The sequence below is a fragment of the Oncorhynchus mykiss genome, chromosome 18, assembly GCF_057628025.1.
Source record: "Oncorhynchus mykiss isolate SJ-2025 chromosome 18, ASM5762802v1, whole genome shotgun sequence".
Classification (NCBI taxonomy): Eukaryota; Metazoa; Chordata; class Actinopteri; order Salmoniformes; family Salmonidae; genus Oncorhynchus; species Oncorhynchus mykiss.
In genome coordinates, this window is record NC_143039.1 from 51,492,734 (window position 1) to 51,564,822 (window position 72,089).

At 41.4% G+C, this 72,089-nt stretch overlaps 1 protein-coding gene across 1 annotated transcript; it reads right to left on the reverse strand.

Moving 5' to 3' along the window:
* Window positions 1-10,484: 10,484 nt before the first annotated feature.
* LOC118940993 (uncharacterized) lies at window positions 10,485-55,216 on the reverse strand. Its single transcript, XM_090206662.1, has 5 exons — window positions 55,192-55,216; window positions 54,895-55,021; window positions 43,018-43,292; window positions 11,294-13,452; window positions 10,485-11,176 (listed from the first exon to the last, which is right to left on the reverse strand). The coding sequence occupies exons 1-5, from the start codon at window positions 55,214-55,216 to the stop codon at window positions 11,081-11,083; spliced, it is 2,682 nt and encodes an 893-aa protein (XP_090062788.1). The 3' UTR covers window positions 10,485-11,080.
* Window positions 55,217-72,089: the final 16,873 nt, after the last annotated feature.

Below are 72,089 nucleotides of genomic sequence, written 5' to 3' on the forward strand. Positions count from 1 at the left end.
CATTTCCACTTATACCATAACCTTAACCAGACTGTTAACCTTAAGCCAAATAAAATAAAATTGTATTGGTCACATACACATGGTTAGCAGATGTTAATCCGAGTGTAGCGAAATGCTTGTGCTTCTAGTTCCGACAATAATATCTAACAAGTAATCTAACAACTACCTAATACACAAATCTAAACAGGGTGAATGAGAATATGTAGATATGGATGAGCGAATGCCGAGCGGCTTAGGCAAGGTGCAATAGATGGTATAGAATACAGTATACAGTATTTCTCACTGGTCATCCCCAAAGCCAACACCTCCTTTGGCCGCCTTTCCCTCCAGTTCTCTGCTGCCAGTGACTGGAACGAATTGCAAAAATCTCTGAAGCTGGAGACTTATTTTTCCCCCACAAACTTTAAACATCAGCTAACCGATCGCTGCAGCTGTACATAGTCCATCTGTAAATAGCCCACCTAATCTACCTACCTCATCCCCATATTGTTTTTATTTACTATTCTGCTCTTTTGCACACCAGTATCGCTACTTGCACATCATCATCTGCTCATTTATCACTCCAGTGTTAATCTGCTAAATTGTAATTACTTCGCTACTATGGTCTATTTATTTGCTTACCTCCTCACGCCATTTGCACACACTATATATAGACTTTTTCTTTTGTTCTATTGTTATTGAATGTACAGGACTGTTTTGCTAGCACAGACTGGAATATGTTCTGGGATTCCTCCGATGGCATTGAGGAGTACACCACATAAGTCATTGGCTTCATCAATAAGTGACGTCATCCGCAGTGACCGTACGTACATACCCCAACCAGAAGCCATGGATTACTGGCAGCATCCGCACTCAGCTAAAGGGTAGAACTGCCTCTTTCAAGGAGCGGGACTCTAACCCAGAAGCTTATAAGAAATCCCGCTATGCCCTCTGACGAACCATCAAACAGGCAAAGTGTCAATACAGGGCTAAGATCGAATCGTACTACACCGACTCTGACGCTCGTCGGAGGTGGCCGGGTTTGCAAACCATTATAGACTACAAAGGGAAGCACAGCCAAGAGCTGCCCAGTGACATGAGCCTACCAGACGAGCTAAACTACTTCTATGCTCGCTTCGAGGCAAATAACACTGAAACATGCATGCACGAAACTAGCTGTTCCGGAAGACTGATCTTCTTTACATATTTATTTTGAAACTGCATTGTTGGTTAGGGGCTTGTAAGTAAGCATTTCACTGTAAGGTCTACAACTGTCCTCTTCGGGCCATGTGACTAATAAAATTGTATTTAATCTTGATTTGATCTTGACTACTGCAATGCACTGCTGACCGGAATCTCAGTAAGGCTCCTGTCTCAACTCCGATGATCCAGAATGCAGCTGCCAGAATATTCTCACCCCCCCCCCCCCCCCCCCCCCCGCCCCCCCAAAAAAAACCACATCACCCCTGTTTTATTTAACCTCCCATGGCTGCCTGTTCAATATAGGATCAAATTCAGGATTATTCTGCTGACATTTCAGGCCCTCAAAGGTGATGCACCTAAATATATATGCCAACTTCTAGAGAACTATTCACCAGCACTCAACCTAAAATCATCAGGCTCAAACAGCCTGGTCATACCGGCCACAAACCTGCACAGCATAAGTGACAGGAACTCCTCACATCAGCTCTAGAACACTCTAGCTGTACATGTCAATGCGGCAGCTTACATTTCCTCATTTAAAAAACAACTAAAGTCCCACATATTCAGGCTAGCTTTTAATATTTGATTAAATTCTATGTTTTGCATTAGTAGGTCATGTTTTTATGTCTTGTGATAGTTGTTTCTACTTTCTGATGTACTGATGCTGTTTTTGTTTTATACCTTATGTTCATTGAGCTTGGGAAATATGCTCTACAAATGAAATGTTGTTATTATTATTATTATTATTATTATAACCCAGATGAAGTAATGGGTTGCAAAAATGGAGCTTGCTTTTGAAGACTGTGTCCTTTAGCTGGGCACTATGCCCAAAAGTGATCAATACAATAGTTGATCTAAAAACAAATGATTTTGTGCAACTTGTTTCTAACCAGCATCATGTATCGCTTCTGAACTTCTACATGCTCCCTGTGAGGGATGGCTGACTCAACCTGTCAAGTTGTTCAACTCAGAGCCTTCTTGGCTAATAAGGAACGTTGCCGTGGATGTAAAGTGTGTGCAATTCTGGTTATACTTGCTAGACGCAGAGAACGTGTTTTTTTTTTTAGGCTGTAGTTTTTTAGGGTGTGACAGCAATAGCGTGTAAGGCTCATATTGCGCAACCTATTCACAGAGACAGTGCAGGGAAAGAATATCATTGTGGTAATATGACATTTGTTGATGTTCAATTACTGGAGAGTCGAGACCAAATCACAGACGCTGGACAGAGTGGATTTCAGTTGTAACAAAAGGCAGTTTTAATGAGTCAAAAGATATCTTGTCCTGCCGTTTTACGTGCACGGACCTAGTTCATATAACTCATTAAGTGAGTCAGGTGAAAAAGGGACCTAGACATTGGTCACAGCAGATTTTATACATAGAATGATGTAGGTGGAGTCTTGTCGTGGTGGTCTTCTGACTGGTCCTGAAGAGTTGGAGGCGGGCCTGCTCCAGCCAGAGCAGGAGCCTCATTGGTGCACAGCAGAGTCTTGTTCTGAGCACCCGACCAGTAGAGGGGGGTGAGATGTGTGTTTATACAAGGAGATATTTGTGTATCTGGAAATCTGATACAGGAGAGCAGAGGGGGTCAGTTTTATGGCTGGGTGTATGTGTTCTTGCGATGGAATGTCTTTGTTTCCTGGGGTGGTAAGACAACAGAGCTGAGGGGGGGTAGTTTTATTGCTGGGTGAGTGAGCTGGTTCCTGTTTTAGCAGGGGTAAGTAAGATGACTTGAGTCAGGCGGTTTGGCTTGGAAATCGGACACCGTGGTGGGATTAACAACATGGGCTTGGCGCTGTATAATATATGAGCTATGTGTATGAATGTTTACATATATATGTATATGACACATTTCACATTCAACAAAATCTGAGATGACGGTCTCGGATATCCTAGACCTTCTAGCATCGTAAGCTATTGCCTGTTTACCCATCCACATCTTTCCGGCCAACTGACATTTCTTCTCTATGAGTCTGAAAGACCATCCAGTCGCTGATTAGTTTGTTTTGTACCATCCCACTGATTTTGACTTCTAGGATAGCAGGTTGAGACTGAATGTAGAATGTATGTAGCAATCGATAGAGCAGTAGAAATTAATTCAGCATTAGTCGTCAGGCAACGTAAGCTAGGTAACGGCAGAAGGTCTGGAGAGGATGTCGGCTGCTCTCTGACAATTCGAAATGGGGGAAAAAAATCTGTTAGGGGCGGATCCTCTTCAGACATAACTCTCAACAAATTAAGAGTTTGGGTAGGCAGGGTTCAAAATGCAGGCAGTAATTCTGCTCATGTTTAGCTAGGGCAAGAAGCGGATCCGGCAGCGAGGTTACCGGTGTCATGTTTCCCATTTCCGACTTGTCCTCTTTGTCTCAAATGATGCAGAAACATCTACACACATATTAAACTGGAGTATTTGCACATTGCCGGAGCAACCAGTCTGTATAGAGCGAGATGGCACAAGCCGAAGTCGTCCTGTATGTGACAATGGGTTTTGGTGTTGATCAATAAATCATACTGCATTTTCATTATAATTTGTATGCATAATTGTTGTTAATTTCTGAAAGTTGTAGTGGAATCATCGTAAAGACATGGAGCAACAGATTCTCATCAAATGCTCTCTACATTTTTTTTTTATCTTCAAGTAAAAAATGTTGTCATCAAATTTTATTGGTCACATGCGCCGAATACATGTAGACCTTACAGTGAAATGCTTACTTACGAGCCCCTAAACAACAATGCAGTTTCAAAAAAATATGAATAAGAAATAAAAGTAACAAGTAATGAAGGAGCAGCATTAAAATAACAATAGAGAGACTATATACAGGGGGGTACACCGGTTAGTTGAGGTAATATGTACAGTACCGTTCAAAGGTTTGGACATTTTTTGTCCATTAAAATAACATCAAATTGATCGTAAATAGAGTGTAGACATTGTTGATTTTGTAAATGACTATTGTAGAGGGAAATTGTAAATTTTTTAATGGAATAACTACATAGGCGTATGGAGGCCCATTATCAGCAACCATCACTCCTGTGTTCCAATGGCACATTGTGTTAGCTAAATCAAGTTTATAATTTTAGTAGGCTAACAGTTAAACTGTTGTGCTATTAAAAAGGCAATTTAACCGGCCTTCTTTAGACTAGTTGAGTATCTGGAGCGTCAGCATTTGTGGGTTCGATTACAGGTACAAAATGGCCAGAAACAAAGAACTATATTCTGAAACTCGTCAGTCTATCCTTGTCCTGAGAAATGAAAGCCATTCCATGTGAGAAACTGCCAAGAAACTGAAGATCTCGTACAACGCTGTGTACTACTCCCTTCACAGAACAGCGTAAACTAGCTCTAACCAGAATAGAAAGAGTGGAAGGCCCTGGTGCACAACTGAGCAAGAGGACAAGTACATTGGAGTGTCTAGTTTGAGAAACAGACGCCTCACAGGTCCTCAACTGGCAGTTTAAATAAATAGTACCCGCAAAACACCAGTCTCAACGTGAACAGTGAAGAGGCAACTCCGGGATGCTGGCCTTCTAGGCAGAGTTGCAAAGAAAAAGCCATATCTCAAACTGACCAATAAAAATAAATATTAAGATAGGCAAAAGTACACAGATACTGGATAGAAGAACTTTGCCTAGGTCAGCATCAAGGAGTTGTCTCTTCACTGTTGACGTTGAGACTATATATACACTGCTCAAAAAAATAAAGGGAACACTTAAACAACACAATGTAACTCCAAGTCAATCACACTTCTATGAAATCCAACTGTCCACTTAGGAAGCAACACTGATTGACAATAAATTTCACATGCTGTTGTGCAAATGGAATAGACAACAGGTGGACATTATAGGCAATTAGCAAGACACCCCTAATAAAGGAGTGGTTCTGCAGGTGGTGACCACAGACCACTTCTCAGTTCCTATGCTTCCTGGCTGATGTTTTGGTCACTTTTGAATGCTGGCGGTGCTTTCACTCTAGTGGTAGAATGAGACGGAGTCTACAATCCACACAAGTGGCTCAGGTAGTGCAGCTCATCCAGGATGGCACATCAATGCGAGCTGTGGCAAGAAGGTTTGCTGTGTCTGTCAGCGTAGTGTCCAGAGCATGGAGGTGCTACCAGGAGACAGGCCAGTACATAAGGAGACGTGGAGGAGGCCATAGGAGGGCAAAAACCCAGCAGCAGGACCGCTACCTCCGCCTTTGTGCAAGGAGGAGCACTGCCAGAGCCCTGCAAAATGACCTCCCAGCAGGCCACAAATGTGCATGTGTCTGCTCAAACAGTCAGAAACAGACTCCATGAGGGCCCGACGTCCACAGGTGGGGGTTGTGCTTACGGCACAACACTGTGCAGGACATTTGGCATTTGACAGAGAACACCAAGATTGGCAAATTCACCACTGGCGCCCTGTGCTCTTCACAGATGAAAGCAGGTTCACACTGAGCACACGTGACAGCCTGGAGACGCCGTGGAGAACGTTCTGTTGCCTGCAACATCCTCCAGCATGACCGGTTTGGCGGTGGGTCAGTCATGGTGTGGGGTGGCATTTCTTTGGGGGGCCGCACAGCCCCCCATGTGCTCGCTAGAGGTAACCTGACTGCCATTAGGTACCAAGATGAGATCCTCAGACCCCTTGTGAGATCATATGCTGGTGCGGTTGGCCCTGGATTCCTCCTAATGCAAGACAATGCTAGACCTCATGTGGCTGGAGTGTGTCAGCTGTTCCTGCAAGAGGAAGGCATTGATGCTATGGATTGGCCCTCCCGTTCCCCAGACCTGAGTCCCAGATGTGCTCAATTGGATATCATGTCTCGCTCCATCCACCAATGCCACGTTGCACCACAGACTGTCCAGGATTTGGCGGATGCTTTAGTCCAGGTCTGGGAGGAGATCCCTCAGGAGCATGCCCAGGCGTTGTAGGGAGGTCATACAGGCACGTGGATACCACACACACTACTGAGCCTCATTTTGATTTGTTTTAAGGACATTACATCAGTTGGATCAGCCTGTAGTGTGTTTTTCCATTTTTGTGTGATTTTGTTGTCAGCACATTCAACTATGTAAAGAAAAAAGTATTTAATAAGAATATTTCATTCATGCACATCTAGGATGTGTTATTTTAGTGTTCCCTTTATTTTTTTGAGCAGTGTATATATAAAAACGCAGCAAATAAAGACATGTCTTTTCACTGTCAACTGTGTTTATTTTCATGTGCAAATATTTGTATGAACATAAGATTCAACAACTGAGACATAAACTGAACAAGTTCCACGGACATGTGACTAACAGAAATTGAATAATATGTCCTTGAACAAAGGGGGGGATCAAAATTAACAGTCGTTATCTGGTGTGGCCACCAGCTGCATTAAGTACTGCAGTGCATCTCCTCCTCATGGACTGCACTATATTTGCCAGTTCTTGCTGTGAGATGTTACTCCAGTCTTCCACCAAGGCACCTGCAAGTTCATGGACATTTCTGGATGGAATGGTCCTAGCCCTCACCCTCAGATCCAACAGGTCCCAGGCGTGCTCAATGGGATTGAGATACAGGCTCTTCACCTGCCATGGCAGAACACTGACATTCCTGTCTTGCAGGAAATCACGCACAGAACGAGCTGTATGGCTGGTGGCATTGTCATGCTGGAGGGTCATGTCAGGATGAGCCTGCAGGAAGGGTACCACATGAGGGAGGAGGATGTATTCCCTGTAACTCACAGCATTGAGATTGCCTGCTGTGACAATAAGCTCAGTCCGATGATGCTGTGACACACCACTACAGACCATGACGGACCCAGCACTCCAGACCATGATGGACCCTCTACCTCCAAATCGATCCCTCTCTAGAGTACAGGCCTTTGTCACGCTCATTCCTTTGACGTTAAACACGAATACGACCATCACCATCGCAGTGAAGAACTTTTTGCCAGTCCGGTCTGGACCAGCAACGGTGGGTTTGTGCCCATAGGCAACGTTGTTGCCGGTGATGTCTGGTGAGGAACTGCCTTATAACAGGTCTACAAGACCCCAGTCCAGCCTCTCTCAGCTTATTGCGGACAGTCTGAGCACTGATGGAGCGTTCCTGGTGTAACTCGGGCAGTTGTTGCCATCCTGTACCTGTCCCGCAGGTGTGATGTTTGGATGTACCGATCCTGTGCAGGTGTTGTTACTGCGAGGACAATCAGCTGTCCGTCCTGTCTCCCTGTAACGCTGTGTCTTAGGCGTCTCAAATTACGGACATTGCTATTTATTTTCCTGGCCACATCTGCAGTCCTCATGCCTCCTTGCAGCTTGCCTAAGGCACATTCACACAGATGAGCAGGGACCCTGGGCATCTTTCTTTTGGTGTTTTTCAGAGTCAGTAGAAAGGCCTCTTTAGTGTCCTAAATTGTCATAACTGTGACCTTAATTGCCTACCGTCTGTAAGCTGTTAGTGTCTTAACGACTGTTCCACAGGTGCATGTTCATTAATTGTTTATGGTTCATTGAACAAGCATGGGAAACTGTGTTTAAACACTTTACAATGAAGATCTGTGAAGTTATTTGGATTTTTACAAATTACCTTTGAAAGACAGGGTCCTGAAAAAGGGACGTTTCTTTTTTTGCTGAGTTTATATGCAGCTGAAGTCGGACGTTTACACTTAGGTTGGAGTCATTAAAATTCGTTTTTCAACCACTCCACACATTTCTTGGTAACAAACTATAGGTTTTGCCAAGTCGGTTAGGACATCTACTTTGTGCATGAAACAAATCATTTTTTCAAAAACTGTTTACAGACAGATTATTTCACTTATTATTCACTGCATCACAATTCCAGTGGGTCAGAAGTTTACATACAACTAAGTTGACTGTGCCTTTAAACAGCTTGGAAAATTCCAGAAAATTATGTAATGGCTTTAGAAGCTTCTGATAGGCTAATTGACATTTTGTCAATTGGAGGTGGATGTATTTCAAGGCCTACCTTCAAACTCTTTGCTTGACATCTTGGGGAAATCAGCAAAGACCTATAAAGAAAATGTTTAGACCTCCAAGTCTGGTTCATCATTGGGAGCAATTTCGAAATGCCTGAAGTTACCACGTTCATCTTTACAAACAATAGTACGCAAGAATAAACACCATGGGACCACGCAGCCGTCACACCAGGGGGTGTTTTGTCTCCTAGAGATGAACGTACTTTGGTGCGAAAAGTGCAAATCAATCCCAGTTCAACAGCAAAGGACCCTGTGAAGATGCTGGAGGAAACAGGTCCAAAGTATCTATATCCACAGTAAAACGAGTCCTATATCGACATAACCTGAAAGGCCGCTCAGCAAGGAAGAAGCCACTGCTACAAAACCGGCATAAAAAAGCCAGACTACGGTTTGCAACTGCACGTGGTGACAAAGATCGTACTTTTGGGAGAAATGTCCTCTGGTCTGATGAAACAACAATAGAACTGTTTGGCCATAATGACCACCGTTATGTTTTGAGGAAAAAGGGGGAGGCTTGCAAGCCGACGAGCACCATCCCAAACCTGAAGAACGGGGGTTGCAGCATCATATTGTGGGGGGGCTTTGCTGCAGGAGGAACTGGTGCACTTCACAAAATAGATGGCATCATGAGGAAAGAAAATTATATGGTTGTATTGAAGCAACATTTCCAGACATCAGTCAGGAAGTAAAAGCTTGGTCCCAAATGGGTCTTCCAAATGGACAATGACCCCAAGCATACTTCCAAAGTTGTGTCAAAATGGCTTAAGTACAACAAAGTCAAGGTATTGGAGTGGCCTTCACAAAGCCCTATTCTCAATCTTATAGAACATTTGTGGGCAGAACTGAAAAAGGTTGTGCGAGCAAGGAGGCCTACACATCTGACTCAGTTACACCAGCTCTGTCAGGAGGAATGGGCCAAAATTCAACCAACTTTTTGTTGGAAGCTTGTGGAAGGCTTCCTGAAACTTTTGACCCAAATTAAACAATTTAAAGGCAATGCTACCAAATACTAATTGAGTGTGTGTAAACTTCTGACCCACTGGGAATGTGATGAAAGAAATAAAAGCTGAAATATATCATTCTCTCTACTGTTATTCTGACATTTCACATTCTAAAAAGTGGTGATCCTAACTGACCTAAGACAGGGAATTTTTACTAGGATTAAATGTCAGGAATTGTGAAAAACTGAGTTTAAATGTATTTGGATAAGGTGTATGTAATCCTCCGACTTCAACTGTATGTATATGTACAGTATATGTATGTGTGAAAGACACCAAGAGACAGTGTATATTTGGCATTGTGTTTTTGAATTATTGTTCTGTTGAAAGGTGAATTCATCTCCCAATGTCTGGTGGAAAGCAGACTGAACCAGGTTTTCCTCTTGGATGTTACCTGTGCTTAGCTACATTCAATTTATGTTATATTCCGAAAAACTTCCAAGTCCTTGACGTAATGTGTTGTATTGGATTTGTCACAAACATAACACCTTGTATTTAGGACAAAAAGTGAATTGCTTTGCTACATTTTATACGGGCATCCTTCGTTTCACTCTTGTCAGTTTAGTTAGTATTGTGGAATAACTGCAATGTTATTGGTCCACCCTAAGTTTTCTCCTATCACAGCCATTAAACTTTGTGACTGTTTTAGTGACGATTGGCCTCATAGTGAAATTCCTGAGCGGTTTCCTTTCACTTTAGCAACTGAGTTAGGAAGGACGGCAGTATCTTGGTAGTGACTGGGTGCATTGATACACCATATAAAGTGTAATTCATAACTTAACCATGCTCAAAGGGCTATTCAATGTCTGTCTTTTTTCTTTAACCCATCTACGAAAACGTGCCCTTCTCTGCGAGGCATTGGAAAACCTCCCCTGGTGTTTGTGGTTGTACAGAGATGAGGAAGTGTCAGATTCTCCCTCGGAGAGGTGGGTGTAGAGTCAGGCCCAGGAGAGCAAGAATATCCAAGACTGTCCACCAACACAACAGGCACATGACCACAAACGTAGCCACAAGAACACAGTAAACAAAACGGAGGCAACACTCCTCTGCTAAACTAACGTGTGGGCAAAACAGTCCCGTGAAAATACACCTGCTTAAAAGTTAAAAAAAAACACATTTCCCAAACTAACGACAGTAATGCAAACAATACTTATTTACTTTTTAAATTAATTTGTAAAAAAAAATCTAAAAACATAATACCACTTTGACAGTATGGAGTATTGTGTGTAGGCCATTTGTCACAAAATCTCAATTTAATCCATTTCAAATTCAGGCTGTAACACAATTTTTATGTCAAGGGGTGTGAATACATTCTGAGGGCACTGAATACAAAATATAAAAAAAGCATGTTTTTTGAATGAATTGTCTTTTAATGAGGTTTGCATATATTAAGGTGCCAGGTCGGACAATTTGGACTATATTTGATGTGTAGATGTGCTGTCTATAATCACCCGTTAGTCAAACCTTTTCATAAAATAATACTGGTTTGTATCTTCATTACATTTGTCAAACTGTAAGTTGAAGAGACAAGTACTGTATTGCAGTTCAAAATAAATGACTTCATAGTTAATCAAGAGAGGAAATAACAAACAAAAAATAATTATTGGAATGAAGCTTATTATAAATAAAATAAATAGATGATCAACCGTTTTAGTCAGTGGACAGCACAGCTTGAAACCACAAATGACATGACTAATAAATATATAAACATACTTTGTTCAGCTCAGCTGTAACTTTGATTAACAATCAGATGCATAATATAAAAAGTAGTACATTGCACAAAAAACATGTGGCCTTTTAAGCTTATTATCAATTTTCACTTGATCTTCTCAGATGCAGTCCTGTGTAGTCAAGTGATGTTCCATGCATTAAAGTCCCGTGATTAGCAGATATAGATTGGCTGTTCTTGTGATGACAATTGGCCACAGATGTTAGCATTGTCACCTCAGAAGAGACCGTTTCTTCTGGTGTACTGTACATTGTAATATCTGCGTCTGTGCCAGCGTCTCCTTATAGCTGCACATCCTCCACATAAAATGCACTGCAAAACAAGATGGAGAAGTATGATTCACATGTAAAATTAAATCATTGCAGAAATGTAGCATATTTTTTTAATAAATATGTAAACAGTATACACAGAACACAATACTATACGTACACATAGCAGGATCCACAGAGGTACCAAAATGATAGCGATGCCACAAGGGATTATAATGGCCAGAGCCCAGCCAGGAAATCCTCCACTTGTTGTATTGAAAGGAGTGGTCAGCAACAGAGTAGGAGGGGGTGTGGTTGCTTCTACAGTTGTCATTGTGGGTGCTGCTGTTGTGGTTTTTGTAGCAGCTTTTGTTGTGGTTGTCGAAGGAGCTGGAGTTGTGTTTGTTGAAGGAGCTGCCATTGTAGTGGTTGTAGGAGCTATAGCTGTTGTAATTAGAGTAGCATTATCAGCTGCAGTTGTAGGAGATGCAGCTGCAGTTGTAGGAGATGCAGCTGCAGTTGTAGGAGATGCAGTTGCAGTTGTAGGAGATGCAGTTGCAGTTGTAGGAGATGCAGTTGCAGTTGTAGGAGATGCAGTTGTAGGAGCTGCAGTTGTAGGAGATGCAGTTGTAGGAGATGCAGTTGTAGGAGCTGCAGTTGCAGTTGTAGGAGCTGCAGTTGTTTGAGCTGCATTTGCAGTTGTAGGAGCTGCATTTGCAGTTGTAGGAGCTGCAGTTGCAGTTGTAGGAGCTGCAGTTGCAGTTGTAGGAGCTGCAGTTGTAGGAGCTGCAGTTGCAGTTGTAGGAGCTGCAGTTGTAGGAGCTGCAGTTGTAGGAGCTGCAGCTGCAGTTGTAGGAGCTGCAGTTGTAGGAGCTGCAGCTGCAGTTGTAGGAGCTGCAGTTGCAGTTGTAGGAGCTGCAGTTGCAGTTGTAGGAGCTGCAGTTGCAGTTGTAGGAGCTGCAGTTGCAGTTGTAGGAGCTACAGCTGTAGGAGCTGCAGTGGCAGTTGTTGGAGCTGCAGTTGTAGGAGCTGCAATTAGGTTTTTCGTAAAAGCTGCAGTTGTTGTCGTAGTAGATGCTGCAGTTGTAGGGGTGGTAGGTCCAATGGTTGTTGTAGTAAAAGCTGAATTGATTGTCATAGCAGCTTTTGTGGTGCTGGTTGAAGGAGCTACAGTTATTGGAGAAAGAGCTTTAGTTGCTGTAGGTATGGTAGATGTAGTGGTCGTAGGCGCTATAGTTGCCGTCGGAGCAACAGTTGTCATTGTAGGTGCGGCTGTTGTAGTGGTCATAAGAGCTAAAAATGTTATGGTAGGAGGTGCAGTTATGGTTGTAGGTTTAGCTGCAGTTGTGGTTGTTGTAAGAGCTGCAGTTGTAGTTATTGTAGCAGGTGCTGTTGTGGTTGTCGTAGTAGGTGTTGTGGTTGTCGTGGTAGGTGTTGTGGTTGTCGTGGTAGGTGTTGTGGTTGTCGTGGTAGGTGTTGTGGTTGTCGTAGTAGGTGTTGTGGTTGTCGTAGTAGGTGTTGTGGTTGTCATAGTAGGTGTTGTGGTTGTGGTAGTAGGTGATGTAGTTGTGGTGGTCGTAGGAGCTACTGTTGTTGAAGTTGGAGCTGCAGTTGTGGTTGTCATAGGAGCTACAGTTATGGTTGTAGGTGTTGTTGTAGTGGTCGTAGTATCTAAAGTTGTAGTAGGAGTATCAGTTGTGGTTGTCATAGGAGCTGCATTGGTTGTTGTAGTAGGTGTTGTGGTTGTCGTAGTAGGAGTTGTAGTTGTCGTAAAAGGTGCTGCAATTGTGGTGATTGTAGGAGCTACAGTTGTTGTAGTTGGAGCTGCAGTTGTGATTGTCGTAGGAGCTACAGTTGTGGTTGTCGTAGTATGTGCTGTGGTTGTCGTGGTAGGTGTTGTCGTTGTCGTAGTAGGTGCTGCAGTTGTGGTGGTCGTAAGAGCTACAGTTGTTGTAGTTGAAGTAGGTGCTGCAGTTGTAGTGGTAATAGAAGCTACAGTTTTTGTAGTTGGAGCTGCAGTTGTGGTGGTCGTAGGAGCTACAGTTGTTGTAGTTGGAGCTGCAGTTGTGATTGTCGTAGGAGCTACAGTTGTGGTTGTCGTAGTATGTGCTGTGGTTGTCGTGGTAGGTGTTGTCGTTGTCGTAGTAGGTGCTGCAGTTGTGGTGGTCGTAAGAGCTACAGTTGTTGTAGTTGAAGTAGGTGCTGCAGTTGAAGTGGTAATAGAAGCTACAGTTTTTGTAGTTGGAGCTGCAGTTGTGGTGGTCGTAGGAGCTACAGTTGTAGTTGTCGTAGTAGGTGCTGTGGTTGTCGTAGTAGGTGTTGTGGTTGTCGTAGTAGGTGCTGCAGTTGTGGTGGTCGTAGGAGCTACAGTTGTTGTAGTTGGAGCTGCAGTTGTGGTTGTCGTAGGAGCTGCAGTTGTGGTGGTTGTAGGAGCTACAGTTGTAGTTGTCGTAGTAGGTGCTGTGGTTGTCGTAGTAGGTGTTGTGGTTGTCGTAGTAGGTGCTGCAGTTGTGGTGGTCGTAGGAGCTACAGTTGTTGTAGTTGGAGCTGCAGTTGTGGTTGTCGTAGGTGCTGCAGTTGTGGTGGTCGTAGGAGCTACAGTTGTCGTTGTAAGTGCTGCAGTTGTGGGGGTCGTAGGAGCTACAGTTGTTGTGGGGGTCGTAGGAGCTACAGTTGTGGTTGTCGTAGGAGGTACAGTTGTGGTTGTCGTAGGAGGTACAGTTGTGGTTGTCGTAGGAGGTACAGTTGTGGTTGTCTTAGGAGGTACAGTTGTGGTTGTCGTAGGAGGTACAGTTGTGGTTGTCGTAGGAGGTACAGTTGTGGTTGTCGTAGGAGGTACAGTTGTGGTTGTCGTAGGAGGTACAGTTGTGGTGGTCGTAGGAGGTACAGTTGTGGTGGTCGTAGGAGGTACAGTTGTGGTGGTCGTAGGAGGTACAGTTGTGGTGGTCGTAGGTGCTGCAGTTGTAGTGGTTGTCGTAGGTGTTGTAGTGGTTGTCGTAGGTGCTGCAGTTGTAGTGGTTGTCGTCGGTGCTGCAGTTGTGGTGGTTGTCGTCGGTGCTGCAGTTGTGGTGGTTGTCGTCGGTGCTGCAGTTGTAGTGGTTGTCGTAGGTGCTGCAGTTGTAGTGGTTGTCGTAGGTGCTGCAGTTGTAGTGGTTGTCGTAGGTGCTGCAGTTGTGGTGGTCGTTGGAGCTACAGTTGTTGTAGATGGAGCTGCAGTTGTGGTTGTCGTAGTAGGTGTTGTAGTTGTCGTAGTAGCCGCTGAAGTCGTGGTTGTCGTAGCAGTTTCGGTTGTAGTTGTCGTAGTAGGTGCTGCAGTTGTGGGGGTCGTAGGACCTACAGTTGTCGTAGTTGTAGCTGCAGTTGTGGTTGTCGTAGGAGGTACAGTTGTTGTAGTTGGAGCTGCAGTTGAGGTTGTCGTAGGAGGTGCAGTTGTGGTTGTCGTAGTAGGTGCTGCAGTTGTGGTCGTAGGAGCTACGGTTGTCGTTGTAAGTGCTGCAGTTGTGGGGGTCGTAGGAGCTACAGTTGTTGTGGGGGTCGTAGGAGCTACAGTTGTGGGGGTCATAGGAGCTACAGTTGTGGTTGTCGTAGGAGGTACAGTTGTGGTTGTCGTAGGAGGTACAGTTGTGGTTGTCGTAGGAGGTACAGTTGTGGTTGTCGTGGGAGGTACAGTTGTGGTTGTCGTGGGAGGTACAGTTGTGGTTGTCGTGGGAGGTACAGTTGTGGTTGTCGTGGGAGGTACAGTTGTGGTGGTCGTAGGAGGTACAGTTGTGGTGGTCGTAGGAGGTACAGTTGTGGTGGTCGTAGGTGCTGCAGTTGTAGTGGTTGTCGTAGGTGTTGTAGTGGTTGTCGTAGGTGCTGCAGTTGTAGTGGTTGTCGTAGGTGCTGCAGTTGTAGTGGTTGTCGTAGGTGCTGCAGTTGTAGTGGTTGTCGTCGGTGCTGCAGTTGTGGTGGTTGTCGTCGGTGCTGCAGTTGTAGTGGTTGTCGTAGGTGCTGCAGTTGTAGTGGTTGTCGTAGGTGCTGCAGTTGTAGTGGTTGTCGTAGGTGCTGCAGTTGTAGTGGTTGTCGTAGGTGCTGCAGTTGTAGTGGTTGTCGTAGGTGCTGCAGTTGTAGTGGTTGTCGTAGATGCTGCAGTTGTAGTGGTTGTCGTAGTAGGTGTTGTGGTTGTCGTAGTAGGTGTTGTAGTTGTCGTAGTAGGTGCTACAGTTGTTGTGGGGGTCGTAGGAGCTACAGTTGTGGGGGTCATAGGAGCTACAGTTGTGGTTGTCGTAGGAGGTACAGTTGTGGTTGTCGTAGGAGGTACAGTTGTGGTTGTCGTAGGAGGTACAGTTGTGGTTGTCGTGGGAGGTACAGTTGTGGTTGTCGTGGGAGGTACAGTTGTGGTTGTCGTGGGAGGTACAGTTGTGGTGGTCGTAGGAGCTACAGTTGTTGTAGTAGGAGCTACAGTTGTTGTGGGGGTCGTAGGAGCTACAGTTGTGGGGGTCATAGGAGCTACAGTTGTGGTTGTCGTAGGAGGTACAGTTGTGGTTGTCGTAGGAGGTACAGTTGTGGTTGTCGTAGGAGGTACAGTTGTGGTTGTCGTGGGAGGTACAGTTGTGGTTGTCGTGGGAGGTACAGTTGTGGTTGTCGTGGGAGGTACAGTTGTGGTTGTCGTGGGAGGTACAGTTGTGGTGGTCGTAGGAGGTACAGTTGTGGTGGTCGTAGAAGGTACAGTTGTGGTGGTCGTAGGTGCTGCAGTTGTAGTGGTTGTCGTAGGTGTTGTAGTGGTTGTCGTAGGTGCTGCAGTTGTAGTGGTTGTCGTAGGTGCTGCAGTTGTAGTGGTTGTCGTAGGTGCTGCAGTTGTAGTGGTTGTCGTAGGTGCTGCAGTTGTAGTGGTTGTCGTCGGTGCTGCAGTTGTGGTGGTTGTCGTCGGTGCTGCAGTTGTGGTGGTTGTCGTCGGTGCTGCAGTTGTAGTGGTTGTCGTAGGTGCTGCAGTTGTAGTGGTTGTCGTAGGTGCTGCAGTTGTAGTGGTTGTCGTAGGTGCTGCAGTTGTAGTGGTTGTCGTAGGTGCTGCAGTTGTAGTGGTTGTCGTAGGTGCTGCAGTTGTAGTGGTTGTCGTAGGTGCTGCAGTTGTAGTGGTTGTCGTCGGTGCTGCAGTTGTGGTGGTTGTCGTCGGTGCTGCAGTTGTAGTGGTTGTCGTAGGTGCTGCAGTTGTAGTGGTTGTCGTAGGTGCTGCAGTTGTAGTGGTTGTCGTAGGTGCTGCAGTTGTAGTGGTTGTCGTAGGTGCTGCAGTTGTAGTGGTTGTCGTAGGTGCTGCAGTTGTAGTGGTTGTCGTAGATGCTGCAGTTGTAGTGGTTGTCGTAGTAGGTGTTGTGGTTGTCGTAGTAGGTGTTGTAGTTGTCGTAGGTGCTGCAGTTGTGGTGGTCGTAGGAGCTACAGTTGTTGTAGTTGGAGCTGCAGTTGTAGTGGTTGTCGTAGGAGGTACAGTTGTGGTTGTCGTAGTAGGTGCTGTGGTTGTCGTAGTAGGTGCTGTAGTTGTCGTTGTAGGTGCTGCAGTTGTGGTGGTCGTAGGAGCTACAGTTGTTGTAGTTGGAGCTGCAGTTGTAGTGGTTGTCGTAGGAGGTACAGTTGTGGTTGTCGTAGTAGGTGCTGTGGTTGTCGAAGTAGGTGTTGTAGTTGTCGTAGTAGGTGCTGCAGTTGTCGTAGTAGGTGCTGCAGTTGTGGTGGTCGTAGGAGCTACAGTTGTTGTAGTTGGAGCTGCAGTTGTGGTTGTCGTAGGAGCTGCAGTTGTGGTTGTCGTAGGAGCTGCAGTTGTGGTTGTCGTAGGAGCTACAGTTGTTGTTGTCGTAGGAGCTACAGTTGTGGTTGTCGTAGGAGCTACAGTTGTGGTTATCGTAGTAGGTGTTGTGGTTGTCGTAGTAGGTGTTGTGGTTGTCGTAGTAGGTGTTGTGGTTGTCGTAGTAGGTGTTGTAGTTGTCGTAGTAGGTGCTGCAGTTGTGGTTATCGTAGGAGCTTCAGTTGTGGTTGTCGTAGTAGGTGCTGTGGTTGTCGTAGTAGGTGTTGTAGTTGTCGTAGTAGGTGCTGCAGTTGTGGTGGTCGTTGGAGCTACAGTTGTTGTAGATGGAGCTGCAGTTGTGGTTGTCGTAGGAGGTACAGTTGTTGTAGTTGGAGCTGCAGTTGTGGTTGTCGTAGTAGGTGTTGTAGTTGTCGTAGTAGGCGCTGAAGTCGTGGTTGTCGTAGCAGTTTCGGTTGTAGTTGTCGTAGTAGGTGCTGCAGTTGTGGGGGTCGTAGGAGCTACAGTTGTCGTAGTTGAAGCTGCAGTTGTGGTTGTCGTAGGAGGTACAGTTGTTGTAGTTGGAGCTGCAGTTGTGGTTGTCGTAGGAGGTGCAGTTGTGGTTGTCGTAGGAGGTGCAGTTGTGGTTGTCGTAGTAGGTGCTGCATTTGTGGTCGTAGGAGCTACAGTTGTCGTTGTAAGTGCTGCTGTTGTGGGGGTCGTAGGAGCTACAGTTGTTGTGCGGGTCGTAGGAGCTACAGTTGTGGGGGTCGTAGGAGCTACAGTTGTGGTTGTCGTAGGAGGAACAGTTGTGGTTGTCGTAGGAGGTAGACTTGTGGTTGTCGTAGGAGGTACAGTTGTGGTTGTCGTAGGAGGTACAGTTGTGGTTGTCGTAGGAGGTACAGTTGTGGTTGTCGTAGGAGGTACAGTTGTGGTTGTCGTAGGAGGTACAGTTGTGGTTGTCGTAGGAGGTACAGTTGTGGTGGTCGTAGGAGGTACAGTTGTGGTGGTCGTAGGAGGTACAGTTGTGGTGGTCGTAGGAGGTACAGTTGTGGTGGTCGTAGGAGGTACAGTTGTGGTGGTCGTAGGAGGTACAGTTGTGGTGGTCGTAGGAGGTACAGTTGTAGTGGTTGTCGTAGGTGCTGCAGTTGTAGTGGTTGTCGTAGGTGCTGCAGTTGTAGTGGTTGTCGTAGGTGTTGTAGTGGTTGTCATAGGTGCTGCAGTTGTAGTGGTTGTCGTAGGTGCTGCAGTTGTAGTGGTTGTCGTAGGTGCTGCAGTTGTAGTGGTTGTCGTAGGAGGTAGAGTTGTGGTTGTCGTAGGAGGTAGACTTGTGGTTGTCGTAGGAGGTACAGTTGTGGTTGTCGTAGGAGGTACAGTTGTGGTTGTCGTAGGAGGTACAGTTGTGGTTGTCGTAGGAGGTACAGTTGTGGTTGTCGTAGGAGGTACAGTTGTGGTTGTCGTAGGAGGTACAGTTGTGGTTGTCGTAGGAGGTACAGTTGTGGTGGTCGTAGGAGGTACAGTTGTGGTGGTCGTAGGAGGTACAGTTGTGGTGGTCGTAGGAGGTACAGTTGTGGTGGTCGTAGGTGCTGCAGTTGTAGTGGTTGTCGTAGGTGCTGCAGTTGTAGTGGTTGTCGTAGGTGCTGCAGTTGTAGTGGTTGTCGTAGGTGCTGCAGTTGTAGTGGTTGTCGTAGGTGCTGCAGTTGTAGTGGTTGTCGTAGGTGCTGCAGTTGTAGTGGTTGTCGTAGGTGCTGCAGTTGTAGTGGTTGTCGTAGGTGCTGCAGTTGTAGTGGTTGTCGTAGATGCTGCAGTTGTAGTGGTTGTCGTAGTAGGTGTTGTGGTTGTCGTAGTAGGTGTTGTAGTTGTCGTAGTAGGTGCTACAGTTGTTGTGGGGGTCGTAGGAGCTACAGTTGTGGGGGTCATAGGAGCTACAGTTGTGGTTGTCGTAGGAGGTACAGTTGTGGTTGTCGTAGGAGGTACAGTTGTGGTTGTCGTAGGAGGTACAGTTGTGGTTGTCGTGGGAGGTACAGTTGTGGTTGTCGTGGGAGGTACAGTTGTGGTTGTCGTGGGAGGTACAGTTGTGGTGGTCGTAGGAGCTACAGTTGTTGTAGTAGGAGCTACAGTTGTTGTGGGGGTCGTAGGAGCTACAGTTGTGGGGGTCATAGGAGCTACAGTTGTGGTTGTCGTAGGAGGTACAGTTGTGGTTGTCGTAGGAGGTACAGTTGTGGTTGTCGTAGGAGGTACAGTTGTGGTTGTCGTGGGAGGTACAGTTGTGGTTGTCGTGGGAGGTACAGTTGTGGTTGTCGTGGGAGGTACAGTTGTGGTTGTCGTGGGAGGTACAGTTGTGGTGGTCGTAGGAGGTACAGTTGTGGTGGTCGTAGGAGGTACAGTTGTGGTGGTCGTAGGTGCTGCAGTTGTAGTGGTTGTCGTAGGTGTTGTAGTGGTTGTCGTAGGTGCTGCAGTTGTAGTGGTTGTCGTAGGTGCTGCAGTTGTAGTGGTTGTCGTAGGTGCTGCAGTTGTAGTGGTTGTCGTAGGTGCTGCAGTTGTAGTGGTTGTCGTCGGTGCTGCAGTTGTGGTGGTTGTCGTCGGTGCTGCAGTTGTGGTGGTTGTCGTCGGTGCTGCAGTTGTAGTGGTTGTCGTAGGTGCTGCAGTTGTAGTGGTTGTCGTAGGTGCTGCAGTTGTAGTGGTTGTCGTAGGTGCTGCAGTTGTAGTGGTTGTCGTAGGTGCTGCAGTTGTAGTGGTTGTCGTAGGTGCTGCAGTTGTAGTGGTTGTCGTCGGTGCTGCAGTTGTGGTGGTTGTCGTCGGTGCTGCAGTTGTAGTGGTTGTCGTAGGTGCTGCAGTTGTAGTGGTTGTCGTAGGTGCTGCAGTTGTAGTGGTTGTCGTAGGTGCTGCAGTTGTAGTGGTTGTCGTAGGTGCTGCAGTTGTAGTGGTTGTCGTAGGTGCTGCAGTTGTAGTGGTTGTCGTAGATGCTGCAGTTGTAGTGGTTGTCGTAGTAGGTGTTGTGGTTGTCGTAGTAGGTGTTGTAGTTGTCGTAGGTGCTGCAGTTGTGGTGGTCGTAGGAGCTACAGTTGTTGTAGTTGGAGCTGCAGTTGTAGTGGTTGTCGTAGGAGGTACAGTTGTGGTTGTCGTAGTAGGTGCTGTGGTTGTCGTAGTAGGTGCTGTAGTTGTCGTTGTAGGTGCTGCAGTTGTGGTGGTCGTAGGAGCTACAGTTGTTGTAGTTGGAGCTGCAGTTGTAGTGGTTGTCGTAGGAGGTACAGTTGTGGTTGTCGTAGTAGGTGCTGTGGTTGTCGAAGTAGGTGTTGTTGTTGTCGTAGTAGGTGCTGCAGTTGTCGTAGTAGGTGCTGCAGTTGTGGTGGTCGTAGGAGCTACAGTTGTTGTAGTTGGAGCTGCAGTTGTGGTTGTCGTAGGAGCTGCAGTTGTGGTTGTCGTAGGAGCTGCAGTTGTGGTTGTCGTAGGAGCTACAGTTGTTGTTGTCGTAGGAGCTACAGTTGTGGTTGTCGTAGGAGCTACAGTTGTGGTTATCGTAGTAGGTGTTGTGGTTGTCGTAGTAGGTGTTGTGGTTGTCGTAGTAGGTGTTGTGGTTGTCGTAGTAGGTGTTGTAGTTGTCGTAGTAGGTGCTGCAGTTGTGGTTATCGTAGGAGCTTCAGTTGTGGTTGTCGTAGTAGGTGCTGTGGTTGTCGTAGTAGGTGTTGTAGTTGTCGTAGTAGGTGCTGCAGTTGTGGTGGTCGTTGGAGCTACAGTTGTTGTAGATGGAGCTGCAGTTGTGGTTGTCGTAGGAGGTACAGTTGTTGTAGTTGGAGCTGCAGTTGTGGTTGTCGTAGTAGGTGTTATAGTTGTCGTAGTAGGCGCTGAAGTCGTGGTTGTCGTAGCAGTTTCGGTTGTAGTTGTCGTAGTAGGTGCTGCAGTTGTGGGGGTCGTAGGAGCTACAGTTGTCGTAGTTGAAGCTGCAGTTGTGGTTGTCGTAGGAGGTACAGTTGTTGTAGTTGGAGCTGCAGTTGTGGTTGTCGTAGGAGGTGCAGTTGTGGTTGTCGTAGGAGGTGCAGTTGTGGTTGTCGTAGTAGGTGCTGCATTTGTGGTCGTAGGAGCTACAGTTGTCGTTGTAAGTGCTGCTGTTGTGGGGGTCGTAGGAGCTACAGTTGTTGTGCGGGTCGTAGGAGCTACAGTTGTGGGGGTCGTAGGAGCTACAGTTGTGGTTGTCGTAGGAGGAACAGTTGTGGTTGTCGTAGGAGGTAGACTTGTGGTTGTCGTAGGAGGTACAGTTGTGGTTGTCGTAGGAGGTACAGTTGTGGTTGTCGTAGGAGGTACAGTTGTGGTTGTCGTAGGAGGTACAGTTGTGGTTGTCGTAGGAGGTACAGTTGTGGTTGTCGTAGGAGGTACAGTTGTGGTGGTCGTAGGAGGTACAGTTGATGTGGTCGTAGGAGGTACAGTTGTGGTGGTCGTAGGAGGTACAGTTGTGGTGGTCGTAGGAGGTACAGTTGTGGTGGTCGTAGGAGGTACAGTTGTGGTGGTCGTAGGAGGTACAGTTGTAGTGGTTGTCGTAGGTGCTGCAGTTGTAGTGGTTGTCGTAGGTGCTGCAGTTGTAGTGGTTGTCGTAGGTGTTGTAGTGGTTGTCATAGGTGCTGCAGTTGTAGTGGTTGTCGTAGGTGCTGCAGTTGTAGTGGTTGTCGTAGGTGCTGCAGTTGTAGTGGTTGTCGTAGGAGGTAGAGTTGTGGTTGTCGTAGGAGGTAGACTTGTGGTTGTCGTAGGAGGTACAGTTGTGGTTGTCGTAGGAGGTACAGTTGTGGTTGTCGTAGGAGGTACAGTTGTGGTTGTCGTAGGAGGTACAGTTGTGGTTGTCGTAGGAGGTACAGTTGTGGTTGTCGTAGGAGGTACAGTTGTGGTTGTCGTAGGAGGTACAGTTGTGGTGGTCGTAGGAGGTACAGTTGTGGTGGTCGTAGGAGGTACAGTTGTGGTGGTCGTAGGAGGTACAGTTGTGGTGGTCGTAGGTGCTGCAGTTGTAGTGGTTGTCGTAGGTGCTGCAGTTGTAGTGGTTGTCGTAGGTGCTGCAGTTGTAGTGGTTGTCGTAGGTGCTGCAGTTGTAGTGGTTGTCGTAGGTGCTGCAGTTGTAGTGGTTGTCGTAGGTGCTGCAGTTGTAGTGGTTGTCGTAGGTGCTGCAGTTGTAGTGGTTGCCGTAGGTGCTGCAGTTGTAGTGGTTGTCGTCGGTGCTGCAGTTGTAGTGGTTGTCGTAGATGCTGCAGTTGTAGTGGTTGTCGTAGGTGCTGCAGTTGTAGTGGTTGTCGTAGGTGCTGCAGTTATTGTCGTAGGTGCTGAAGTTATTGTCGTAGGAGCTGCAGTTATTGTCGTAGGAGCTGCAGTTGTGGTCAGAACTCCATGGATATTCCAGCATAAAAACACTGGTTTATGAGATGAATGGTTAATATGTTTATTGCGCACAATATCAACATTTCCAAGATTTCCCTTCATCAGCATGGTGCAGTTTTTGACATCTTTATTATGTAATAGATACAATTATAATTTATAGCTACATTATTCCCTTGATTGTTAATAATATTACCTATAATACCTTATTGAGATTACCACACCTGAGTTCTATTTTTGTTGTTGTTGAAAAGAGGGTACATTTTTCATTACAGTAGTGTGGTAATATAATTCAAGTAATAGAGGTTACAGCAGTGTGATAATGTTTACCGCTTACAATTGAGTAATTTTCCTTTTTTATATTTTGGAAACCATATATCATCATTTTGATATCATGGATGGTCAGTCCTTGCATCCATAGCTACATCTATGAATTTGAGAGTGATTACGTTTACTAAAGTGGTGGGGTGTCCGCATTGTTGTTGTTTGAATCCCAGATTTCCCCATTAGGGACTCGGGGACTAAGGACTAAAATCTTTAGTAAAGCTATCAAATCGAGGGGAGACATTTGACAGTAAAGTAGCCTTGGCAAAATGTAAAATTGCCCCCATGAAATGTCAAAATAAACATATTTAGAAAAAAATCATAAGCATAGTAACATCATATGCATACAACATGTACATCATTGCTCATTATTCTAATTACATTATCCAAATGTATATGGTGTATTTTGTCACCATCTTGCCTTTTTGGTTGTTAATATTTTAATTCAGGATTAATACACGAGTTGGCATGAAGTTAGCAAATAGTAAAAAATGAGTTCGAAACATGAACACAGAATGAAATTCAGTGTACTACATACCCATGGTAAATAAAGTAGCTGTCAGTTTCTGTGTCTTCATTTTGGACTCAGTTGATGCAGTTGTTTTCTGAATAGAAAGAAAAATATACATTTTATTGACAGGTCATAAGCCACTATTAATGTTCAGCGGTGGACACTTTTCAACTTAATCTGTAACTTGTTAAGCAAATTTATGCAACTCATTTAGGTGTGCCAGATCAAGAGGTGTGAATAATTATTCATTCAAGACATCGCTGTGAACAAAAGTAGCTTGTGAAGAATAATGTAAAAAACAAGGAAACAAAATGTGAAAACTTTGCAAGGCTGTGAATAATTTCACAACAGTCACTATAACCACTATAACATGGATTTATACACTTTAGTGAAATTACACAGTAAAATCCAGATTAGCGTTGCATTTTTCCCCCATCAGAAATCAGCCTATTACCGCATCCCACCAATCATGTTACTTCATAAAAGAGGAAAGGGCATTTCAAATTTGCAAATGGTCTGCAAGCGACCAGGAATTCACACATTCTGTGAAAGTAATCGGTGCAGTTTTATATTTTGGAAACCATATATCATCATTTTGACATCAAAAGATGAATTTTTTTTCAAATATAAAACATAATACATGAAATAGTAAAATCCACATTAGCGTTACAATTTTTCAAGAGAAATACGCATTTTGCTGCTTAATAAACATAAGTATTTAAACTTGGCTTTCAAAAGTTGACCAATCCATTTTCTACATTCTTAAAAAGATGAGAAAAAATAAGAAACCTGCACACTGCTCTTGCTAATATCACTGCTCTATTAAGTTCATATTTAGGCCTCAAGCATGAAACGCATTGAACGGATGTGGCTGGAGCAATGTCAACATAAGGGTGCAAATTAAAAACACTCACAAAATCCTGGAGTATAAGGAAAACAAGCATATGTTACAAATATTTATATTTTTTATTTAACCTTCATTTAACTAGGCAAGTCCATTAAGAACAAATTCTGACTTACAATGACAGCTTAGGAACATTGGGTTAACTGCCTTGTTCAGGGGCGGAATAACAGATTTTTACCTTGTCAGCTCTGTGATTCGATCTAGCAACCTTTCGGTTACTGGCCCAATACTCTAACCAAAAGGCTACCTGCCACCCCTATAATATAACAATGTGCATTTCATAAGTATTCTAATAATTGTAATAAAGTGAGTACATAAGACGTATTAAATAAGACCGTAAAACAACAATGAGGACATCAATCTATCAAGAAAGTTTTCATAAATCATTGGGTACTGAACAATAAAAACCGTCAGAGTGATCTGAAGTGGCGGCATTAACTCATGTTCACATTTACATAACATGCATGGGCATTTCATCATTAAGACCAGGCTGAAACACAACAAAATGTGGAATAAGTCAAGAGGTATGAATACTTTCTGAAGGCACTGTAAAATCATATCAATTTATAGTTTTCAAATGGTCTGCCAGCAACTAACTACATATTCCTATACATATTCTGTGACAGTTGAGTAGTTAATAAAAAGTGTATGGATGTTTACATATAACGTGTACATAATAACCATAATCTTCATTGTTTCAATGTTGAAGCTTTTACATTATCAATTTTGCATTTTGATCTTTTCTTGTAAGACCATTTACCTTGTTATATTTGTATATGATATTTCAATTTTTTTGTGCTGTGTGCAATTTATTTAAAAAATATCTCAAGTATTCTCCATTAATATATTCTATTATAGAGTAAAGGTTATTACTTACCTACAGCAAACACTTCAATGCCAGCCACCTATTTCTGTAATTTCTCCAAATATCAATTGAGGAAGGTCTTGGTTAATGACAATTAACAATCACAATATCTAGATTATATCTACACTAAAATCTTATTATCTTTCTAGTTCTGCTAACCATTTCAAGCTTACAATTGAACTGTTCCCGTGTATACTGTCATGCCAATGTATTTCTAGTTTGTATTTATATTACTATAGGGCTGGTTTGATGCCACAAATTGTCTGTCTTTCAGGTGACGTAATATTTTGGGAGGCACCAAAGATAATAAGATAAAGGTGACGAAAAAGGGAGGGACAGAGGAATGCAAGTGGGAAGTACTTAGCTTCAAAATGTTTTTGTTTTTTCCCCAGGTACTGACGTGGTATGGAAAACTGGTTAGGTGTTCTGACAAATTTGGGATGGACTAAAAATAATTGAAAAAAGGGGAGGGGGAAAATAATCTGTTTGAGAGTATAATAACAGTTATGTACTGACCTTTTTTTTATTGTAAACTGTTTAGGTCACAAATACATTTTTTTTAAAGATTTTCTGTAGCCAGAATCTTGCTTAATTGTACTTAATTGACTTAACTTAACTTTGGAGCCATTCATTTAATTTAATCAGTGGCCTGAAGTAAGCAGTCTACACTCTCACATGTGCTACTTCCCATATCTTTTTAAAAACATAGTTGTTTCTTTTAACAGTAGATTCAGTTTATGAATCTCTAACAAAAGTGATGTCAAGATTTGTTTTAATCAGCTGGTAATTATGATTGAGGGTCACAATGACTCCACATGGTGAGCCCAACAATGGATGAAAATATCTTGGATTCCTGATGGAGCATTTTCCAGATGCTAAAATAATTTTTAAATGATTTTTTACAATGAAGAATGACACCTAAACATTTGTGTGTACCTGCTGAAAAGAAAGAAAGAAATGTATAATAATATAACAAATTAATCTCTGATAAAATATTGTGTGCGAAACACCTTACATTTGTTTAACTTTACAGTTGATATATTTGTAGAAATTAATACAAATCTGTATCTTGTGGCTCGATTAAAATAAATACATATTTAAAGACTTGTATCTCTCTATGATAATGAAATGTGTTCAGTTTAAAAATATATATTTTCTATTGAACATTAACACGACACTACAATAGTGTTTCACTATTTTGAAGAGTGCCTTGGTCCTCATCATTTTGATATCATGGATGGTCAGTCCTTGCATCCATAGCTACATCTATGAATTTGAGAGTGAGTACGTTTACTAAAGTGGTGGGGTGTCCGCATTGTTGTTGTTTGAATCCCAGATTTCCCCTCTAAGGACTCAGGGACTAAGGACTAAAATCTTTAGTAAAGCTATCAAAAAGTAAATGCATAATAGTATTGACCTATTTCTGGGTGCACATTTAACCTCTGCAAGGTTCCTGGCAACGCAAACGTGGATCTGAAGTATGCAGGTTTTCCCTCTCCAGCTGACTGTCAGTATCACTTTATTTAGGGTTAAACCTTGATGCACAGTTTTCCTGTCTTCCTCAGGGAGTTCCTCTCAACCAAGGGGAAAATTCTGCATGCCAATGTTGCATTAGTTGATCTGAAACAAAGGTGGGTAATACATAACACCTTGATCAGTGTCATTCATAACAACTATTAGAACACATTTATTCAACATCAGTCATGAGGAATTTGATAAATATTTGATTTATTCCGTCAAAGTACACATCCCTCTGACATACTAATCACACAACAATCTGGGAGCACCAGGGAAGCCTCAGAGCAGTACCCAGGTAGCAGATTAGGGGTTATGTGACTTGCTCAAGGCCACAAGAGCAGAAGGGTTGGATCCAGACCTGTCTGTAAATAATATATTTCAAATACTCTAACTGACTGTGGTCGGTGATTGAGCTTGCCTGGCACAATGGAACCATTGTAGTAGTCCCAAAAGAGAAAACCGCCATCTTTCTGGCACTCACTCCAGACAGGCTCAATACTATTTGAACCCAGGTCAGAGCAATTGATGGCATTTTAACATGTTGAGTAACTTTGCCTGATACCCGAAGACATGTATTAGATCAAATCAATCAATCACATTTGCTGTAAAAAAAAAGGGCTTTATGAATTAGTGTTGGTCAGGAATTGCTTTACTGAAACCGACCTAAACCCCATCGAGCCAGAAGATTATGCCTTGGCTTTAGCTCAGCAAAGACTAATACAGCCTTGTGGTGCACAGGACTAACCCAGTCAGTAACACCAGCAACAATACTTTTCACTCAGACCAGACAATTTCAACTAAAACAATTTAACTTCATAATACCTTAATAACTTTCTGTAATGACAAAATCACTTATTTTGAAGGTTCCTTATAAATGATGTTAAAATATGACGGTTGTTATGCATGATACTTTTAACATTCACAAAGTGTTACCCAAACGACTTATTTAGCATTTTGGGTGAGGAGCTTCATTCTAACCAGCAACATGTGGGTATCACTTGTGAACATGGAGATTTGGAGTGTGATGCCTGACTCAACATGCCCTAGGACGTCATCGAAATTAAGAATTTGTTCTTAACTGACTTGCCTAGTTAAATCATTTTAAAAAATGTCTAATTGTTACTATCTCATGCCGCGTTGACTAATAAGGACTGTTTTAATACAGGATATACTGTATTTTTCCAAAAACGTATTACCTTTATACTTTTGTACAATCAAAATTGGTCTGATGCATTCCTTTATACCTCTGTGAAGTGAATTATTTCCATAGAACTCCATCCTGCTTATATAACAGCTACTTGCCATATTAAACTAAACTAACTACTGGTAGAAATGTATTAATCCGAAAGAAAATGTACTGTCATCTTGCAAAGAGCACTATCCCCAGTCAAAAAGTGTTGGCAAGTTGCCTCAGTGTTTTGACCCGTGATTTGTTTTTGGCAAACATCCCAACTGTCACGTCTACACCCATTCCCCCTCTCCGGCGCTCGATGTCGCCAGTTGAATCATTATTATTATATTTATCAGATGTGAATTGTACAACTTACACTTAACACAATTTGGATATTCATTTACTGTGATTTAATGTTTTCTAATTATTTATTGTTGTTTTAGCTGTTGCCGTCCACCAATAACTACACCGTTCTGTGACTTGCCACACCCTAAACAATCATTGATGATTAAACACTGGTTTGGCTTGTCATTGGATTCCATATGATAAAAAGGAATGTTCTTTCATGAGTTGTATCACTCCCTGACGTCTTCCTGTCGTCTCCCGTGACGTTGAAAGGTGTTTGAGTTTCTTGTAGAATCTGTTCTATTGAACATACCTCTACATCCATAACAAGGAACATCCTCCTTGTTTTATGTTTGAATGCTATGACATGGAAGATGGTGTTAGTGCTTAGTTTATGAAAACAGATCTAATCCAACTTTGTTGCTATATTTAGTGAGTTTTCAGACCCCTCTAGCAACACATTTTCAAAAAAGCAACTTGCAAAAAATCGAGTGATTTACATTAACAAAACAATTTACCTGAATTAGGGCCAGACTAGTTACCATAATTTTCTCACATTGCCATTGACAGTTTTTTCTATTGTCTCTTTTTGGTCCATTTAGATTGTTAATGTAGATTGTATACAAAAAAAATTGTTTTTAAATGTTATGGTTAAAAATGTTCATGTTTTACTGTTTTACTGTGACTTGTTTTAGGCTCCTAAGTGGACGATAAGGTTAAAAAACAAAACAAACAAAAAAAAATCTAATAAATCAAATAAAAAACGAAGTAACTTCGCCAGAGGGTCACTTTTGCCAGTCCCAAGGCCGGATAAAGGAGGAGGGTTGGAAATAACAAGAATCGACAGAAGAAAGTTCATTTGGAGTTCTAAACATATTTCGGGTGTTTTTTGCTCACTTTTTGTCTCTCCCATGACGTTATTCCTCTCTCCTACAGCATCCATCACAATTACATGGCCAATTATGCAAATTAGGTGATGGCGTCATTTAGCGACTTTTAGGACAGCCAATAGCTACTTTCCTTACTGAGGAGTTGGCAACACTGGTATCATCCCAGATTAGGAACAATACACTATTTCAAAGCACAGGTCATGTTTGCCTAAATACAATGTAATTACTAGTTGTTACACAGGATTTAGCTGGTTAAAATTAAGTGTATCGTGAGGAGTACTTACTTGTAATGAATATGTACTTATACAATACATTACCCATCCTGAGAATCTGGCCCTCAAGCTTCTGGAAGTGCCATCCAAGTAGGAAAATAATCAAATCTAATTTTATTGGTCACATACACATGGTTAGCAGATGTTAATGTGAGTGTTCTAATTCCAACAGTGCAGTAATATCTAACAAATAATCTAACAATTCCCAACAACTACCTAATACACACAAATCTAAAGGAGTGAATGAGAATTTGTACATATAAATATATGGATAAGCGATGGCCGAGCGGCATAGGCAAGGTGCAGTAGATGGTATAAAATACAGTATATACATGCGATATGAGTAATGTAAAATATGTAAACATTATTAATGTGGCATTGTTTAAAGTGACTAGTGATCCATTTATTAAAGTGTCCAGTGATTGGGTCTCAATGTGGGCAGCAGCCTCTCTGAATTAGTGATTGCTGCTTAGCAGTCTGATGGGCTTGTGATAGTATTAATCTTTTACCATCTGCGAACAGCTCAAATGTCATCAACCAACTGGTCCAGCGTGGACCTATTGTAAGAAGGCTCACTGTAGCAGTCAAACTTTGGCACTGTGTTTTCGATCTTGACGACACTGACATTTTCAGATTTAACTATCGTTTTCAAACGTTATCCTCGTCGCCATTGTTCAATCTTATACTCGTATTAAATTAAGATATTATACTGAATTTAATCAACCAGACTCAGAGGTAAACTTCAACATGTCTTTACTCCAGCACTGTCTGTAATCCCCTCACATTCCTTTACTGACGTGGTGACGTCCTCTCTCAGTACGTCACATCAATACATGACAGCACTCCAGTCTCCTTTTCACCTCATTTAACACCTGATTTAAATAACAAAAGGCACATCTGAATTGAGTAACACAGTATGAGTCATAATGCCCATAAAACCTAGCGGTTAAGCCTTTAAATGGTTCCAATGTTTTTTTTTACATATGAGATTTTAAAACTACTTCATATACATTTAGTAGTTTTGGGAGTGACATGTTCCAAAGTAACTTAATGCTTTAGTTTTTCAATTTAAGTAATTAGTTACTTTTTTTAACAACTCGTTGCTTTTAAATACGATTTCCTTTTTATTTTTTTAAATGTTGCCTCCCCAAAAGTTCTAATCTCACCCCTAAACTCACGCTCTTCCTGTTTCTTCAAGAACGTTGTGGCGGGAATATAGCTAGCAATATGGCAGAGACAACAGCCTTTACACCGTGGAAGTATTCACAATAATTGGAACGCAAAAGGTGCCTCGGGGATAAGCGCCTGTCAGCTGCGAAGAACTCAACTTCAAATATCAAGAAGCACCTTCAGGCCAAGCACAGCTCCACAAGACTGGTGGAGAAAGACCCTAGCCAGCCGATTGACGTTGATGCTGAGTATGAAGGTTTTTCTGCTCCAAAACAGTAAAGGTTAGATTTCTGTTCGGTTAAACCTGTCACCCCGAGAACACAATGAAAATGTATGCGTCTTTGATGATTGTAAGTAATTCCTGTGATCGCATGCCATTTATTTCAATGCTATATGTTTTGGGATTTATTTGACAGTTTGCATTCGTGGTCAGCAGTTTAGTGCGCGGGTTATTTAAATGTTCATGTCGATACTTCAAGTCGGGTTTGTTGTGACTTAGTAGGCTGTATTTAGTGACTTTCATAAAGCTGCCTTAATGTTGTTTTTGATTCATGGACAATGCCCCTTTGACGCGTTGGATTTAGCTAGATTTATTTTGTTTTCTTTGCATTCATCAGACATTCGATAGTTTAATGTAGAATTTTGTCAGAACACAAAGGCTATTGTTCATACATCTTTATTATTGTCACGTTCACTGGAATAAATAACGGACCAAGCTGCAACGCAATATGGTTTCCACATTATTTATTTGAAATGCACAAAACAATAAAGCAAGACAACAACTAAAACCCCCCCCAAATATGCCCTGACCTACTATACCATAAAAAAACAAAGGCTCTCTATGGTCAGGGTGTGACAATTATCATAATCTGTATACATTTCTCCTCCATCACTCATTTTTTGTGGAACAGTTACATTTCAATAGGCTGCTGAACTACAAAGGCCAAATAATAATGAGATTTAAAAAAAATAAGACATAGTTTCTTGCAAAATACACAGTTCAATTTACTAAAAGAACTGAAAAAACTATTAGGGAATCTGACCAACCTCAGTCTTGAGCTCTCCCATGATGTGGCGCATTGACAATCCTTTAGGTGCTGAGCATAATACCCTGACTACACCGCTCGTATCGCGTGCGTGAGCATGGCAAAATACATTTTGAAATCTAGATTATTCAATTATTGCACCCACATTGCTCGGGTGCGCCAACGCGTCTGCGTTGCCGAGGGCTAAAATAGAAGTCAGTTCTATTTGTGACGCAGATCGCGCTGCAAGTCCTGCCTCTCCCATCTCCTCATTGGTTTATAGAAGCAGGTACCCACGTGCCACCTCCTCATTGGTTATACCCACGTGGGTGACTGAAAGACGAACAAGGTCGGTGGCGGTAATGCACCTAATTTATGAAAGTTGCTAATCGCAAAATATAAAGTCCAGAGAAGAAAAGGCCTGGAAGGAGGAGAGATGATTAGAAATGATTCGGGTTGACCGTTTTATGTGTGGATTAATTGTCAGAGTAGAGGACCTTGTGCATTTCAGGTAAAATAAAAACTGAATGTTTATATCCCAGGACAAATTAGCTAGCAAGTGCAAGCAAGCAAAATCTCCATAAATGTTTAATGCTTTTCAACATGTCCCCAAATTAATGTAATTGGTTCAGAGTTTGCTTGGATATTTTAACCTGCGTGTTGTGATTGCATTTAGTGTGGGGGGACAAAATACATTTCTGCACGATGGCCCACGCACGCAGCCGGTTTGGGTTCCATGTAACGTTCCACTTTGAATATCCCGTGAGTACTAATTTCATGTGTGAGTTCCAAATATCTCTAATGGTCGCCCTAGCGTGAGTTTTTATGCACGTGATGTTAGAACGTTCTCTCCATTCTAGAATGTGATTGTTGGTCGACAGTCCATTTAGTCCGCGCTGACCTCAAACCAACGCACACAGCCTGTTTTTATTTATAGGCTGTTTTCAATTTGTCAATTTCAAATTATTTTTGAACAAGTTTTTTATTTTCTAAGAACAGTTTGAAATGTGTGCTCCACCTCTTCATTCACATAAAAGTAGTAATTTTTACTGTTGCGGACCAATACATTGTTTTGACATTTCTGACCGGGACAAAAATTCCCAAACACTTCCCAATTGTTTGTGCAGTTCAAGTCTGCAGACACTTGCTCAACTCCGGTCCTGCACACACACACACACACACACACACACACACACACGTGTTCACATTTTCTGTCTGTTGCCTTCATCGCAGTCACAGTTGTTTTCGTTACCAATAATAACTTTGGAAATGCGTGTGTTTCTATCAAAGTAAGTGCCTTATTACGTTATAATAGTTTCTGCATGTCGTGTTGTCGTTTCTACTGTAGCATAATATTTTTGTGTATATTCCTTATAACAGTGGACATGCTAGATAACGTTACTCATTTCATAACCTTTATGGTGTTATATTCAATCGTGCTCATGTTGCTAGCTACATTCTTCTATTAGCTCTGTAAAACAATGTTAATTGCGTCAGAGAAGTGTTGTCTTGTTGTATTTTGAAGTTACCCTGGAAAACTTTAAAAATATCTTCTTATATCACTTGTCCGCCTTATCCACTGCCCCCATTTTGAGGTTATAGTCAAGCACGCATTCTGGTTTGATTTTTCTCTCTCCCGTCAGATGGTCCTCCTTCCTGTGGCCGACATGGTTACTGTACGGACAGTGGAGAGGACATGAATATCTCGTTTGTCATGACACTTTACTGCCAGCTGTTGACATTTCTTATTTTGTACAACGGGTCATTTAGGATGTTAGTAGCATTGTTGATGAAATGCAGTCATCGCAGCAGAACTAGGAAGCAGTCTCTGGAAAAGACGGTGGCAAAGAAGGGAGTTGCAAACATAGGATCTGTGCTCCAGTATTCTCATAGTGAATTCTTCTTTACTATGAGTTCTTCTTTACTATCCCCATGAGAAGGACTGTCACCGGGAAGGTACACATTTCACTAATTGTGGTTGTCCCCCCCCCCCCCCCAAACTCCTGGCTCTCTCTTCTCTTGTAGCTCCAAGGCATAGCGATTGGTCTCTGCTATGTCTCCCACCAGCTCCTCTGTCAGAACCAACTTGAAGCTCTCTGCCTCGGATGGAAATGGCAAGGGGCGTTGCACTCCAGACTGGGACTCATCAAAGCAAACAGCAGAGCCAGGAGGGGTGAAATGGCTGGCAGCCTTCCAGCTACCACAGAACTCCTGTACTTCATCCACTGTCGGTCTGCCTCCATCACCACCAGCATCTTCAAAGGGAACTTTGACTTTGTCAGTGGACAAGGGGTCCTCAGATTCAGGGTTCTCAATGGCTGGGAGGCAGCTCCTCACTGTCACTGTCAGAATCTGATTCCTGACTTTCAGACTCACTGTCAGAATTTTTTTTAAATCGCCAGAATTTCCACATTTGTGAGTTGTCACCTTTTGAAATACATTGCTAATGCTACAGCTTATCTAACTAGCTACATACATAAACAACAACACTGAATAGCTCAGAGTGGGAGTGAGAGGTTAAGTGATTGACTGCCTGCATGCACCATTTGTATAAAAAAAATCACTATCAGTAAATGTTTTGTGCGGTAATTATTGATATGTTTACTGTTTTATTCACATGTTTTTCAAGTACCGGTGATAAATCATGCATTCTGATTCTTGCCTAGTTTGTAATGGGCACATATGTGTGTAAAATACTTTTTTGAAGGTTTTACTGATTATGATGAGCTAAGCCAATTCCAGCTGTGTATGGAGCCATGTTTGTTGACATACAATGCATTCTGGGTTTCACGTAATCGTCTGTCGGACCAAAGTTGCTATAACAAAATGAGGTGTGTAAGGGTTCACTCGTTTTTTGAGAACTTCAGGAAGTGAATGGTGGGATGTGAACGATGGTAGACAACACACCCCTTCAACATGTTTACTATTAACAGACCAAACTCATCTTGTCTTCTCTTTTTATCTTTGGTTTCTGTGATGAAAAAAAGCATGGCGGCGCTGAAACTAATCGTCGGATTACTTTCGATTTCTAGACAGTGTTTTGCTCAAGTATTTCAATCAATGGTGAGTTCACCCTTGATGTCATTAATTATACATTGTAATTGCTATTAGCTAATTCATATTGTCGTTTTTGTCAGCCGAGAGTTATAAAATATGACCGCTTGTGTTGCGTCAATCTTTCCTCAGCATTATGACAAATGTAGCCTACATTTTTCCGGTTTGGATGATTTGTGTTATGCTATAGATACTTCTGTGAATATCTGAACATTGCATCCAAAAATAAACTGCTCACATTCTGGACATAACTTTTTAAGGACTGTGTTTGTGTAAATAGTTTCAAAAAAAAAGTGTGGCCAGCTCAAATGCTGATTGTTGCATCATTCACACACTAAGTTCTAATCACACGGGTGTGATCGTAGGCTTCAGGGACCAATGTAGAACGATCACACCCATGTGATGGTACTTGCTAAGTAGGCAACCATTCTACGGTAGTGTACACCCTCTACTGGGCATAGCAATAACTAAGGAATTTTAAGAGGGTTTTTGGTAACACAAAAATAAATTAACGAGTTACTTTCCATAGTAAGTAACGGTGTAATGTAACAAATTACTTTTATTGGCAGTAAACTGTTGGAAAAGCATTCCTCATGAAGCTGGTTGAGAGAATGCCAAATGTGTGCAAAGCTGTAATCAAGGCAAAGGCTGGCTACTTTGAAGAATCTAAAATCTAAAATATATTTTGATTTGTTTAACACTTTTTTGGTTTCTACATGGATTCCATGTGTGTTATTTCATAGTTTTCATGTCTTCACTATTATTCTACAATGTAGAAAAACCCAGGAATGAGTAGGTCTGTCTAAAATTGACTGGTACTATATATTCATTATTATAAAAAAACAAGTGCCAGTGAAGATTCATTTAATGAAACTATAATAGCAACTAGTTATATCCTGGAACAGAAAGGTAACCTCAGCAGTGTGGCGCCGGCTTGTAGAAGCCTACGGCTGTAAAATGTCAGCCTTGTTTTGTTAATTTAGCTCTTATTTACGGAGCCCTTATCACAGTCAAGATATCTATTTTATAGTAAAAACATGATGTAATATAAGGGAATAAAATAGAACAGAACAGTGTGAAGTGATTCACATCTCTCTTCTTGAACAGTTATTCTCAAAGAGTGATCATTTGAAACGGGGCTCAATTTGGAAACTTGAAAGACATTTTTCAGGGTTACAAACCAAAATGTGTCTTTTCGATATACAGATGTTCAATTTAGTTTGCAATTTAGTTTGGAATTTTGGAAATGTATTAAGCAAATCTATGGTGAACACTGCATGGGGATGAATTATGGCCAACACACACCAATTCATCCGGGTCACGGCACTAAATGTTAGCAGTTGATGTTATTCTTCAATTACACAAACCCCCAAACAAATCGGAGGGAGGAAAATAGGTTTATTCAAAGAGGAATAATCATAGATGTTATGCTTGGAGGTAGATGTTCAGTCTCCCCTGTCCTCAGCCTTTCTCCACTGAACAAAGGAACAGCATGTAGTTTTATAATCCAGCCCTAGCCTGACCAATTAGAATTCCTTGCAATAAAACTAGCCAATTGTACCGAGTGTGCCGAGTCAGGAAGCAAGTTCAGGGAGTGGGTGTTTTAATAAATAAACGTAACATAATCCAAGGGAGTGACATATATAGGGCAGGTAATCAAGGAGGTGATGGAGTCCAGGTGAGTCTGATGACACGCAGGTGCGTGTAACGATGGTGACAGGTGTGTGCCATAACGAGCAGCCTGGTGACCTAGAGACCATAGAGGGAGCACACGTGACACCAATGGCCAAATAGCAAGTATCCTATTTCAGAAGACATATTCCTCCTATGTTTCTGAACCATTGATCAATAATTCCCTATTACAGAAAAAACACTATTTCCCTCTATTGACCTCTCACCCTCTGTCTACGCGTTGTATTTATCTTCGACATATTCTTACATACTGTTACAACTAAACTGCCAGACTGTCTAGATGCAATCAAGAGATGGATGCAGTTGAACTTCCTGAAACGTAATTGCATCAAAACATGTCTTGGCATATTGGCTCTAAGAGTGCATAGAGCTGGCTGAGGACATTCTCCCTTTCTCTGGATGATGACACCATCGCAGCTTCCCCACCACCAGAAACTTTTTTTATTTTTACCTTCTCATTTGAGGCACACATCCGCATCACCAAGAAAGTATTGTTTATCTCTACAACTTTAGTTTGTAAGGCTCATATTGTCCAACCTATTCACATAGTGCAGTTAAGTTCTTATGGGCAGGTGGGATGGTATCGTCCCACCTGGTCAATATCCGGTGAAATTGCGGAGCGCGAAATTCAAACTACAGAATTATACATATTTAACATTCATAAAATCACAAGTGTAATACATCAACATAAAGCATAACTTCTTGTTAATCCAGCCGCTGTGTTAGATTTCAAAAGGCTTGATGGCAAAAACACACAATGCGATAATCTGAGGACAGCTCCCTGCATACAAAAGCATGAAAAACCTATTTTCACCAGGCAGGTGCGCCACGAAAGTCAGAAATAGAGATATAATAAATGCCTTACCTTTGATGATCTTCTTCTGTTGGCACTCCAAAAGGTCCCAGATGCATCACAAATGGTGTTAGATAATGTCCTTCTTTATATCCATAAAAACTCAGTTTAGCTGGCGCGCTTCAGTCAATAATCCACCCATTTAACCTCCATCAAAATGCATACAAAATGTATCCCAAACATTTCTAATAAAGTTTTCCAAACAAGTCAAAAAATGTTTATAATCAAACTTTAGGTACCCTAATAAATGATAACATTTAAGACGGAGAATCGTTATTGTCTTTACCGGAGAAAAGTACCAAATAACGCGCTCTCTTCCACGCGCTTGGAAACACTACAGCAAAAATGGGAGCCACCTAGATTTAATGAAAGTTTGATTTTTATAGTAATGTATTTGAATTTGGCGCTCTGCATTTTCCCTGGCTCGCGTCCCACATATCTCAGAGTGGTTAACCTCTCACAACCTATACTTCAAACATTGTTTGGCAATATGACAAAGGGAAAAGGCACATAAAAGGGGGTGCTAAACAAGATAATGTGAATGAGATAGACAACAAACCAATTTCAACATCACCGACCCACGAGGAGTTAGCTGAAGATGTTAGCTCCCAAGAGTTACATAACCTACTCAAAGTGACCTACTGGCTGCTATAAACTCACTAAGCAAGAAGGTGGACACAAGGTTGGCTGATATCTCAAAGAGTATTGGGATATTGACTGAAACTGTGAAGGCAACTAGGGGCAGGGTGCATGAGGTTGAGCAGACGACAGTCGATCACGAGGCCAGGCTACAGGACATAGAGAAACAGTGCACGTTCAAAAATGACAACAAAACCCCGAAAGCCCGATTTGGAAATGCTCGAGTCGCATTCAAGACGCCAGAACATCCAAATAATTGGGATCCAGGACACTGAGAAAGGGAAACCCACTGAATTTGTCTCAGAGCTGATACCGGCATTGCTGGGGAGTGAACACTTCAAAATGGCCATCCTGATCGACCGTGCACACAGATCACAGGCAACGAAGCTGGCCATGGGCGCCACAAAGGCCATTCATCGCACGGCTGCAATATACCCAGACCAGGGATCTCATCCTCAAGCTGACTAGTCAAAAGTTCCCCCTTAACTACAACGGAGCCAGGGTGTCTTTCTACCCAGATCTTACTTTGGAGGTGAGGAACCAGCGGAAAGAGTATGATGAGTTATGCAAGAAATGCAGGGCTGCCAACATCTGATATGGATTCCTCTTCCCAGCCCGGTTTAAGGTGACAGTCGAGGGATGAACACGTACGTTTGACAACCCAAAAGAGTCCGATCTGTTCTTGTCAAGCAAGCTCCCTGGCTGAGGATACAGAACGGCTGTGTCAACCGGCTAAATGTTTTTATTTTATTTTTATTTCACCTTTATTTAACCAGGTAGGCTAGTTGAGAACAAGTTCTCATTTGCAGCTGCGACCTGGCCAAGATAAAGCATAGCAGTGTGAACAGACAACACAGAGTTACACATAGAGTAAACAATTAACAAGTCAATAACACAGTAGAAAAAAAGGGGGAGTCTATATACAATGTGTGCAAAAGGCATGAGGAGGTAGGCGAATAATTACAATTTTGCAGATTAACACTGGAGTGATAAATGATCAGATGGTCATGTACAGGTAGAGATATTGGTGTGCAAAAGAGCAGATTTTTGCAGTTCGTTCCAGTCACAGGCAGCAGAGTACTGAAACGAAAGGCGGCCAAATTAGGTGTTGGCTTTAGGGATGAACAGTGAGATACACCTGCTGGAGCGAGTGCTACGGATGGGTGTTGCCATCGTGACCAGTGAACTGAGATAAGGCGGAGCTTTACCTAGCAAGGACTTGTAGATGACCTGGAGCCAGTGGGTCTGGCGACGAATATGTAGCGAGGGCCAGCCGACTAGAGCATACAAGTCGCAGTGGTGGGTGGTATAAGGTGCTTTAGTGACAAAACGGATGGCACTGTGATAGACTGCATCCAGTTTGCTGAGTAGAGTGTTGGAAGCCATTTTGTAGATGACATCGCCGAAGTCGAGGATCGGTAGGATAGTCAGTTTTACTAGGGTAAGCTTGGCGGCGTGAGTGAAGGAGGCTTTGTTGCGGAATAGAAAGCCGACTCTTGATTTGATTTTCGATTGGAGATGTTTGATATGAGTCTGGAAGGAGAGTTTGCAGTCTAGCCAGACACCTAGGTACTTATAGATGTCCACATATTCAAGGTCGGAACCATCCAGGGTGGTGATGCTAGTTGGGCATGCGGGTGCAGGCAGCGATCGGTTGAAAAGCATGCATTTGGTTTTACTAGCGTTTAAGAGCAGTTGGAGGCCGCGGAAGGAGTGTTGTATGGCATTGAAGCTCGTTTGGAGGTTAGATAGCACAGTGTCCAATGACGGGCCGAAGGTATATAGAATGGTGTCGTCTGCGTAGAGGTGGATCAGGGAATCGCCCGCAGCAAGAGCAACATCATTGATATATACAGAGAAAAGAGTCGGCCCGAGAATTGAACCCTGTGGCACCCCCATAGAGACGGCCAGAGGAACGGACAGCATGCCCTCCGATTTGACACACTGAACTCTGTCTGCAAAGTAATTGGTGAACCAGGCAAGGCAGTCATCCGAAAAACCGAGGCTATTGAGTCTGCCGATAAGAATATGGTGATTGACAGAGTCGAAAGCCTTGGCAAGGTCGATGAAGACGGCTGCACAGTACTGTCTTTTATCGATGGCGGTTATGATATCGTTTAGTACCTTGAGTGTGGCTGAGGTGCACCCGTGACCGGCTCGGAAACCAGATTGCACAGCGGAGAAGGTACGGTGGGATTCGAGATGGTCAGTGACCTGTTTGTTGACTTGGCTTTCGAAAAACCTTAGATAGGCAGGGCAGGATGGATATAGGTCTGTAACAGTTTGGGTCCAGGGTGTCTCCCCCTTTGAAGAGGGGGGATGACTGCGGCAGCTTTCCAATCCTTGGGGATCTCAGACGATATGAAAGAGAGGTTGAACAGGCTGGTAATAGGGTTTGCGACAATGGCGGCGGATAGTTTCAGAAATAGAGGGTCCAGATTGTCAAGCCCAGCTGATTTGTACGGGTCCAGGTTTTGCAGCTCTTTCAGAACATCTGCTATCTGGATTTGGGTAAAGGAGAACCTGGAGAGGCTAAATACAGGCCAGGAATGTGTTTGAATTTCCTGCCTATGTCTTTTCGATCAGAAGATCAGAATTTGGGACTTATATGATGGGTGAGATGTTAGGTTAAACAATGCTATATTAGCCATATCATGTTTTAGCGCCACTCACCCCCTAACTTGAGAGAAGGGTTATTTAATATTAGTTTATATGTGGAGCATATCTAGATGATGAGTTAGTTCAAGCTGTATGTCTAGACACACTAAGGTTTGTGTGGTAGTCAAGGAGTGCTTCGTTTGGGGAAGTCACTAAGTAATGGGATGGGAGGGGGGATGGGGTCTGTGTTTTATGTTCACATTTAATACAGGTGGCAGGACAAGCTCCCACACGGCGGGACATTTTTCTTTTGGGTTTTGTATGACAGCAACAATTTGCTCTAAAATAAGAAATGCCACACAGTGACCGAGCACAGAGAAGACCTGGTGGAATGAAGATAGTCAGCTGGAACTGTAATGGCTTAGGGCATCTCATGAAACAAGCTAATGTTTTTTCTCATCTTAAATCACTGGGCACTGACATAGTGCTTCTTCAAGAAACTCATATTAAACGCTAGGGTCAAACTGCAAGTAGGCTGGATCGGTCAGATATACCAGTCTAATTTTGATGCAAAGGCGAGAGGGTAGCAACATTTCTTTTGTTTACTCATACTCGATTTAAGATCCTAATGGTAGGTATATTATTGTGGCTGGTACACTGAATTCGAAACCAATAACCTTGGTCAATTTATATGGACCCAACTTCAATGATCTATTATTTTTTCAAAGGGTATTTAAGGCCATACAAGTGTTGTTGGAGGTGACTTTAACTGTACGTTAGATCCTCTTTTAGATAAATAGCTATCAAGGTCACTTCAACACTCAAATGCTAGTGTCTGTCTAAATACATTGATGACAAACCTTAACATTGTCGATATTTGGAGACTGACGCACCAAACAGATAGGGATTATTCTTTATTTTTGTCAGTTCATAAATCATATTCCAGAGTTAACATTTTTTTGTTGGACTCCAAACTAATTTCAGCAGCTGCGTCGGGTACCTATCACCCTACTCTAATTATGGACCACTCTCCTGTCCATGGTGCTGAAACTCGACAATATGCTAAAGGTCGGCGACCGTGGCCCTTAGACGCATACTTGTTGAAAGATGAGACTTTTTGTCAGTATTTGAAGGAGCAGATTGCCTTTTTCCTTTGAGCTAACGACACGGGGGATGTTGACGACTCCACCCTTTGGGAATCTCTAAAGGCTGTGATTAGAGGTTACATGATTTCTTATACATCAGAGAGGAAGAAACGTGCCAATACTAGGATGAGAGAAATAAAAAAGAGTTAGGGGATTATAAGAACGTTTTTCAGACGAATTCCTCGAATGCAGTCCTTGAGAAGATCAAAGTTGAAATATGAATGGGCTCTTTACTTGCTAGAACGCAACAAAGTTGTTTTGAACTGGGTGACAAACCACATAAATTATTAGCAAGACAGCTCAGTCATGTACAGGCATCTAGAGCTTTTCACAAAATAAAAGACACGAAGGGTAAAATAGTAACAGATCCGCAGAATATTAACCGCAGAATATTAATAAATGCTTTGCGCAGTTTTACTCAGAGCTATAACAATCAAAATGTGATGCTACTGATCCACAAACTATGGAACACTTTCTCACTGAATGTGAACTTCCTAAACTAGACAGGGGGGCAGCTGCTGCACTCGATGCTGGGATAACTTTAGAGGAAATTAACACAGCGATAACACAATTTCCAAACAGCAAGGCCCCTGGGCCCGATGGATATGTAATAGAATTCTATAAGAAGTACTGTGCCAGTCTAGCTCCACTTATGTTGCGAATGTTTAAACATTCCAAAGACAATGCCAAACTCCCACAAACTCTGTATGAGGCTACAATAGCACTGATTTTGAAAAAAAGATAGAGATTCCAGGGAGATGTCATCTTATCACCACACTCTTTTGGAGAGATTGGAAACCCAAATTGGTCTACACGGACAAATTCTGGCCCGGTTTAGATCTTATCTGTCAGAAAGATATCAGTTTGTCTCTAGGGATGGTTTGTCCTCAAATCAACTGTAAATTTCGGTGTTCCTCAAGGCTCTGTTTTAGGACCACTATTGTTTTCACTATATATTTTACGTCTTGGTGATGTCATTCGGAAACATAATGTTAACCTGGAAGCCTGTGTTTCAGACATAAGGAAGTGGATGGCGGCGAATGTTCTACTTTTAAACTCGGACAAAACAGAAATGAAATGAAATGCTTGTTCTAGGTCCCAAGAAACAAAGAGGGCCAAAAAAGCGAATTGATGCCGATATCACGGACTGTGGATATGCAATTTCTGCAATCTACCCCATTTAGAACAGTGATGGACAAGTTCACAAGCCTTGGCATTGTAATGACAAGAGAACTTGATCAGCTATTGAAAGCGAATTGGGACATGCAAATTTATCAGCTTAAATAAAATATAGATTTTTGGAAAACTCTGCCTATCTCCTTGGTTGGTCGTATAAACGTTATTAAAAGGGTTGTCCTACCCAGGTTTCTTTACCTCTTCCAATGTCTACCCAATTTCATACCACAAAGCTATTTTAAGAAACTGGATTCAATAGTAATTCCATTTTTATGGGATAACAAGGCAGCCAGAATTTCAAGGAAGCATTTATGCAAGTACAAGATAGAGGGGGGGCTATGGCCTTCCTCACTTTAAACTGTATTATTGGGCTGTTAATCTGAACATTGTGTCTTTCTGTTGCAAAGGTTTACCTGGGATGCGACACAATGATGGCTTTTGATTGAGCAGGCCTCCTGTCAACGTTCCTCACTCCCTGCACTTGTTAATAGTCCAGTATATGTGAAAAAAGCCACCTATGACTCTAAACCAGTCATTTGTCATACTCTTAGGATCTAGAAACATATCTAGAAGCAATTGTTGTTGTCGTAAGAGCTGTAGTTGTAGTTGCCATAGTAGATCCTGCATTTGTAGCAGTATTAGGACCTACAGTTGTTGTAGTAAGAGATTAATTGATTGTCGTAGCAGCTGTTGTTGTGCTGGTTGTAGGAGCTACAGTTATTGTAGTAAGAGCTGTAGTTGTTGTTGTAGGTACGGTAGATGTAGTGGTCGTAGGCACAACAGTTGACGTAGGAGCTACAGTTGTTATAGTAGGAGCTGCAGTTGCGGTTGTCGTAGTACCTACAGTTGTTGTAGTAAGAGCTGCAGTGGTTGATGTAGGTGCTGCTGTTGTGGTTGTAGTAGGAGCTATAGTTGTGGTTGTAGCTTTAGCCAAAATTGCGGTTGTCGTAGGAGCTACAGTCATGGTTGTTGTAGTAGTAGCTATATTTGATGTCGTATGAGCTACAGTTACAGGTTTAGGATCTAAAGTTGTTGTAGGAGGAGCTGCAGTTGGGATTGTCATAGAAGCTGAAATTGTTGTCAAGGGAGTTACAGTTGTAGGTGCTGCAGTTGTCATTGTAGTAGTAGGTGCTGCGGTGGTTGTTGAAGTAGGTGCTGCAGTTGTAGTTGTCGTAGTATCTACAGTTGTTGTCATAGGAGCTACAGTTGTTGTCGTAGGTGCTACAGTTGTAGTAGTTGTAGGATTTAAAGTTGTTGTAAAAGGAGCTGCAGTTGTGGTTGCCTTGGAAGCTGAAGATGCAGTTGTTGTAGCAGGTGATTCAGTTGAAGAAGTTGTAGGAGCTACAGTTGTCATTGTAGTAGTAAGAGCTACAGTTGTTGTTGTAGGTGCTACAGTTGTCATTGTAGTAGTAGATGTTGTGGTTGTCATAGGAGCTTCAATTGTAGTTGTCGTAGTAGCTGTTGTTGTAGTGGACTTTGGAGCTTCAGTTGTTATTGTAGTAGTAGGTGCTGCAGGTGTGGTTGGCGTTGGAGTTTCAATTGTAGTTTCGTGAGCAACAGTTTTTAAAAGAGCTGCAGTTGTCGTAGGACCTGTAGTTATCGTCCTGAAGATGTGCAGTTGTACTGGTCTTAGTTAGTGCTGCAGTTGACGTTGTTTTAGGAGCTACAGTTGTCATTGTACCCGTAGGTTATTCTGCTGTAGTGGTCTTAGAAGCTTCAGTTATAGTTGTCGTAGCAGATGCTGCAGTTGTGGTTGTCATAGGAGTTTCACTTGCAGTTTTGGTAGTAGGCGCTTCAGTCGTAGTGGTCGAAGGAGATACAGTTGTTGTAGGACCTGCAGTTGTCATTGTAGGATCTGCAGTTGTCATTGTAGGTCCTGCAGTTGTAGTTTTCGTAGTAGGTACTGCATTCATAGTGGTCATTGGAGCTACCGTTGTTGTAGTAGGATCTGCAGTAGAAGGTGCTGTTGTGGTTGTCATAAGACCTATAGTTGTTGTAGTTGTAGCTACAGTTGTCGTAGGAGCTTCAGTTGTGGTCGTTGTAGTAGGAGCTGCAGATGTGTCAACTGCAGTTGTGGTCAGAACTCCAAGGATAATCCGCCATAAAAACACTGGTTTATTAGATGAATGGTTAATTTGTTTATTGTGCAGAATTACATTATTTCCAAGATTACCCTTCATCAACATGGTGCAGTTTTTTTACATCTTGATTATATACAATAAACAATTATAATTTATAGCTACATAAATTAAATACTGAAATGATTCCCTTGATTGTTAATAATATTACCTATAATAACTTATTGAGATTACCACACCTGTGTTGCATTTTTTTTTTACAGTAGTGTGGTAATATAATTCAACTAATAAATGTTACAGCAGTGTGATAATGTCATTTTCTGTAGTCACTTTTCAATGGTTCATTAGAGATAGCGCATCATTGAAAGTGAAAAAAGGCTATTGCAAAGCTCTTATTATTATTAAATATGTAATTTAAGTATAACTCTGACTGGTGTGTAGTTTGTAACTCTCCTCATTTGGTAAAGTAGAAAATGCCACGACACTTGTTAAGCAAATGTATGCACTTGAACTCATTTTGTTGTGCCAGATCAAGAGGTGTGAATAACTATGCATGCAAGACATCTCATTGAATAAAGGTTTTCAAGGGTGTAAATAATTTCACAATAGCCACTATAACTGCTGTGAACATGGATTTATTCACCGTAGTGAAATTACAGAGTAAAGTCAGCCTATTACTGCATCATGTCAATCATGTTACTTCATAAAAGAGGAAAAGTAATTTCAAATGTTCAAATGGTCTACCAGCTCCCAGCAATTAATTCTGAATTCTATACATATTCTGTGAAAGTAATTGGTGTAGTTCATCAAAGTGGATGTTTCAAATATAATACATAAATACATCAAATAATATATTATATTCCACATTAGAGTTGCAATTTTTCAAGAGAAATCAGCATTTTACTGATTTCTCTTGAAAGTAATCTTGGCTATTTCTATATTCCTCAAAAGATATGAATAAATAAGAAACCCGCACAATGCTCTTGCTAATATCACTGCTCTGTATTAAGCTTTACATATCGGCCTCAAGGCCTTAATCAGAGCTTTTTAATTTACGCCCTTATGTAGACATTGCTCCACCCACATCCGTTCAATGCATTGAATGGGATTGGAGTTTAAGGAAAACAAGCATGTTAGCATAACAACAGGCATTTCATAAGTATTCTTATAATTCTAATAAAGTGTGTACATAAAATGTATTAAAGAAGACTGTGAAATCACAATGAGGACATCGACCTATCAAGGAAGTTTTCATAAATCATTGGGTACTGTATAAGAAAAACCGTCAGAGTGATCTGAAGTGGCAGAATTAACTCATGTTCACATTTACATAACATGCATGGGCTTTTCATATCTGGAGGGTGAAAATCCCAAAACATTCTCTTTTGCTCAGAGTATTATTTATGTCAACTCCCTGGTCTGATATCTTGACTTTCTCTATGCCTCAAAATTTCAAGGTAGACATGTCATGTTTTTGGTCATTAAAATGTACTGTGACTGGATAATCCCTGTTGTTTCTCCTGATTGAACTTTTACGTTCACTAATTCTCTGTTTGAAAATGTTGTAAAATATCTATTTAATCAATGTTGAATTCAGGCTGTAACACAACAAAATGTGAAATAAGTCAAGAGGTATGAATGAATACCTTCTGAAGGCACTGTAAATCATGTAACTGTTACTTAAAAAAAGAGGAAGTAATTTAAAGTTTTCAAATGGTCTGCCAGCATCTCACTCTGAATCCTATCCATATTCTGTGACAGAATAGTAGGTGTAGTTCATCTAAAGTGTAATGGTGTTCATATATAACACATACATAATAACCATAATCTTCAAAGTTTCAATGTTTTTGCTTTACATTATCAATTTGGGATTTTTATCCTTTCTTATAAGACCATTTTACCTTGATATATTTGTATGTATTTCTATGTTTTGTACTGTGTGCAATTAATTTTTTTAAATGTTATCAAACCTTTCCATTATTATATTCCATTATACAGTAAAGGTTATTACTTACGTACAGCAAACACTTCTATTTCTGTAATTTCTCCAAATATTAATTGAGGAAGGTCTTTTGTCTTTAACCAATCACAATATCTAGCTTATATCTCCTCTAAAATCTCATTATCTTTCTATTTCTGTTAACCATTTCAAGCTTTTTTTAAATGTATTTTTAATTTCACCTTTATTTAACCAAGTAGGCCGATTAAGAACAAGTTCTCATTTACAACTGCGACCTGGTCAAGATAAAGCAAAGCAGTGCGACAAAAACAACAGAGTTACACACGGGACAAACAAACTTACAATCAATAACACAACACAAACAACACAATCAATAACACAACACAAACTTACAATCAGTAATAGAAAAATCTATGTACAGTGTGCGCAAATGTAGTAAGATTAGGTAGGTAAGGCAATAAATAGGCCATAAAGGCGAAATAACTACAATGTAGCATTAACACTGGAGTGATAGAGGTGCAGATGATGATGTGCAAGTAGAGATAATGGGTGCAAAATAGCAACAAAAAAATCAACAAAATATATATATATATATATATATCTATATATATATATAAATAACAATATGGGGTTGAGGTAGCTTACAATTGTTGATACAGTAGGCATACTGTCATGAAAATGTATTTCTAGTTTCTATTACTATAGGGCTGGTTTGATGCCACAAATTGTCTGTCTTTCAGGTGACGTAATATTTTGGGAGGCACCAAAGATAATAAGATAAAGGTGACGACAGAGGAATGCATGTCAGAGTTACTTAGCTTAAAAATATATATATCCCCAGGTACTGACGTGGTATGGAAAACTGGTTAGGTGTTCTGACAAAAAATTTGGGATGGACAAAAAAAAATTGAAAGAAAGGGAGGGGCAAAGAATCTGTTTGAGAGTATAATAACAGTTATGTACTGACCTTGTTGTATTGTAAACTGTTTTAGTTGACAAATACAATTAGCCAGAAATGTGCTTCATTGTACTTAATTGACTTAACTTTGGAGCCATTCATTTATTTTAGTCAATGGCCTAATGTAAGCAGTCATCCTTTTTCTATTTAACAGTCCTACACACACACACATGTGCTACTTCCCATATCTTTTTACACAACATTTATTTCAGAGGTAGATTCAGTTTATAAATCTCTAACAAAAGTGATTGTTGTAATCAACTGGTAACTATGATTGAGGGTCACAATGACCCCACATGGTGAGCCCAACAATGGAGGAAATTATCTTGGATTTCTGATTTCTAGTTTTATGTGGAGTTGGACTTCATTAATTGTATTAATAAAAATAATATACTTGAATGGCACTTTTTCCAGATGTTCAAAGAGCGGCAAGGCAGTCTAAGGCACTAGGTCTCAGTGCTAGAGATGTCACTACAGACACCCTGGCTCGAATCCAGGCTGTATCACAACCGGACGTATTTGGGAGTTCCATGGGAAGGCGTACAATTGTCCCAGCGTCGTCCGGGTTTGGCCGGTGTAGGCCGACGTTGTAAAGAAGAATTTGTTCTTAACTGACATGCCTAGTTAAATAAAGGTACAAAAAAAATATATATATATACATTCATAACTATTATAACACATTTCGTCAATATCATTTATGAGTTATTGGTTAAACATAAGTCCCCTCGAAAAGCTCTTTATATATCAGTACAAATAACATTTGTATTTCTTCTGTCACAGTACCCAACCCTCTGACATACGATTCACACAACAGTCTGGGAGCACCAGCTAAGTCTCAGAGCAGTACCCAGGTAGCAGTTTAGGGGTTGTGTGACTTGCTTTCTGGCACTCACTCCAGACAGGCTCAATACTATTTGAACCCAGGTCAGAGCAATTGATGGCATTGTAACGTGTTGAGTACCTTTGCCTGATACCTGAAGACATGTATTAGATCAAATCAATCACATTTCATTTATAAAACCCTTTTCACATCAGTGATGGTCAGGAATAGCTTTACTAAACCCCATCGAGCCAGAAGATTATGCCTTGGCTTTAGCTCAGCAAAGACTAATACAGCCTTGTGGTGCACAGGACTAACCCAGTCAGTGACACCAGCAACAATACTGATTTAAAATAATTGAACTTAATAATTACTTAATGGAATTAAAAAATAACTAATGAAGGTTCCTTGTGAATGATGTTAAAATAATATGAAGGTTGTTATGCATGATAGTTTTAACATTCACAAAGTGTTACACAAACTATTTATTTACGCAATTTGGGAGAGGAGCTTCATTCTAACCAGCAGCATGTGGGTATCACTTGTGAACATGTACATTCCTGGGTGTGATGCCTGACTCAACATGTCTAATTGTTACTGTCTCAAGCCTTCTTGAATAATAAGGACTGACTGCCACGAATGTATGCATGTGTTTTTCAGTTATACCTGCTAGGTGTAAACACATCACAGGTTTTAGAGAGTATGTTTATCGTCAAAGGTGTGATTTTCTTTTTTAGGGTGTGACTAGCTTTAAGACTCATTTTCCACCAGCCTATTCACGGAGACAGTGCTGTGAGTGCAGCTCAGCAATGTGAAAAGCCCTTTATCGGTTTTACAACTTTTGCCCATCCAGATTTGGAGTCAGAATCATATACAAATATATGATATATACAAGATGTTTCCTTAAACTTAACCAGTCAGGTGCATATATAACCTTTATTTATACTATTCAACTAACAAAATTGGCCTGATGCATTCCTTTACACCTCTGTGAAGTGGATTATTTTCATATAACTCCAACCTGTTAATACAATGGCTACTTGCTATAGTAAACTAAAGTAACACATGAACTGGTATAAATGTATTCAGTTTAGAGAAAACGTATTGTCATCTTGCAGAGGGCAAAATCCCCAGTCAGAGCGTGTTGGCAAGTTGCTTCGTGGTTCAGTCATTAGATCAGTGATTTACATTGACCCAATCGTAACAACTTATATTTATCAGATGTGAATTGTACAACTTACTCTTACACTTAACCCTATTTGAATGTTTGAACTGTGATTCTGATGATTTATTGTTGTCTTAGGTGTTGCTGCCCACCAATAACTACACTGTTCTGTGACTAGCCACACAATAAGAAATCATGGTTGATTAAACACTGGTCTGATTTGTCATTAGATGACATATCATAAGATGGCATGTTTTTTATTAGTTGTATCACTCTCTGACGTCTCCCTGACGTCTCGTATGACGTTTAAGGTGTTTGAGTTTCTTAAATTCTCTAGCGGACATTCTAGGCAGTCAGCATGCCAATTGCAAGCTTCCTCAAAACTTGAGACATCTGTGTCATTGTGTTGTGTGACAGAACTGCACATTTTGGAGTGGCTTTTTACTGTCCACAGCACAAGGTGAAACTGTTTAATGATTATGCTGTTTAATCAGCTTCTTGATATGCCACACCTGTTAGGTGGATGGATTATTTTGGCAAAGGAGAAATGCTCAATAACAGGGATCAATAGCACAAATATGTGCACAAAATTTGAGAGAAATAAGCTTTTTGTGCTTGTGGAACATTTCTGGGATCTTTTATTTTAACTCATGAAACCTGGGACCAACACTTTACATGTTGTGTTTATATTTTTGTTCACTGTTAGGTCTATCAACTAGGCTAGATAACTAACAAAAACACCGGCTAACGTTTTCTACTTAGCTAGCTAACACTTGGATAGGTGGCTGGAAAATGCCAGCTAGATGGGTAACTTCCTATGCTAAATTGTCCAGCAGAATTAATGTATCGCCCAAAAAACTCAACAAAAAATTGCATGGAAAGGGTACTCATGGCTTGATGTTTTTGTCTCGTCTACAACACTTTTTTTTTCTTTTGCGGAAATCTGTCATGTCTAGATTTTTAAAATTGACCTTGTTGATCCTGTTATTTTACAAACATTCGAGGTCATTGTTATTTTAAAAGTGTGACACAGATTGGGAGACATTAAACGTTTATTACTTGACATGCCTGGAATAAATAAATAATTGCACCAATGCATCACATCCAAAAGTGAGAATGCTATTCAACATTGCAAGGTTACATGGACTAAGAGTTTGTCTTATGACCATTTTAAAGTGCATTTTTAAACCATTATTCAACCAAGCTTGTGTAACAACGTTCGTCTGTAGAAGGAGAAGCGGACCAAAAAGCAGCGTGGTGGTTACTCATGTTTCTTTAATGGAAAATGAACGATACATGAAATAACTTAACTCTACAAAACAACAAACGGAACGTGAAAAACCTATACAGCCTATCCCGTGACAACAAACACAGGGACAGGAACAATCACCCACAAACACACAGTGAAACCCAGGCTACCTAAGTATGATTCTCAATCAGAGACAACTAATGACACCTGCCTCTGATTGAGAACCATACTAGGCCGAAAACATAGAAATGCCCCAAAACATAGAAAAACAAACAGACTGCCCACCCAACTCACACCCTGACCATACTAAATAAATACAAAACAACGGAAATAGAGGTCAGAACGTGACAGCTTGCAATTTGGCAAGCACATGTGTCACTTTTTTATTGATGATTAAAGCAATTGACCCATTGTCAAATCCCCCATTAAATTATTTAACAATTGAAACTTTTTTGATATGAGCCGTTTGTGAACCCATTTTTTCCATTGAACTCATAACCTTCCCTTTATAGGCTCTTTGCAGAACATTACTTCCGTATTTAGTAAACAGTACCCACTATACCCGTCGTTCAGTGCGTGAAAATGGCTGAGATTTTCTCTCTTACATTTTGGATGCTTAGCAGGACAGGAAAATATTCAATTCAATATTCAATATCCAATTCACACACTTATCAAGAGAACATCCCTGGTCATCCCTACTGCCTTCGACCTGGCGGACTAACTAAACACAAATGTTTTGCTTGTAAATTATGTCTGAGTGTTGGAGTATACCATTGGCTATTCAAAATATTTTATATTTGTTATTTTACTGTCTGGTTTTCTTAATATAAGGAATTTGAAATTATTCATACGTTTACTTTTGATACTTAAGTATGTTTAAAACCAAATACTTTCAGACTTTTACTCAAGTATTTTACTGGGTGACTTGACCCTTTTACTTTACCCTTTTACAGTAATTTTCTATTAAGGTATCTTTACGTTTACTCAAGTATGACAATTGGCTACTTTTTCCACCAATGACTATTGGGACACTATAATTACAAGTAAGTACCCCTCAAGATAAACTTCATTATAACTAGCTACATCCTGTGTAACGACTAGTAATCACGTTATACTTATGCGAATGTGTTTATTCTCCCACCTGGATCACACTTCCAGAAGCTTCAAAATTAGGGACAGCTTGCCAGGATAGGTAATGTACTAGAATTCTTACTAGCTAAATCCTGTGTAGTACATTCTACTTAGGCAAACATTACATGTGCTTTAAAATAGTGTCTTATTCCTCATCTGGGATGACACTCATATACATTTTTTTCCCATAAACTCAACCAAGTTAACCCAGATGGTACGCTTTATTTTGGAGGAAAGTGCTAGCAACAACGTTGACTGGAGATAGATTTTGAACAGTTCACATTCATGGTTAAGTAATCAGAGCCTACTCTGCATAGGCTATAATCTCTCAGACAACCAAAGAATCCACAAGATATCCAAACCTTTGTCACAGTTGTTAATGAATCGAATGCAGCTGGGAAAACGCAAAACACTAAGTTGGTGAATTTAGTGGAACACTGCCCATTTGTAATAAGCATGGTAACAAGCATTCGTTGTTACACTTCTGTAATTACAGACCGCAATTACTACCAGGTACACGCTGTTATTACATTGTAACAATGAGTCGCTACAACGCTTGTTAGTGTAATTACACATGTAGATACACTGTAATAAGGACCCCTTAAAAGGAAGTGTTACTGTGAATTTGCCTCAATACTTTTGGTCCCTTAAAATGGGGGACTATGTACAAAAAGGTCTGTAATTTTGTAAAAGGTTCACCCGAAATGGATGAAAATACCCTCAAATTCTAGCTGACACTTTAACCTCAGTCATTGTATCATTTCAAATCCAAGGTGCTGGAGTAGAGAGATAAAACAACAAGACATTTGTCACTGTCCCAATACTTTTCAAACTCACCAGATCCTGATTAGTTGGCGCCCTCTTGCTGTAGAGACAAAATATGGCTACAATGATGAAATATTCTGTTTTGTCAGACTGATGGAGGCAGTCTTTGTACATTCACCATTTCTTCACATAAACCTTTCAGGAGACTGAGTTAAAGTGGCACTTGTTCAGTCTTAAATGTACAACTCGTGTTAAATTAAGATATTATACTGAATTAAATCAACCAGACTCAGAGGTAAACTTCAACATGTCTTTACTCCATCACTGTCTGTAATCCCTTCACATTCATTTACTGACGTGGTGATGTCCTATCTCAGTACGTCACATCAATACACGACATCCCCCCCTTTACTTGGATATGAACTTCAATGTCAACCTGACATACACAACAGCACTTATTCTTTATCTGTATAGCAATCTTTATGTTACCAATAAACAACTGAAATCTGTTCAATGTCTTATTATTCTGTTCTCATAATGGACTTTCCTTTTTTTTCCACAAAACATTCTGCACCTTTTTTCCACAACATAACTCACATTCAGTCTTCCCATTTGTCCTTTTCTATTTTTCAGTTTATACTGGTTTTCTTTACCCCTTTCCCTACAGGATAATGATTTAATGACAAAGTCTGTTAACTTCTGTGGCAGTTTAATTTGTGGTCTTTTTGGTGATCCCTCACAGATGGTCTCTTGTTTGGATTCTATGTACTGTCTCAGATTAGGACTCTGTTGCACAATCTCTTTCAGCCGTGTGTTGTCCTTTCATTGTGGATCCGGCTCCTCAATTATATACCGCTTCACAATTGTCGTATTCCTTGAATACCTGGCTCCAGTTGGTGATTAAACAACCACATTGTTTCCCTCTTTATTGATCACAGTGTGTGGTATCTTGTTGAAAATCTTTGTGAACATGATCTCCGATCATTCATTCCTCTACTGTGGGGATTGGTTACCTGCCAAGTATGACTGCTGTGTTCGCTTGTCTCATGTCTCGACGGCTTTGGAACTACCACTACTAGATTCACCCATGGTGTAGCGCCCATCACTCTCTCTATTAAGTCCATGTTTTGTAGTTCCTCTATCTATTTCTCCACAGCTTCTCTCAGGTGGAATGGTACACGCCTAAGGGCCTGTGCAACTGGTGTCACGTTTTTATCAACATGTAGGTTGATCTGTTTTGTGTTTAGCTTACCCACCCCTTAAAATAGAAATACCTCAGGTTGTTTGATCTGAGTTTTTACATCTGTCACTGCTGTCATGTCAACACCAACTTTTAGCACACCCAATTTAATGGCATTCTCTTTACCTAGGTACGGTACTCTGCGTCCACATTTCACAGTGAACTCAGCCTGTGTGCTGCACTTGCCTATCTTTTTTTGGCATGTGAAAACCCCTTTTACTGGTAATGGCTTGCTTGATGAGTATGCATATAGCTTTTTATAAGTCAGTGGTGAACGGAACCTTATTTTCTTGGCTTTCAGCATTTCCCATGTGATCTCATCTACCATATTACTCATCACCCCAGAGTCAATTAACATGAATAAACTGACCCCTCCCACTGAGAACGTGGTCCTGTCTGAGTTCCAGTTTTTATTTACCACAAATGCATAGTCTCTGTTTTGTTCCTCTGAATTAACATAAATTATCCTTCCCATTACACTTCTTGCAGGTCTGCCAATGTGCTGGACAAGCAGGATCCTTTGCAAGATGATCTACATGTCCACAACGATATCACACCTTCTGTCACGCCCTGACCTTAGTTCCTTTTTTATGTCTCTATTTTGGTTTGGTAGGGGCGTGAGTTGGGGTGGGCATTCTGTTGATTTTCTATCTTTTCTGTTCTATGTGTTTGGTTTGGTATGGTTCCCAATCAGAGGCAGCTGTCTATCGTTGTCTCTGATTGAGAACCTTACTTAGGTAGCCTTTTCCCACCTGGTGTTTGTGGGTAGTTGTTTCCTGTTTTCACCTTTCAGGACTTTTTCGATTTTCATTTCTTACATTCACTTTGTTATTTTCGTGTTCTGTTATAATAAATAATCATGGACACTTACCATGCTGCGTTTTGGTCCAATCCTTCCTCATCCGATGAAGACTGAGATCGTTACACCTTCTCTGATAAGTATTTTCCTTCTGCATTCTGTCTCAGCCCGTTTTTGTGATATTTCCTATCCTTTTTGAAAACATGATGCATGGTCTTGTTGTCTTTAGCATCTGTACTCACATTCATGGTGTCCATTTGCACTTCAATTCTATCACATTGTGAGGCTAGCTCGAGTGACCACGCTAATGTTAGCCTTGGGACCTCTTCCAATAGTTTTTGGCGCACATATTCAGTAGTACACTAAGGCATCTCTAATCTGATTGTGTTTATCTCCAGCAAAGTCAGTCTTTAGCTGCTTGTCTAAGACGAGAAACAAATTGCTGAACTGTGTCAGTTGATAAACTGTCTCGCGAACGCTGTGTTCACCTGTGGCACGAAGCACGAGTTTAACGCAGCCACAGTCTTGAAGTAGTCCGTTGGTCTCCGGCGTCTGCGAGTGTGGAGAAAATGTCCTGTCCCAGCATGATGTAGAAGTAAAGCTCTCCTCCGTTGTTTTTTGATCGCATCAACTTCATCGGACAGTATTAATTCTTTACCATCCGCGAACAGCTCAAACGCCATTAAACACCTGGTTCAGCGTGGACCCAGTATAGAAGGCTCACTGTAGCAGTCAAACTTTGGCACAGTGTTTTCCATCTCGATGACACTAACTGAATTTTCAGATTTAACTATCGTTTTCAAACATTATCCTGGTCGCTATTGTTCAATCTTATACTTAGCACGAGTTGTAAGTTAAGATATTATACTGAATTAAATCAACCAGACTCGGAGGTAAACTTCAGCATGTCTTTACTCCATCAATGTTTGTGTAATCCACTCACGTTCCTTTACTGATGTGTTGGCATCCTCTCTCAGTACGTCAAATCAATACATGACAGCACTCCAGTCTCCTTTTCACTTCATTTAACACCTGATTTACTTAACAAAAGGCACATCTGAATTGAGTACCCCAGTATGCATAATAATGCTTATTCAACCTGGCGGGAAAGCCTGAAAATGATTCCAATCGTTTTTCCATAAGGGATTTTTAGAACTACTTCATATAAGTTTCTTAGTGTTGGGAGTGACATGTTCCAAAGTAACTTAACACTTTAGTTTTCAATTTAACTTCATATGGCTGGTGGCAGTATTGAGTAGCTTGGATGAATAAGGTGCCCAGAGTAAACTGCCTGCTACTCATGCCCAGTTGCTAATATATGCATATTATTAGTATATTTGGATAGAAAACACTGAAGTTTCTAAAACTGTTTGAATGATGTCTGTGAGTATAACAGAACTCATATGGCAGACAAAACCTGAGAAAAAAATCCAACCAGGAAGTGGGAAATCTGAGGTTTGTAGTTTTTCAACTCATTGCCTATCAAATAGTGTCTATGGGGTCATATTGTACTTCCTAAGGCTTCCACTAGATGTCAACAGTCTTTTGAACCTTGTTTGATGCTTCTACTGTGAAGTGGGGGCGAATGAGAGGGGATTGAGTCAGAGGTCTGCCAGAGAGGCATGAGCTGACCACTCGCGTTGACGTGAGAGGTAGCTTGCTTTCCATTGCAATTCTACAGACAAAGGAATTCTCCGGTTGGAACATTATTGAAGATTTATGTTATAAATATTGATTCTATACATCGTTTGACATGTTTCTACGGACTCTAACGGAACGTTTTTACTTTCCGTCAGGCCTGCGGCCTTATTTCTGCAAAATCACCAGATGTTTTGGAATCAAACATTACTACATGTAACGCGCCAAAGTAAACTGAGATTTTTGGATATAAATATGCACATTATCGAATAAAACATACATGTATTGTGTAACGTGATGTCCTATGAGTGTCATCTGATGAAGATCATCAAAGGTTAGTGATTAATTTTATCTATATATATATATTTTTAACTAGGCTATGACCTAACATAATCATGTTGTGCTTTCACTGTAAAGCATTTTTAAAATCAGACACGATGGGTAGATTAACCTCTCACAGCTACCCCCCTACTTTTTTCCCGCCTGAAGACATACCCAAATCTAACTGCCTGTAGCTCAGGTTCAGAACCAAGGATATGCATATTCTTGATTTCATTTGAAAGAAAACACTCTGAAGTTTGTGTAAATGTGAATTGAATGTAGGAGAATGTAACACAATAGATCTGGTTTAGATAATATAATTTAAAAAAACATGTTTATTCATTTCTATTGTTGAATAATCTTTAAAATGAACAAGACAAAACAAACATTCAGATAGGATGATGAGGACAATTTCAGTGAAAAACATAACAGGGCCACAGTGCTTATGCAAAGTTTCAGAATGATAACTTCCAAAACGAGTGTGCTACATGACATTTATCATGAAGTCACCCAGGTGTCCCACACAAGTAGCCCAAATGTACCCAAGTGGCCAAATTGGTGAAGTTATACATTTTGAATGGAATAACTATATACAAAATACCAAAATGGTATTCTAACACACCCCCCCCCCCCCCCCAAAACATTTTTTTTAGAATAAACATGAGAATATATACATTTACAAAATAACACTTTCAATATTTGGAAGACCCTCAGTCCTCTACACAATATTGTGCTGCGGATGCCAGGTGTCATAGCAGTCTCTTTCTGCTGTAAAGCAGAGGGTCACCAACCATGTGGTGCAGGTGATGGGGGACTTCATTTAGCAAAGAACACAGCGACGCTGTGCCATTTTGGCCCTGAGGCACATCCATGCCTGCAGAAATACATTTGGGCAGATGAACACCACTTGTGGCACTGGGGGCTCCCATTTGGAGTCGGTGTCACTGTGAAAAATGTTCAGTTAGAATAGTTTCACATGAGCCCTGTATAAACAGGTATAATAAACAAATATATTTATATAGAGTACAGGGATCATAAGGTTGAATATATTACAACAGACCAGCTGTATCTACTGTCTCCATTTCACTTTGGCCATTGTTGTGGGCCTGCCCTCCCCTCAACAGCCTCATAGGCTATTTCATTTCACAAATAATATTTTATATTCATTTCAAACAACGGCATTAGCATGAGAAGAACTTACCAGTCCAGAACGATGTCCTCTCCGTTCAAAAAATATTCCTCCATTTGGGAATCGCTAAACTAATCGTCCTCCAACAATCTGTCTCACTTTACCGATCAATTTCTTCTAAAATGGTGTGTACATCTGTATATCTAGACTTAGATTTAACTTTCCCTGACTTAGTCGCCATACTGATTGATACAGTGGGGCAAAAGTATTTATTTTCCACCATAATTTGCAAAAAGATTCATTAAAAATCCTACAATGTGATTTTCTGGATTTTTTTCTTATTTTGTCTGTCATAGTTGAAGTGTACCTATGATGAAAATTACAGGCCTCATCTTTTTAAGTGGGAGAACTTGCACAATTGGTGGCTGACTAAATACTTTTTTGCCCCACTGTATATAAACAGCTGAAGATGCGCTTTACCAAAACAACGCTGTGCGTAACATGCGTGCCTCCTTCCGGTATGAATCTTCAATGGCGAATTAACCTCTTTATGCCGGAGTTTACTACATAGGTTGGTCTTCCAACACATAAACATTACATATTGCCGTTTACCTCAGCTCATTGGCTATCTACCCAGCTAGATTTCAAGACAATCAGTGGTTATTGGGTTAAAATACAGTCAATCAACGAAAACAGCGGTCATATCATTGGTGCACAATGATGTCATTACTTGTTGTCTTCCAATCGGTTTCTTTTAGTCAATACGTCCCGCGAAATGACCCATCAGGTTTGGTTGTGTTTCAAAAAAGGATTTACTGCCAAAGAGTACGATGCGACTATCTGAGAACAAAGCCCCATGTTACAAACAAACCAGTTGATTGCAATGAAACCAAACATGACTGGAAAAATCACGTTTAGTGTGTGTATTTACATCGAATATGTCGTCAAATGAAATGAGACGGAATTCACGGCACAAGCGGTTCACAAAATGTTTCGTGTTAGGATATAAAAATGGATTTTATCAAACAAAAGACCATTCATTGTGTAACAATGAGCATTGGGATTGCAAACAGAGGAAGGTCGTCAAAGGTAAACAATTTATTTTATTGCAATTTGTGATGTTACGCCTGTGCTGGTTAAAATAGTTATTTTTTTGAGGCTTTGTTCTCAGATAATCACATCGTATTCTATCGCAGTAAATCCTTTTTTAAAATCTGACAACGCAGTTGGGTTGGCAAGATTCTAGGCTTTCGACCCATGTGAGACACTTGTTTTTTCATGAATGTTTAATGACTATTTATGTAGCGATCACCATATGTTGTCAAATTGAATCCCGCTAACGGGTTTGGTGCACAGAGAGGTTAACAAAAAGTGTATCTTTAAAATGGTGTACAATACTTCAATGTTTGAGGAATTTTAATTATGAGATGTCTTTTGTTTTGATTTTGGCGCCCTGCACTGTCACTGGCTGTTGTCATATCAATCCCGTTAGCGGGATTCAAGCCATAATTAAGTAATTAGTTATCATTTAAAATAACTAGTTACTTTTAAATCTGATTTCCATTTTTATTATTTTGGCCCCCCCAAAAATGTAAATCCTTTCCCTGAAATTCACGCTCTTCCTGTTTCTTCAAGAACGCTGTGTCGGGAAGGCAGCTAGCAAGATGGCAGAGACAACAGCCTTAACACCGTGGAAGTATTCACATTATTTTTAATTGGTATTAGAAAATGAGAAAAACAATAATAAAATCAACTTCAAATATCAAGAAGCACCTTCAGGACAAGCACAGCTCAAGACTGGTGGAGAAAGACCCACGCCAGCCGTTTGCGCTGAGTATGACGGGTTTTCTGCTCCAAAACAGCAAAAGTTAGATTTTTGTTCGTCTAAACCTGTCACCCCCAGAACTAAATAAAAATGTATGCGTCTTTGATGATTGTAAGTTATTCCTGATGGCATGCCATTTATTTCAATGCATTATGTTCTGGAGTTATTTGACAGTTTGCATTCATAGTCAGCAGTTTAGTGGGCAGATTCTTTAAATGTTCATGTCATTGCTTCAGGTCGGGTTTGTTGTAACTTAGTAGGCTGTATTTAGTGACTTTCATAAAGCTGCCTAAATGTTCTTCTTGATTCATGGACAATGTTCCTTTGATCCGTTGGATTTAGATATATTTATTTCGTTGTGATGCAACACTTTTCTTTGCATTCATCACAGTCGATGGTTTAATGTAGAATTTTGTTAGAACACTTGGACAAAGGCTATTATTCATACATCTTTCTTTATTATCATAATCTGTATACATTTCTCCTCCATTACACATTTTTTTGTGGAACAGTTACATTTCAATAGGCTGCTGAACTACAAAGGCCAAATAATAATGAGATTTAAAAAAATAAGACATTGTTTCTTGCAAAATACACGTTTCAATTTACTAATAGAACTGAAACTATTGAGAAATCTGACAGATCTCGGTCTTGAGCTCTCCCGTGATATCCGATGACATCAGTGCTGCCTACAGTGTGGCGCATTGACAACCCTTTAGGTGCTGAGCGTAAAGTTCCACTTTGAATATCCCGCGAGTACGAAGTAGGCAAGCCATTCTAAGGTAGGGTGGTCTACTGGGCATAACAATGACTAACACCCCCAAGGCATTTTAAGAGGTTTTTCTGTTTTTGGCATTGGTGGAAAAAGTACCCAATTGTTATACTTAAAAGTAAAGATACATTAATAGAAAATAACTCAAGTAAAAGTGAGTCACACAGAAATCCTACTTGTATTTTGTTTTAAATATACTTAAGTATCAAAAGAGAAATTAAATCCTAAAATATAGTTAAGTATCTAAAGTAAAAGTATAAATCATTTAAAGTCCTTACATTAAGCAAACCAGACAGCACAATGATTATTCTTTATTTTATTTTACGGATGACCAGGTGCACACTCCAACAGACATAATTTACAAACAAAGCATTTTGTTTCTAGTGAGTCCACCAGGTCAGATACAGGAGGGATCACCAGGGATTTTCTCTAAGTGCGTGAATTAGACCATTTTCCTGTCCTGCTAAGCATTCAAAATGTAACGAGTACTTTTGGTGTCAGGGGGGAGTAGGAAGTACATTGTTTTCTTTAGGAATGTCGTGGAGTAAAAGTTGTCAAAAATATAAATAGTAAAGTACAGCTACCCCTAAAAATGACTTAAGTAGTACTTTCAAGTATATTTACTGAAATACTTTACACCGCTGGTTTTTAGTAACGCAAAAGTAATGTAACAACTAGCGAGTTACCTTCCACAGTAAGTAACCGTGTAATGTAACAAGTTACTTTTGATGGCAGTAGACTGTTGGAAAAGCATTCCTCCTTAGAGAATGCCAAGAGTGTGAAAGCTGTCAAGGCAAAGGGTGGCTACTTTGAAGAATCTAAAATATATTTTAATTACTACATGATTCCATATGTGTTATTTCATAGTTAGGATGTCTTCACTATTATTATACAATGTAGAAAATAGTTTAAAAAATGAAGAAAACCCCTTGAATGAGTAGGTGTGTCCAAACCTTTGACTGGTACTATATATTAATTTAATGAAAAAACAAGTACCATTGAAGATTAATTTAACGAAACTGTAATGTCAACTGGTTATATCCTGGAACAAAAAGGTATTAACCTCAGCAGTGTGGACCTTGCTTGTAGAAGCCTATGGCTGTACAATGTCATAACCTTGTTTTGTTAACAGACAAGATATTGATTTTATAGTAAAAATATAATGTAATATAAGGGAATAGAACAGTGTGAAGTGATTTGCATCTCGCTTCTTGAACAGTTATTCTCAGAGTGATCATATGAAACGGGGCTCAATTTGGCAAGTTGAAAGACACATTTTTCAGGGTTACAAACCAAAATGTGTCGTCTTTTCGATATACAGACGTTCAATTTAGCTTGCCTGTTCCTTGGAATTTTGCAAATGGATTAACAATTCTACAGTGAACACGGCATGGGGATGAATTATGGCCACAACATCTGTTTGATTAGTTGGCCTAGGATGAATGATTCTGATAAAAATATGCTCTTTGTCTTTATCAAACTAATGTTTTAGCATATTTTCAGTGTGGATCCTGTCTATGTTCAGGGGGTAATAGCCTAGGCTAACTTTAAACTTCGGCTCCCAAGTGGCGCAGCAGTCTAAGGCACTGCATCTCAGTGCTTGAGGGGTCACTACAGACACCCTGGTTTGAATCCAGGCTGTATGACAACCAGCTGTGATTTGGAGTCCCAAAGGGTGGCGCACAATTGGCCCAGCGTCGTCCGGGTTTGGCCTGTGTAGGCCGTCATTGTAAATAAGTGTTCTCTCATTTGTGTCATGAAGTAGCAAGTTAGCCAACTTTAGCCAGTTGAAGGATGAGTAGGCTGCAATACCCATTTGTTTATTAGGGCAATTTTAACAGCCAACTTGCTGAAAAAGTTTAAGAAGGTTTATCTAATGTTCCTGAGTTAGATTTGAGGTAATCTTGCTCTGGCTAGCATTAGTTGTTGATCTTGTTATTGATGTGCATAACTCAGGGAGAGAGAGCCTAGCTTTTCATGTTTGTTTGATCAATAGGATTGTAAAGTTCAAATGTAAGAGGACTCCCGTGGTATTGACGTATTTGCAGAAATCCATTCAGGTTTGTTTTATGGCTTTTGGCTTTTGATCTAAAGTCACGCTGTTGCAACTGCCTGTAAACACACAGTCCATTTCAAAGTGAATGATGGCAGGCCTTTGTGGCAAATGGCTTGTTTGCATAAAGGCTTAGTAGCTCTGATTGGCTATGGCGCACCGATCTGCATAAATTCTGGTCCTAGAAAATACATATGTTTTTATTAGGTGTTATTTACCGCAGGGTCTATTCATTTTTCCAAACGCACGGCCGCTTTCCCACACTATATTGCTATAGAATTTTCACAAATGGGAATGAAGTATACTAAGAATTTATGAAAATGTGAAAATGACCATATCTAAGTGCTTGCTTGTCAACAAGCACTTAGATTTCCTAAAATGCTGTCATTTCCGCTTATACCATAACCTTAACCAGACTGTTAACCTTAAGCCAAATCAAATAAAATTGTATTGGTCACATACACATGGTTAGCAGATGTTAATCCGAGTGTAGCGAAATGCTTGTGCTTCTAGTTCCGACAGTGCAATAATATCTAACAAGTAATCTAACAACTACCTAATACACAAATCTAAACAGGGTGAATGCGAATATATATATACATAGAAATATATGGATGAGCGAATGCCGAGCGGCTTAGGCAAGGTGCAATAGATGGTATAGTATACAGCATTTCTCACTGGTCATCCCCAAAGCCAACACCTCCTTTGGCCGCCTTTCCCTCCAGTTCTCTGCTGCCAGTGACTGGAACGAATTGCAAAAATCTCTGAAGCTGGAGACTTATTTTTCCCCCACAAACTTTAAACATCAGCTAACCGATCGCTGCAGCTGTACATAGTCCATCTGTAAATAGCCCACCTAATCTACCTACCTCATCCCCATATTGTTTTTATTTACTATTCTGCTCTTTTGCACACCAGTATCGCTACTTGCACATCATCATCTGCTCATTTATCACTCCAGTGTTAATCTGCTAAATTGTAATTACTTCGCTACTATGGCCTATTTATTTGCTTACCTCCTCACGCCATTTGCACACACTATATATAGACTTCCTTTTGTTCTATTGTTATTGAATGTACAGGACTGTTTTGCTAGCACAGAATGGAATATGTTCTGGGATTCCTCCGATGGCATTGAGGAGTACACCACATCAGTCATTGGCTTCATCAATAAGTGACGTCATCCGCAGTGACCGTACGTACATACCCCAACCAGAAGCCATGGATTACTGGCAGCATCCGCACTCAGCTAAAGGGTAGAACTGCCTCTTTCAAGGAGCGGACTCTAACCCAGAAGCTTATAAGAAATCCCGCTATGCCCTCTGACGAACCATCAAACAGGCAAAGTATCAATATAAGATCGAATCGTACTACACCGACTCTGACGCTCGTCGGAGGTGGCAGGGTTTGCAAACCATTATAGACTACAAAGGGAAGCACAGCCAAGAGCTGCCCAGTGACATGAGCCTACCAGACGAGCTAAACTACTTCTATGCTCGCTTCGAGGCAAATAACACTGAAACATGCATGAGAGCACTAGCTGTTCCGGAAGACTGATCTAATTTACATATTTATTTTGAAACTGCATTGTTGGTTAGGGGCTTGTAAGTAAGCATTTCACTGTAAGGTCTACAACTGTCCTCTTCGGGCCATGTGACTAATAAAATTTGATTTAATCTTGATTTGATATTGACTACTGCAATGCACTGCAATCACCCCTGTTTTATTTAACCTCCCATGGCTGCCTGTTGAATATAGGATCAAATTCAGGATTATTCTGCTCACATTTCAGGCCCTCAAGGGTGATGCACCTAAATATATATGCCAACTTCTAGAGAACTATTCACCAGCACTCAACCTAAGATCATCAGGCTCAAACAGCCTGGTCATACCGGCCACAAACCTGCACAGCATAAGTGACAGGAACTCCTCACATCAGCTCTAGAACACTCTAGCTGTACATGTCAATGAGGCAGCTTACATTTCCTCATTTAAAAAACAACGACAGTCCCACCTATTCAGGCTAGCTTTTAATATTTGATTAATTTCTATGTTTTGCATTAGTAGGTCATGTTTTAATGTCTTGTGATAGTTGTTTCTACTTTCTGATGTACTGATGCTGTTTTTGTTTTATACCTTATGTTCATTGAGCTTGGGAAATATGCTCTACAGATTAAATGTTGTTATTATTATTATTATTATTATAACCCAGATGAAGTAATGGGTTGCAAAAATGGAGCTTGCTTTTGAAGATTGTGCCCTTTAGCTGGGCACTATGCCCAAAAGTGATCAATACAATAGGTGATCTAAAAGCAAATGATTTTGTGCAACTTGTTTCTAACCAGCATCATGTATCGCTTCTGAACTTCTACATGCTCCCTGTGAGGGATGGCTGACTCAACCTGTCAAGTTGTTCAACTCAGAGCCTTCTTGGCTAATAAGGAACGTTGCCGTGGATGTAAAGTGTGTGCAATTCTGGTTATACTTGCTAGACGCAGAGAACGTGTTTTTTTTTTTTTTTTTTAGGCTGTAGTTTTTTAGGGTGTGACAGCAATAGCGTGTAAGGCTCATATTGCGCAACCTATTCACAGAGACAGTGCAGGGAAATAATATCATTGTGGTAATATGACATTTCACTTTCAACAAAACCTGAGATGACAGTCTCTGATATCCTAGACCTTGTAGCATCGTAAGCTATTGCCTGGTTACCCATCCACATCTTTCCGGCCAACTGACATTTCTTCTCTATGAGTCTGAAAGACCATCCAATCGCTGAGTTTGTTTTGTACCATGCCACTGATTTTGACTTCTAGGATAGCAGGTTGAGACTGAATGTAGAATGTATGTAGCAATCGATAGAGCAGTAGAAATTAATTCAGCGTGAGTCGTCAGACAACGTAAGCTAGGTAACGGCAGAAGGTCTGGAGAGGATGTCGGCTGCACTCTGACACTTCGAAATGGGGGAAAAAAATCTGTTACGGGAGGATAATCTTCAGACATAACTCTCAACAAATTAAGAGTTTGGGTAGGCAGGGTTCAAAATGCAGGCAGTAATTCTGCTCATGTTTAGCTAGGGCAAGAAGCGGATCCGGCAGCGAGGTTACCGGTGTCATGTTTCCCATTTCCGACTTGTCCTCTTTGTCTCAAATGATGCAGAAACATCTACACACATGTTAAACTGGAGTATTGGTACATTGCCGGAGCAACCAGTCTGTATAGAGCGAGATGGCACAAGCCGAAGTCGTCCTGTATGTGACAATGGGTTTTGGTGTTGATCAATAAATCATACTGCATTTTCATTATAATTTGTATGCATAATTGTTGTTAATTTCTGAAAGTTGTAGTGGAACCATCGTAAAGACATGGAGCAACAGATTCTCATCAAATGCTGTCTACATTTTTTTTTATCTTCAAGTAAAAAATGTCATCAAATTTTATTGGTCACATGCGCCGAATACATGTAGACCTTACAGTGAAATGCTTACTTACGAGCCCCTAAACAACAATGCAGTTTCAAAAAAATATGAATAAGAAATAAAAGTAACAAGTAATGAAGGAGCAGCATTAAATAACAGAGAGACTATATACAGGGGGGTACACCGCTTAGTTGAGGTAATATGTACAGTACCGTTCAAAGGTTTGGACATTTTTTGTCCATTAAAATAACATCAAATTGATCGTAAATAGTGTAGACATTGTTGATTTTGTAAATGACTATTGTAGATGGAAATGGTACATTTTTTAATGGAATAACTACATAGGCGTATGGAGGCCCATTATCAGCAACCATCACTCCTGTGTTCCAATGGCACATTGTGTTAGCTAAATCAAGTTTATAATTTTAAAAGGCTAACAGTTAAACTGTTGTGCTATTAAAAAGGCAATTTAACTGGCCTTCTTTAGACTAGTTGAGTATCTGGAGCGTCAGCATTTGTGGGTTCGATTACAGGTACAATATGGCCAGAAACAAAGAACTATATTCTGAAACTCGTCAGTCTATTCTTGTTCTGAGAAATGAAGGCCATTCCATGTGAGAAACTGCCAAGAAACTGAAGATCTCGTACAACGCTGTGTACTACTCCCTTCACAGAACAGCGTAAACTAGCTCTAACCAGAATAGAAAGAGTGGAAGGCCCTGGTGCACAACAGAGCAAGAGGACAAGTACATTGGAGTGTCTAGTTTGAGAAAAAGATGCCTCACAGGTCCTCAACTGGCAGCTTCAATAAATAGTACCCGCAAAACACCAGTCTCAACGTGAACAGTGAAGAGGCAACTCCGGGATGCTGGCCTTCTAGGCAGAGTTGCAAAGAAAAACCCATATCTCAAACTGGCCAATAAAAATAAATATTAAGATAGGCAAAAGTACACAGATACTGGATAGAAGAACTCTGCCTAGGTCAGCATCAAGGAGTTGTCTCTTCACTGTTGACGTTGAGACTATATATACACTGCTCAAAAAAATAAAGGGAACACTTAAACAACACAATGTAACTCCAAGTCAATCACACTTCTATGAAATCCAACTGTCCACTTAGGAAGCAACACTGATTGACAATAAATTTCACATGCTGTTGTGCAAATGGAATAGACAACAGGTGGACATTATAGGCAATTAGCAAGACACCCCTAATAAAGGAGTGGTTCTGCAGGTGGTGACCACAGACCACTTCTCAGTTCCTATGCTTCCTGGCTGATGTTTTGGTCACTTGAATGCTGACGGTGCTTTCACTCTAGTGGTAGCATGAGACGGAGTCTACAACCCACACAAGTGGCTCAGGTAGTGTAGCTTATCCAGGATGGCACATCAATGCGAGCTGTGGCAAGAAGGTTTGCTGTGTCTGTCAGCGTAGTGTCCAGAGCATGGAGGCGCTACCAGTAAATCAGGAGACGTGGAGGAGGCCGTAGGAGGGCAACAACCCAGCAGCAGGACCACTACCTCCGCCTTTGTGCAAGGAAGAGCACTGCCAGAGTCCTGCAAAATGACCTCCAGCAGGCCACAAATGTGCATGTGTCTGCTCAAACAGTCAGAAACAGACTCCGTGAGGGTGGTATGAGGGCCCGACGTCCACAGGTGGGGGTTGTGCTTACAGCCCAACACTGTGCAGGACGTTTGGCATTTGCCAGAGAACACCAAGATTGGCAAATTCGCCACTGGCGCCCTGTGCTCTTCACAGATGGAAAGCAGGTTCACACTGAGCACGTGACAGACGTGACAGCCTGGAGACGCCGTGGAGAACGTTCTGCTTCCTGCAACATCCTCCAGCATGACCGGTTTGGCGGTGGGTCCGTCATGGTGTGGCATTTCTTTGGGGGGCCGCACAGCCCTCCATGTGCTCGCTAGAGGTAGCCTGACTGCCATTAGGTACCGAGATGAGATCCTCAGACCCCTTGTGAGACCATATGCTGGTGCGGTTGGCCCTGGGTTCCTCCTAATGCAAGACAATGCTAGACCTCATGTGACTGGAGTGTGTCAGCTGTTCCTGCAAGAGGAAGGCATTGATGCTATGGACTGGCCCTCCCGTTCCCCAGACCTGAATCCAATTGAGCACATCTGGGCCATCAAGTCTCGCTCCATCCACCAACGCCACGTTGCACCACAGACTGTCCAGGAGTTGGCGGATGCTTTAGTCCAGGTCTGGGAGGAGATCCCTCAGGAGACCATCCGCCACCTCATCAGGAGCATGCCCAGGCGTTGTAGGGAGGTCATACAGGCACGTGGAGACCACACACACTACTGAGCCTCATTTTGATTTGTTTTAAGGACATTACATCAGTTGGATCAGCCTGTAGTGTGGTTTTCGATTTTTGTGTGATTTTGTTGTCAGCACATTCAACTATGTAAAGAAAGTATTCAATAAGAATATTTCATTCATTCAGATCTAGGATGTGTTATTTTAGTGTTCCCTTTATTTTTTTGAGCAGTGTATATATAAAAACGCAGCAAATAAAGAAATGTCCTCTCACTGTCAACTGTTTATTTTCAGCAAACTTAACATGTGCAAATATTTGTATGAACATAAGATTCAACAACTGAGACATAAACTGAACAAGTTCCACAGACATGTGACTAACAGAAATGGAATAATATGTCCTTGAACAAAGGGGGGGATTAAAATCAAAAGTAACAGTCAGTATCTGGTGTGGCCACCAGCTGCATTAAGTACTGCAGTGCATCTCCTCATGGACTGCACTAGATTTGCCAGTTCTTGCTGTGAGATGTTACTCCAGTCTTCCACCAAGGCACCTGCAAGTTCATGGACATTTCTGGATGGAATGGTCCTAGCCCTCACCCTCAGATCCAACAGGTCCCAGGCGTGCTCAATGGGATTGAGATACGGGCTCTTCACCTGCCATGGCAGAACACTGACATTCCTGTCTTGCAGGAAATCACGCACAGAACGAGCAGTATGGCTGGTGGCATTGTCATGCTGGAGGGTCATGTCAGGATGAGCCTGCAGGAAGGGTACCACATGAGGGAGGAGGACGTATTCCCTGTAACGCACAGCGTTGAGATTGTCTGCAGTGAAAATAAGCTCAGTCCGATGATGCTGTGACACACCACTCCAGACCATGACGGACCCTGCACTCCAGACCATGATGGACCCTCCACCTCCAAATCGATCCCTCTCCAGAGTACAGGCCTCTGTCACGCTCATTCCTTTGACAATAAACACGAATCCGACCATCACCATCACATCAACCGCGACTAGTCAGTGAAGAACTTTTTGCCAGTCCGGTCTGGTCCAGCAACGGTGGGTTTGTGCCCATAGGCGACGTTGTTGCCGGTGATGTCTGGTTAGGACCTGCCTTACAACAGGTCCTATTATTGCGCTTATTGCGGAGAGTCTGAGCACTGATGGAGGGATTGTGCGTTCCTGGTGTAACTCGGGCAGTTGTTGCCATCCTGTACCTGTCCCGCAGGTGTGATGTTTGGATGTACCGATCCTGTGCAGGTGTTACTGCGAGGACAATCAGCTGTCCGTCCTGTCTCCCTGTAGTGCTGTCTTAGGCGTCTCAAATTACGAACATTGCAATTTATTTTCCTGGCCACATCTGCAGTCCTCATGCCTCCTTGCAGCTTGCCTAAGGCACATTCACACAGATGAGCAGAAACCCTGGGCATCTTTCTTTTGGTGTTTTTCAGTCAGTAGAAAGGCCTCTTTAGTGTCCTAAGTTGTCATAACTGTGACCTTAATTGCCTACCGTCTGTAAGCTGTTAGTGTCTTAACGACTGTTCCACAGGTGCATGTTCATTAATTGTTTATGGTTCATTGAACAAGCATGGGAAACAGTGTTTAAACCCTTTACAATGAAGATCTGTGAAGTTATTTGGATTTTTACAAATTATCTTTGAAAGTCAGGGTCCTGAAAAAGGGACGTTTCTTTTTTTGCTGAGCTTATATGCAGCTGAAGTCGGAAGTTTACATTTAGGTTGGAGTCATTTAAAATTTGTTTTTCAACCACTCCACACATTTCTTGGTAACAAACTATAGGTTTTGGCAAGTCGGTTAGGACATCTACTTTGTGCATGACACATCATTTTTCCAAAAACTGTTTACAGACAGATTATTTCACTTATTATTCACTGCATCACAATTCCAGTGGGTCAGAAGTTTACATGCAACTAAGTTGACTGTGCCTTTAAACAGCTTGGAAAATTCCAGAAAATGATGTAATGGCTTTAGAAGCTTCTGATAGGCTAATTGACATAATTTCGTCAACTGGAGGTGGATGTATTTCAAGGCCTACCTTCAAACTCTTTGCGTGACATCTTGGGGAAATCAGCAAAGACCTATAAAAAAAATGTTTAGACCTCCACAAGTCTGGTTCATCATTGGGAGCAATTTCCAAATGCCTGAAGTTACCACGTTCATCTTTACAAACAATAGTACGCAAGAATAAACACCATGGGACCACGCAGCTGTCACACCACTCAGGAAGGGGGTGTTTTGTCTCCTAGAGATGAACGTACTTTGGTGCGAAAAGTGTAAATCAATCCCAGTTCAACAGCAAAGGACCCTGTGAAGATGCTGGAGGAAACAGGTCCAAAGTATCTATATCCACAGTAAAACGAGTCCTATATCGACATAACCTGAAAGGCCGCTCAGCAAGGAAGAAGCCACTGCTACAAAACCGGCATAAAAAAGCCAGACTACGGTTTGCAACTGTACGTGGTGACAAAGATCGTACTTTTGGGAGAAATGTCCTCTGGTCTGATGAAACAACAATAGAACTGTTTAGCCATAATGACCACCGTTATGTTTTGAGGAAAAAGGGGGAGGCTTGCAAGCCGACGAGCACCATCCCAACCGTGAAGAACGGGGGTTGCAGCATCATATTGTGGGGGTGCTTTGCTGCAGGAGGGACTGGTGCACTTCACAAAATAGATGGCATCATGAGGAAAGAAAATTGTATGGTTATATTAAAGCAACATCTCCAGACATCAGTCAGGAAGTAAAAGCTTGGTCGCAAATATGTCTTCCAAATGGACAATGACCCCAAGCATACTTCCAAAGTTGTGTCAAAATGGCTTAAGTACAACAAAGTCAAGGTATTGGAGTGGCCTTCACAAAGCCCTATCCTCAATCCTATAGAACATTTGTGGGCAGAACTGAAAAAGGTTGTGCGAGCAAGGAGGCCTACACATCTGACTCGACTCAGTTACACCAGCTCTGTCAGGAGGAATGGGCCAAAATTCAACCAACTTTTAGTGGGAAGCTTGTGGAAGGCTTCCTGCAACGTTTGACCCAAGTTAAACCATTTAAAGGCAATGCTACCAAATACTAATTGAGTGTGTGTAAACTTCTGACCCACTGGGAATGTGATGAAAGAAATAAAAGCTCATTCTCTCTACTGTTATTCTGACATTTCACATTCTAAAAAGTGGTGATCCTAACTGACCTAAGACAGGGAATTTTTACTAGGATTAAATGTCAGGAATTGTGAAAAACTGAGTTTAAATGTATTTGGATAAGGTGTATGTAATCCTCCGACTTCAACTGTATGTATATGTACAGTATATGTATGTGTGAAAGACACCATGGCATTGTGTTTTCGAATTATTGTCCTGTTGAAAGGTGAATTCATCTCCCAATGTCTGGTGGAAAGCAGACTGAACCAGGTTTTCCTCTTGGATGTTACCTGTGCTTAGCTACATTCCATTTATGTTATATTCCGAAAAACTTCCAAGTCCTTGTGTTGTATTGGATTTGTCACAAACATAACACCTTGTATTTAGGACAAAAAGTGAATTGCTTTGCTACATTTTATACGGGCATCCTTCGTTTCACTCTGTCAGTTTAGTTAGTATTGTGGAATAACTGCAATGTTATTGGTCCACCCTAAGTTTTCTCCTATCACAGCCATTAAACTTTGTGACTGTTTCAGTCACGATTGGCCTCATGGTGAAATTCCTGAGCGGTTTCCTTTCACTTTAGCGACTGGGTGCATTGATACACCATATAAAGTGTCATTCATAACTTAACCATGCTCAAAGGGCTCCCTGGTGTTTGTGGTTGTACGGAGATGAAGAAGTGTCAGATTCTCCCTCGGAGAGGTGGGTGTAGAGTCAGGCGCAGGAGAGCAAGAATATCCAAGAAGGGCGTTTTATTACTGTCCACCAACACAACAGGCACATGACCACAAACGTAGCCACAAGAACACAGGAACGCAGTCTAGTAAACAAAACGGAGGTAACACTTCTCTGCTAAACTAACCTGTGGGCAAAACAGTCCCGTGAAAATACACCTGCTTAAAAGTTTTTAAAAAAACGCATCCCAAACTAACGACAGTAATGCAAACAATCCCGCACAAAACC

What these genes read in the sequence shown, in the direction of transcription:
- LOC118940993 (XM_090206662.1), bottom strand. Translation starts at nt 55,216, where the DNA reads ATGGCGTTTGAGCTGTTCGCGGATG. An exon ending in GTTTGAGCTGTTCGCGGATG is followed by an intron (nt 55,022 to 55,191) that starts GTAAAGAATTAA and finishes TTCGTGCCACAG; the next exon opens with GTGAACACAGCGTTCGCGAG. An exon ending in AATCTCTTACTACAACAACT is followed by an intron (nt 13,453 to 43,017) that starts GTAGGTCCTAAT and finishes CCACAACTGCAG; the next exon opens with CACCTACTACGACAACCACA.